General features: G+C 42.2%; 1 protein-coding gene across 2 annotated transcripts; it reads left to right on the forward strand.

The window, feature by feature from the left end:
- The first annotated feature begins 10,607 nt into the window (after positions 1-10,607).
- Positions 10,608-56,578, forward strand: ttc12 (tetratricopeptide repeat domain 12). 2 transcript variants are annotated; one of them, XM_045703443.2, is made up of 21 exons: positions 10,608-10,802; positions 16,091-16,260; positions 16,523-16,553; positions 20,833-20,910; positions 21,030-21,151; positions 21,253-21,312; positions 21,757-21,828; positions 22,218-22,278; positions 23,480-23,668; positions 25,184-25,253; positions 25,726-25,814; positions 26,559-26,727; positions 27,147-27,239; positions 32,968-33,031; positions 33,236-33,370; positions 33,758-33,850; positions 34,189-34,257; positions 43,335-43,436; positions 43,638-43,737; positions 43,977-44,205; positions 56,074-56,578. In XM_045703443.2, the coding sequence occupies exons 1-21, from the start codon at positions 10,748-10,750 to the stop codon at positions 56,141-56,143; spliced, it is 2,121 nt and encodes a 706-aa protein (XP_045559399.1). In that variant the 5' UTR covers positions 10,608-10,747; the 3' UTR covers positions 56,144-56,578. The 2 variants fall into 2 exon arrangements, with proteins under 2 accessions (XP_045559399.1, XP_045559400.1); XM_045703444.2 differs by lacking the exon at positions 21,757-21,828.
- The last annotated feature ends 4,370 nt before the right edge of the window (positions 56,579-60,948 follow it).

The raw sequence follows: 60,948 nt of genomic DNA on the forward strand, positions 1-60,948 counted from the left end.
GTGGCCCGACTGTCTTCCGGTTCTGCCAGAGTGGCCCGACTGTCCTCCGGCTCAGCCCAAGTGGCCCGTCTACCCGGAGCTGCCGGGGTGGGTCGTCTGCCCGGAACTGCCAGAACCAGAGCCACCTCCAGATATAGGTGGGTTGGGGAGGGGGGGTGTAGCACAGTGCCGTTGTTGACGGCAGCCACCCTCCCTTTGCTCCCTTTAGTTTGGGGGGAATTTTTGTTGTTGTTTGGGGTTTTTGTTATTTTTCAGGTGCTTCCGGGGTTAGCACCTGGGGGAATTCAGATATGCATCTGTTGGTCACAGAATGCTACCTTAAAAAAAATGTAGGGGCATGGCTCAGAAAAACAGTCAGTATCTGGTGTGACCACCATTTGCCTCATGCAGGGCGACACATCTCCTTCGCATAGAGATGATCAGGCGGTTGATTGTGGCCTGTGGAATGTTGTCCCACTCCTCTTCAATGGCTGTGCGAAGTTTCTGGATATCGGCAGGAACGGGAACACTCTGTCGTACACATCGATCCAGAGCATCCCAAGCATCCTCAATGGGTGACATGTCTGGTGAGCAGACAGGCCCTGGAAGGACTGGGACATTTTCAGATTCCAGGAATTGTGCTTTCAACATGGGGACGTACATTAAAAATTAGAAACCAAGATGGCGTAGCAGTCGGACATGTGTTTGTCTTGTCCCGTGCTAATAGTTGTTTTCCTTGTTTTTTTCGTATATACTTCGTATATATTTTAATCTCACTTTCCATCTACGGACTGAATATACTTTCCTGCAACCCGCCCCACCCAATGTGGTACGGATCTGGTGTTTTTATTTTTTAGAACTGGAACCCCCATCAGCAGCTAGCCAGCTAGCTGGCTACTAGCTAGTAGTCAGTTAGCCACTGCTAGCGGTCTTCACCATTAACTCGGACACCAGCCAGCTTCAGCTCGATCAATACCTGCCAGTCTGCACAGCACGATATCAACCCAGAGCATATCGGACTGCTTTTTCTCTACCACATCTGAAATTTTCATCCCCAACTACAACATCTTCTGACAAGACAGAACTGCCAAAGGGGGCAGAGTTGCAATCTACTGCAGAGATGATCTGACCTACCACTGTTGTGTCGTCAGCCAACTTAATTATGGTTTTGGAGTTGTGCTTGGCCACACAGTCGAGGGTGAACAGGGAGTACAGGAGGGGACTATGCAAGCACCCCTGAGGGGCCACCGGGTTGAGGGTCAGCATGGCGGATATGTTGTTACCTACTCTCACCACCTGGGGGCAGACCGTCAGGAAGTCCAGGATCCAGTTGAAGAGGGAGGTGTTCAGTCCCAGGTTACTGAGCACAGTGATGAGCTTAGTGGGCACTATGTTGTGTTGAATGCTGAGCTTTAGTCAATGAACAGCATTCTCACATATGTGTTCCTCTTGTCCAGGTGGGAGAGGGCAGTGTGAAGTGCAATAGAGATCCAGTGTGTCTGTGCTGATTGTGTTGATGTGAGCCATGACCAGCCTTTCAAAGCATTTCATGGCTACAGATGTGTCTACAGATGTGAGTGCTATGGGGCATTTTCCGTCAAGATAGAACTGCTAATCTACTGTAGAGAGTTGCAATCTACTGTAGAGATAGCCTGCAGAGTTCTGTCATACTATCCAGGTCTGTGCCCACACATTTCAAGCTTCTACTTTTAAAAATCCACCTTTCCAGAAATAAGTCTCTCACCGTTGTTGCTTGTTATAGACCCCCCTCAGCCCCCAGCTGTGCCCTGGACACCATATGGGAATTGAATGCCCCTCATCTATCTTCAGAGTTCGTACTGTTAGGTGACCTAAACTGGGATATGCTTAACACCCCGGCCGTCCTACAAAATAAGCTAGATGCCCTCAATCTGAAACAAATGATCAAGGAACCTACCAGGTACAACCCTACATTCGTAACCATGGGCACCCTCATAGTTAACATCTTGACCAACTTGCCCTCTAAATACACCTCTGCTGTCTTCAACCAGGATCTCAGCGATCACTGCCTCATTGCCTGCGTCCGTAACGGGTCCGCGGTCAAACAACCAACCCACTCTCAAACACTCGCTAAAACACTTCAGCAAGCAGGCCTTTCTAATCAACCTGGCCCGGGTATCCTGGAAGGATATAAACCTCATCCCGTCAGTAGAGGATGCCTGGTTGCTCTTTAAAAGTGCTTTCCTCACCATCTTAAATAAGCATGCCCCATTCAAAAAATAAAGAACTAAGAACAGATATAGTCCTTGGTTCACCCCAGACTTGACTGCCCTTAATCAGCACAAAAACATCCTGTGCTGCCGCAGCGGCATACTGCATTAGCATCGAATAGCCCCTGCGATATGCAACTTTTCAGGCAAGTCAGGAACCAATATACACAGTCAATACTCTGCCAACAGCTCTGGTGGACATTCCTCCAGTCAGCATGCCAACTGCATGCTCCCTCAAAACTTGAGACATCTGTGGCATTGTGTTGTGTGACAAAACTACATATTTTAGAGTAGCCTTTTATTGTCCCCAATTCAAGGTGGATTTGCCACACCTGTCAGGTGGATGGATTATCTTGGCAAAGGAGAAATGCTCACTAACAGGGATATAAACAAATTTGTGCAAAAAATGTAGAGAAATAGGCTTTTTGTCCATATGGAGAAAAATAATTGATATTTTATTTCAGATCATTAAAAATGGGACAAACATTTTACATGTTACGTTTATATTTTCGTTCAGTATATAATAATGTACTCTATTTATTTTGGCTCTCATTAGACCTGGATTCAAATAGTATTTCAAATCTTTCAAATGTTTTGAACGTTTGTTTGAGCTTGACTGAAGTGACTGAAGTGCCATAAGGGTGGGTTTTGCAGTTTTGTGACTATTCCGTTGGTCCCGTTACACCAGGTAAGCTCAATAAAGCGCAGCTAAAGTGTTCGAAAGAAACCAAATACTAGTTGAACCCAGGCCTGGCTCTCATCAGACGGAATAACTAATGAAGGCTGATGTAGGCTACAGTTGCTCTTACAAACAGAAAGTGTTCCTTGGTGTTCAGTGTTCCTTGGTGTTCAGTGTTCCTTGGTGCTCAGTGTTCTTTGGTGAGTATATTCAGTACTGGAGTTGCATGCTGATGAGGCCTATGAACAACCCACACATGCATCCTTTTGGGCTTGTCTGGTTTTCATTAACATTCCAACTGTAATACAGGAACGCTTTCAGGCTGTTTCAAGTCACTCTACTAACTCCAACCTAGCAAGAGATGCAGGAAGAAAACAAAATTCTAAAATAATATGTATTGTTTTTTGTGATATATTAATCTATTAATTTTAAATAAATTATCCCCAGCGTGGATTAACAATTTAGGAAAGATGATATTACACTATCAAACAAAAAAGTTCAGTGGTTCCCAACCAGGGGTACAGGACCCCTGAGGTTACTTTTATTCCCCAGGTCGTTGCTGTAAATGAGAACGTGTTCTCAGTCAACTTACCTGGTAAAATAACGGATAAATAAAATAAAAATAAACTTGGCCTACCCACAGGGTGTACTACAAAAGACTCATGAGCTCATAGGGTTACTGGTAAAGTGCACATGAGGGAGTGCTTCAGCTGTACTCTGTGCAGAGCCAAATTCAGTTGGTGGTACAGTAACCGAAAAAGCTTGGGAAGCACTTGTCTAATTAAATTAAAACCAAAACGTGGGTTATATAACCGAGCAGAGGTTTTTTTGTGTGTGTGCAGCCATGCCACTGATTCACAATACGGTACATTGTTAGATGATTGCCAACATGGTTTGGGCCAATCAGTAAATGTCACCCTCTAGTGTTTGTTGAAGACACTGCTGAGGCACAGTGGCTTTCTGAAGAGACTACAATGGTGTAGACAAATACCTTTATTATGGAGTAATAATGAGAACAGAAAATAATGAATGTTTACCATAATGTAGTCTGAGTACTAATGATGCGCGGGTCAGCTGTTTGTTCTCCCGCACCAACCCACAATTGCTAAAAAGCCGAAGTTAAAATCTCAGGCCCACACCCGACCCTGACCTGTGAAAATGTTCAGTTCACTTTTTTTCTCTTGAACATTTGTAGAACAATGACATTGTTCTTCAACATCGATTCATTTATTTGGCGCGCACAGGTAGGCCCTAAAGCTTAGGCTTACTCACTAATGCCAGATAAAAATAATCAAATAAAAACCTCAATGTAGCCTATAAATATGAATTGCACAAGAAATATACATGATTTATGGCTCTTTTAATAAAGCATTGTTTTCTCTTTATTCAACCCGTCTTCCACCCATCCACCCTTCACCCACACAATGTTTCATGACCTTAAACCCGCCCGCCCCGCGAGGCAGGGATGACAATTGGGTCTTGACAAAAGAAAATACAGTATCATGATAAGAACACACTCTGAGTATGGAGCACAAGCGCTGGTCTGTTAATTGCTTGCAGGCATTTGTTTACACTGGGGCTCGGTTAGGGGCACAGCTGGTCCTCATCAGGGTTGGTCTGGGCTGATGTGTTGTATGAAGTTGTAAAAAGAAAACATTTGCAGCCCTAGGAATGCAATGGGCAAAAGATGGTATAAAAACATATCCTCCTTTTTCATGCTGCGGTGAGTTTTAGTGTAATAATAATGATGCCCAACACAAGTCCAACGATGTTGAGGATTTTGGCTATCCTGTACGGCTCTGCTGCCGCTGTTGCCTCTCCAACTCCGTTTGCATTATCTGCCTACAAACATACAATGGGAGATAATCAATACGTTATCCAACTTTCACTTAGATAACCGTAGAATCCACTTTAAAAAATCACACAAGCAATTCAGTAGTTAATCAGCACATGCTTGAATTGTGGATCTCCTACCCTGCATGAGCAAACTATTGCAGCAGTTCCAAGTAAGACGAAGGGTCGAGGTGTGTAAATATTTGTTAACAGCAGCTGCGATCTCTAATGTTAAGGAAGTGTCAAGTTTTTTGTAAGAATACCTTATGATAAGTTGCAGACCATACTACACTGCTCAAAAACATAAAGGGAACACTTAAACAACACAATGTAACTCCAAGTCAATTACACTTCTGTGAAATCAAACTGTCCACTTAGGAAGCAACACTGATTGACAATAAATGTCACATGCTGTTGTGCAAATGGAATAGACAACAGGTGGAAATTATAGGCAATTAGCAAGACACCCCCAATAAAGGAGTGGTTCTGCAGGTGGGGACCACAGACCACTTCTCAGTTCCTATGCTTCATGGCTGATGTTTTGGTCAATTTTGAATGCTGGCGGTGCTTTCACTCTAGTGGTAGCATGAGACGGAGTCTACAACCCACACAAGTGGCTCAGGTAGTGCAGCTCATCCAGGATGGCACATCAATGTGAGCTGTGGCAAGAAGGTTTGCTGTGTCTGTCCGCGTAGTGTCCAGAGCATGGAGGCGCTACCAGGAGACAGGCCAGTACATCAGGAGACATGGAGGAGGCCATAGGAGGGCAACAACCCAGCAGCAGGACCGCTACCTCCGCCATTGTGCAAGGAGGAGCAGGAGGAGCACTGCCAGAGCCCTTCAAAATGGCCTCCAGCAGGCCACAAATGTGCATGTGTCTGCTCAAACAGTCAGAAACAGACTCCATGAGGGTGGTATGAGGGCCCGATGTCCACAGGTGGGGGTTGTGCTTACAGCCCAACACCGTGCAGGACGTTTGGCATTTGCCAGAGAACACCAAGATTGGCAAATTAGCCACTGGCGCCCTGTGCTCTTCACAGATGTTAGCAGGTTCACACTGAACACGTGACAGACGTGACAGAGTCTGGAGACGCCGTGGAAAACGTTCTGCTGCCTGCAACATCCTCCAGCATGACCGGTTTGGCGGTGGGTCAGTCATGGTGTGGGGTGGCATTTCTTTGGGGGGCCGCACAGCCCTCCATGTGCTCGCCAGAGGTAGCCTGACTGCCGTTAGGTACCGAGATGAGATCCTCAGACCCCTTGTGAGACCATATGCTGGTGCGGTTGGCCCTGGGTTCCTCCTAATGCAAGACAATGCTAGACCTCATGTGGCTGGAGTGTGTCAGCAGTTCCTGCAAGAGGAAGGCATTGATGCTATGGACTGGCCCGCCTGTTCCCCAGACCTGAATCCAATTGAGCACATCTGGGACATCACGTCTCGCTCCATCCACCAACGCCACGTTGCACCACAGACTGTCCAGGAGTTGGCGAATGCTTTAGTCCAGGTCTGGGAGGAGATCCCTCAGGAGACCATCCGCCACCTCATCAGGAGCATGCCCAGGCGTTGTAGGGAGGTTATACAGGCACATGGAGGCCACACACACTACTGAGCCTCATTTTGACTTGTTTTAAGGACATTACATCAAAGTTGGATCAGCCTGTAGTGTGGTTTTCCACTTTAATTTTGAGTGTGACTCCAAATCCAGACCTCCATGGGTTGATAAATTGGATTTCCATTGATTATTTTTGTGTGATTTTGTTGTCAGCACATTCAACTATGTAAAGAAAAAAGTATTTAATAAGATTATTTCTTTCATTCAGATCTAGGATGTGTTGTTTAAGTGTTCCCTTTATTTTTTGAGCAGTATATTTACCAAGAGAGTTTTCAACTTTATTTTTTGAAGCTGTCTATTTACCATTACAAACCGATGCTGGCACTAAGACCGCACTCAATGAGCTGTATAAGTAAGCATTTCACAGTAAGGTCTACACCTGTTGTATTCGGCGCATGTGACAAATAGAAATTAGATTTTATTTGATAGGGCCATAAGTAAAAAAGAAAATGCACATTCAGAGGTGGCGCTTCTAGTGGCCGGTGATTTTTATGCAGGAAAACTGAAATCTGATTTTACCTAATTAATACCAGCCTGTCACCTGTGCAACTAGAAGCAACAAAACTCTAGATCACCTTTACCCCACACACAGAAACTCATACAAAGCTCTCCCTCACCCTCCCTTTGCCAAATCTGACCATCCTCAAGATTCCTGCTTACATGCAAAAACTCAAACAAGTGACGAATTCAATACGGACGTGGTCAGATGAAGCGATGCTAAGCTACAGGGTTGTTTTGCGAGTACAGACTTGAATATGTTTAAGGATTCATCCGATAACACTGAAAAGTTTACCACATCAGTCACTGGCTTCATTAATAAGTGCTTCCACGACTCGTCCCCACAGTGACAGTACGTACATATCCCAACCAGAAGCCATGGATTACAGGCAACAGCCACACTGAGCTAAAGACTAGAGCTTTCAAGGAGCGGAAATCCTGCTCTGACCACCGACGAGCTCTCAACCAGGCAAAGCATCAAAACAGGACTAAGATTGACACTCGTCAGATGTGGCAGGGCTTGTAAACTATCATGGATTAGAAAGGGAAATCCAGCCGCGATCTGCCCAGATCTCGCTCTCCGTAGCTGACGTGTGTAAGACATGTGTAAGACCTTTAAACAGGTTAACATTCACAAGGCCAGATGGCCAGACGGATTACCAGGACGCTTATTCAGAGCATGTGTCTTCACTGACATTTAAAATTTCTCCCTGACCCAGTCTGTAATACTAAAGTCCCTTTTGCCCAAGAATGCCAAGGTAACCTGTCTAAATTACTATTGCCCCATAGCACTCACATCTGTAGCCATGAAATGCATTGAAATTGAAAGGCTGGTCATGGCTCATGTAACCGATGTGAAATGGCTAGTTAGTTAGCGGTGGTGCGCGCTAATAGCATTTCAATCGGTGACGTCACTCGCTCTGAGACCTGAAGTGGTTGTTCCCCTTGCGTTGCAAGGGCCGTGGCTTTTGTGGCGCGATGGGTAACGATGCTTCGTGGGTGTCAGTTGTTGATGTGTGCAGAGGGTCCCTGGTTCGAGCCCAGGTTGGGGCGAAGAGAGGGACGGAACCTACACTGTTACATTGGTGCCGTGACCCGGATCATTGGTTGCAGCGGAAAAGGAGGAGGTCAAAAGGGGGGTGAGTGTAACCGATGTGAAATGGCTAGTTAGTTAGCGGTGGTGCGCGCTAATAGCGTTTCAATCGGTGACGTCACTCGCTCTGAGACCTGAAGTGGTTGTTCCCCTTGCGTTGCAAGGGCCGCGGCTTTTGTGGCGCGATGGGTAACGATGCTTCGTGGGTGTCAGTTGTTGATGTGTGCAGAGGGTCCCTGGTTCGAGCCCAGGTTGGGGCGAAGAGAGGGACGGAACCTACACTGTTACATTGGTGCCGTGACCCGGATCATTGGTTGCAGCGGAAAAGGAGGAGGTCAAAAGGGGGGTGAGTGTAACCGATGTGAAATGGCTAGTTAGTTAGCGGTGGTGCGCGCTAATAGCGTTTCAATCGGTGACGTCACTCGCTCTGAGACCTGAAGTGGTTGTTCCCCTTGCGTTGCAAGGGCCGTGGCTTTTGTGGCGCGATGGGTAACGATGCTTCGTGGGTGTCAGTTGTTGACGTGTGGAAGGGTCCCTGGTTCGAGCCCAGGTTGGGGTGAAGAGAGGGACGGAACCTACACTGTTACACTCACATCAACACAAACAGCCCAGACACCCTGGATCTCTATTGCACTCCACACTGCCCTCTCCCACCTGGACAAGAGGAACACCTATGTGGGAATGCTGTTCATTGACTACAGCTCAGCATTCAACACCATAGTGCCCACTAAGCTCATCCCTATGCTCTGTACCCTGGGACTGAACACCTCTCTCTCTCAAGTATGGGAGGAGTACAAATTGAAGAAGTGGCAGAAACCAAACTATTGGGAGTGCAGCTAGACAATTGCTTATCATGGTCGTCTCAAATAACTAATCTATGTAAAAAAAATATTAAAACAGCATGTATAATCAGAAGGATAGCTAAATATTTACCAGGAAAAATTATTGAGCAAATAACACAAGCTTTAATTGAGAGTCAAGTGAACTACTGTTCTGTGGTCTGGGGAAATGCATCATCAAGTGAAGTTAGGAGGCTGCAGATTGCACAGAACAAAGCAGCAAGGATTGTTTTACGGTGGAGATATGGTTTTTCTGTTTCAGTCATGCGCAATGTTCTTGTTTGGTCATCAATCGACAAGATAATTGAAAAAAAACATGCTTATTTTATTTCATAATATACATCATTTAAAACGGCCAAGTTCTATTCACAACGGTAATCCACTCCACTGAATAGTAGGCTAGTGATTGCTTTACAACGCTTGCAGTTAGCCACTGATTCCTTCCAAATCACTCATTGTTGAATTTGTGATTCCAACTTGTTGTGTAATGTTTATGTCTAATGGCCGAAAAGCACCGATAGGTTTTATCTATAATTCCTCTTCATAATTTCTCTTCATATGACAAGGATTAAAAAGGATTTGCCAGTAGATTGTCGACTTGATTCTTGATGATGACTGCTAACTTGCTAGCTAAGATTTTGAAAATATGATGCTGACATGATCAGTCCAATCAAAGCTATGGTAGATATAACGTGATTGGACGTCATTTTATCTGTGGCCAATGACCTTGAGCCTTCTTGGATGGGTATGTCTAATGTAACTCTATAGCAGCACCCAAGGTGCTTGAATTTTCGAGCTCTACCCATAGATTTTGTGGTGACGTAGTGTCCCCATGAGTAACAGAACACTGAGCCAATCATGGCGCAACTAGAGAATATTACCAACCCCTATGCTCCATATTTTCCACTGGCTGCCCCACAACTACAGAAAGCACTGAGTAAGGCTGAAACACCTACATTTTGGAGCTACCTCAAAAAAAGCAAAAAGGAGACCATGTTTGTATGCGGCTGTATTAACTCAATTATTATTATTCTTACATTTGTTGCAAACTGATATGTGACACGTATTAATGCCAAAATAACATGCAAAAATGAATGACGGGTCGCCACTGCAAATAAGTGGTGGTGATTGGGGATCAACAGGCCTTTATTCAGTGGTTGTTTTAATTTGCTGCTACTTTGGTTGCAACTCAGATTCAAAATAATCCTTCCAAGCAGAATCAGGCTTAATTACTCACCTGGGGGTTACTATTCAGTAAATTGATAATCTGTCTTTCAAAAATATTGATTACTTTGCTGTGATGCATAATCCAGTTCCAGTAGTTATTACTCATTTAAAAGTATAGAATGACCTAGTACCATGGTGCATTTATGCTACATGATAAAAATGCATGCTTGCAATAGTACAATTCAGGGTACAATAGGTGGATATCACTCCATTTGAAGAAGTTTTAGTAAACTGTGCACATTTTCAATACCCCTGAAAATCTCATGGCGGCACTCTTGGTCTTTTTGTGTTCAGATACTGCTGTAAGCGGTCCATTATGAACCGAAGAGTTGACTGAAATAAAGGTGAGCTTGTGCTCTTCAGCGGGGTGGCAGTTGGCAAGCACTCTCTGCTCTATGACTGGAGCTGTTATCACAGGCCTAATATACTGTATCAAGCCTTTATACATTTGTTTGTAGAAAATGTAGTTAAGGTACTGCACGGGATATTGAACGGTTCGAAACCACACGCCCCTACCCAGAGCACGTGACCTTTAGAAATCCAATCCCCACTTGGAAGAAAAAAAGTTTACCGTTACCATAGTTACAATTACACGACACACTCAAATCAAGAGGAAGAGTAAAGATTGACAGCCACAACTATTGTAGCTACGGTAGCTAGATAAAAACAAATAAAATACCTTGTTTCCTTGGTATTGCATAATCTACATTTAGCAGACTACTAGGAAACAAATCAACATGACAAAAGAGTTCGAGGATTTTGAGAGTTTCTTGAAGAATGTTGATGAAATAAGTAAGTACTGTACCAGCACCACCACCAGTTATTAATCCACAGTAACCTTTGCTAGCTGACGTTAGGTAAGTGTGCGTTCGGGTTTGAAGCTAGCTAGCTAGAGTACTAGATACTAGCATCTAGCTGAGTGTGAAATTTGTTAGGGACAGATACAGTCAAGTCATTTTAGCTGGCTGTTCTGGTGAAAGACATAAGACCAGTGTGGTTGGCTAACGTTAGCTCTACCTTTAAAATACTGTATCTAACGTTAGCTAGCTACCATCTAGGCTTTCAGGGCAGCCAGTAGCCTAATTTCTGGAAAGCAGTGGCGGCCAGTGCCGTTTATGATGCGGGAGGACGATTTTCTTTTCTCATGAGCATGGCCTTATTTCTATTACAGCGTGTTGAATGACTGTCATTCATATTCCATTCACCCAGCTCAATTAAACATAGATGTAGGCTACTACATGATACTAGAAATTTCCCAATACCTATCATGAGGTTGCTACAACCTAGTTTAGGAATGAACGTTTACAACGTAGGTGCACACAGGTAGAGAGAAACATTTTAGATGATTGACAGTGACACATGCAATACCCCCTTGCACACTCTTGTCTGCATCTAGCTTATCTAGGATGTACTGGTCAAATTCAGGTATTTTTATCCCCGTTTCGTTTGCTTCCATTTAAGAAACGTTTTTCAACAGAATCGGTGGAATGAATACACCCCTGATCATGCATAGATACAGTTCACATTCATAGCAGCCACACTGTATTCATTCTAGCCTCTATGCACTCCTCCTCTCACCTTTTCCCTTCATTGTGGACTTCAATTAACAATTCATCAGCTGTATGTGACCATGCGAAAAAACCTTTCCTAGCCCAACCATGTCATAACTGCTACACACAGCCTACATCGTTGTCCCCATATTAGCTAACGTCCTAGTCAACATAGCTAATATAACTAATGCGTTATTATACAATCATGCAGTAATGTTACAGTGCAGAGTCAGTAAGCAGTTACACCGGTGGGCAATAAATTAATACAACCAAAAGCTTACCTTGACTTGGAAGAGTTCCAGTCTTGTGTTGGATAGTCATAGCCAGCTAGCAAACATAGCATCCCTCTGTTTGAGCCAGGTGTTTGAGTAACTAAACTAGCCAGCTGCATTTGCTAGCTAAGTAAGTGAAGCTGAAAGTAAAAAAATGACTCTCTCTCTCTCTTGCTTCTCCTTCATTTTTGAAGAAATTAATTTGTTGAAAACTGTTCAACTATTGTCTTTCTATCTCTTTGAGGCAACTACTCACCAAATTTTATGAACTGCAGTGCTAGCTAGCAGTTGCTTATGCTTTCAGTGCTAGATTCATTGTACTCTGATCCTTTGGACAACATGTCAGTTGATGCTGCAAGAGCTCTGGTAGGTTGGAGGACGTCCTCTGGAAGTAGTCATAATTACTGTGTAAGTCTATGGAAGGGGGGAGAACCAAGAGCCTCCTAGGTTTTGTATTGAAGTCAATGTACCAAGAGGAGGAGGCTACTGTAGACCTTTATTGCAAAACAGTGTGTTTTAATAAATTATTTGGCGACGTGAATATATTTAGTATAGTTTTATCTAAAAAGGATAACTTTTTCAATGTTTTACCATTTTTATTTGTATGAAATTCACTGAGGAGGATGGTCCTCCCCTTCCACCTCTGAAGAGCCTCCACTGCTGGAAAGACAGCTCAACCACCTAGCCTATCTACTTTTTGGACTTGAAACATTCAGGAGATGGAGGTGCTCAAAGTAGACCCATTTTGCATAACCCACCAGAAGCACCATACCATGAGACATCCATGATGTCTTCATAACAGTATACTTTTTTTTTTACATTAGTTAAATGCTTACAAACTGGGTTGTCAAACAATTGAATAATTTCTAGAAAACCACGTAAACTCCAATTTTTTTCTCTCCATTTTCGCATATGTTGTAGTTTAGACACTAATTTACTTTGCATGTGTTGTGCCCACCATCGGTTGAGACACAACATACTCTTGAATACAGATTATGTAAAATAGGATCTAAGCTAAAACATATGCGAGAAAAAAATTATCTGAATTTCTGCATTTTTAGAGAGTTTATGTTAAATGTAAAAAAAACTAAAATACAGTATATATTAAGAAATGTATAATAATTCAAGAAATGATCAAATAGTTTGTCAACCATTTTTGTAAGCGTTTAAATGAAATCAAAATCAACTGTTTATATTTTCCAGTGATGAAGACATGAATGTCTCATGGTATGGTGAGGTATGCAAAATGGGTCAACTTTGGTCCCTTCTAAATATTTTGGCATTCAGGTCCAAAAAATAACTTTCTGACCACTTCTACCATGAGCAAATATGTATGGTAAGTTTTGTTCAATTCAAAAAGGGTGCAGTCAAAAAGTGATTGAAATTAAATGGAAAGACCCTTATTTGTTTTACCTTTATTTGTTTATTCCTGATAGGGTATCGTCTACAATAGCTAGATTGCTACTTTAGATTAGTGAGGCGCACAGTCATTTCAGGGTAATGCAATGATAAAGAGTAGTCTACTGCTGAAGGCAGGCTACAACCTAAAACTTTACCAAGAAAGACCTAAGGTGTTCATTTATAAATTCAGACAATAACAGGGACTATGGTAGTAGTACTAAGTGAATAAAGCAGGTCACAGCCATTTCCAGAGGAGTGACAAAGTCAACACATGTAATGGGGTATTTCACCCAAATTACAAAATGTCACTGGTTTCCTTACTCTGTGAGCAGAATATGCAGTGTATCTTACCTTGTCTGACTGCTTACAGGGTAAGGAAACCAAAATGTAATTTTGTGATTTGGGTGGACTATCCCTTTAATCTGTGTGATCTCGCTCTCTGTGGCCGATGTGAGTACATTTTTTAAACAAGCCAACACTTGCAAGGCTGCCGGACAGCACAACAGTGCCTCTTCCCCCTCAGGAGCCTGACAAGATTTAGCATGGGCCCTTGGATCCTCAAAAAGTTCTACATCTGCTCCGTTGAGAGCATCTTGACTGACTGCGTCACCGTTTGGTATGGCAAATGCATTGCGCTCGACCTCAACGCGCTACAGAGGATTCTGCGGACAGCCCAGTACATCACTGGGCCTGAGCTCCCTGCCATCCAGGACCTCTATATCAGCCTTGGTTTCTCAAATGACTGCCTTGCCTGGTTCACCAACTACTTCTCAGATAGAGTTCAGTGTGTCAAATCGGAGGGCCTGTTGTCCGGACCTCTGGCAGTCTCCATGGGGGTGCCACAAGGTTCAATTCTTGGGCTGACTCTTTTCTCTGTATACATCAATGATGTCGCTCTTGCTGCTGGTGATTCTCTGATCCACCTCTACGCAGACGACACCATTCTGTATACTTCTGGCCCTTCTTTGGACACTGTGTTAACAAACCTCCAGACGCGCTTCAATGGCATACATTGACATTCAATGCCCGTCCGTCTATCATCACTACTCTGGACGGTTCTGACTTAGAATATGTGGACAACTACAAATACCTAGGTGTCTGGTTAGACTGTACACTCTCCTTCCAGACTCACATTAAGCATCTCCAATCCAAAATTAAATCTAGAATCAGCTTCCTATTTCGCAACAAAGCCTCCGTCACTCATGCTGCCAAACATACCCTCGTAAAACTGACTATGCTACCGGTCCTTGACTTCGGCGATGTCATTTACAAAATAGCCTCCAACACTCTACTCAGCAAATTGGATGTAGTCTATCACAGTGCTATCCGTCTTGTCACCAAAGCCCCATATACTACCCACCACTGCGACCTGTATGCTCTCGTTGGCTTGCCCTCGCTACATATTCGTCGCCAAACCCACTGGCTCCAGGTGATCTATAAGTCTTTGCTAGGTAAAGCCCTGCCTTATCTCAGCTCACTGGTCACCATAACAGCACCCACCCGTAGTACACACTCCAGCAGGTATATTTCACTGGTCATCCCCAAAGCCAACTCCTCGTTTGGCCGCCTTTCCTTCAGTTCTCTGCTGCCAATGACTGGAACGAATTGCAAATATCACTGAAGATGGAGTCTTATATCTCCCTCACTAACTTCAGCTGTCAGAGCAGCTTACCGATCATTGCACCTGTACACAGCCCATCTGTAAATAGCCCAACCAACTACCTCATCCCCATATTGTTATTTATTTTTTGCTCCTTTGCACCCCAGTATCTCTACTTGCCCATTCATCTTCTGCACATCTATCACTCCAGTATTAATAATAAATTGTAATTATTTAGCCACTATGGCCTATTTATTTCCCTACCTCCCTAATCTTACTACATTTTCACACACTGTATATAGATTTTTCTATTGTGTTATTGACTGTACGTTTGTTTATCCCATGTGTAACTCTGTGTTGTTTGTGTCGCACCGCTTTGCTTTATCTTGGCCAGGTTGCAGTTGTAAATGAGATGTTCTCAACTGGCCTACCTGGTTAAATACAAGTTAAATAAAAAAATATTAAATAAGATCAGGCGGTGTCGGAGGAAGGCGTGAAAAATGACCAAAGACTCCAGCCACCCAAGCCATATACTGTTCACTCTGATGCTGTCCGGCAAACGGTACCTCAGCATCGACTCTCGGACCAACATGCTCTGAGACAGCTTCTACCCCATATCCATAAGACTGCTATATAGTTAATTAAATGGTTACCCGTTCAATTTGCACTGACCCTATCTTGCAGTGACTCTATGCACACTCACAAGACTATACAGTACATATACGTTACATACTCACACTCACACACTGACACTCACACAAAAGCTCCACACATTCACATACATTACATACATGCACACACATACAGTACATGTAGATAACACACACACATGTATAACGACAACACAAATACATGCATGCATACCGACACACACAAATACTTTTACACTCATTATATGCTGCTGCTACTCTGTTCTTTATTTTTACTCTTATTATTATCTATCTTGATGCCTAGTCACTTTACCCTGCCTTCATGTAAATACATACCTCAATTACCTCGTACCCCTGCACATCGATCTGGTACCGGTACTCCCTATATATATATACTGTAGCTTCATTCTTGTGTATTTTATTCCTCTTGTGTTATTATTTTCTTTTTATTATTATTTTTTAACTCTGCATCATTGGGAAGGGCTTGTAAGCAAGCATTTCACGGTAAAAACTACACCCATTTTATTCTGGGACGTGTGACAAATAGAATTATATTTGATTTAATCTCTTTAATTTACTCTATGTAATCTGTGATGTTCTTATACAGGCGACCTGGTCAAGGAACTGAACTCCTCTGATGTAACGTCTCAGCAGAGAGCTGTAGAAAAGGCTGATTGCTACATAAGTACCTTGAAGGAGAAGGAGGAACCATGCAAAACACTCCTCAACAGGACAGTGATAAACACCAATCCCTCACAACAGGCACCTGCACCGACGGTAACAGCTCAATACTCACTCTCTCTCTGCACAAAGCAAGTATATAATGACTTTTCAGATTGTATACCAATCTACTTGAGGTCTTTCCTGTGGTCTGTAATAGGTTGGTTATGTGTGCATTGTATAACAGCAGGTACATGTTAGCATCCTTTCATTTGGCTAATTAGATTTTTTTTGTCTTAGAAATTACAGTTGAATAATTTGATGTGACGCTGCAGAAACATGTGTTTTTGAATATTTTTCTTCTATTCTTTTATTTCAGGGTTCACAAAATGATCCCAGTTCAAGTGCAGGTGTGTAAAGCTAAAATGGGTCTCTCTTTTGCTGTATGGTGAGATTATAAGGTTTGGGACAACTATATAAGCAATCATTTAGGAACAACTCCTTCATTTGAGCATGGTACTCAAGATGTGTAGCAGATCGTGATCTGTGAAACTCACTTCTCAGCCTGAAGTGTCTCCACTTGCGTTGACGAATAGCTATATTTTCAGTAGCGCTACTGGGTAAGATGCTTCAGTAGGGCAGTGGTCTGTGTTTACAAGGCAGAGGTCATGGGTTCAAGCCGAGTCAGGAGGAAGCGGTACTCGCTAAGTAAACAGCGTAACGTCCTTCACATTTGCATAAATCAAACACAAAAAGTTTGGGTAGCGTCTGGCTCTGTATACTGTACAAGTATCTCAAGTTAGGATTTGTCCCTTTAAAGGGGCCATCTGCAATTTGTAAACAATGTTATTGTCAACAAACACTGTATAGCCTCAAAGCACAGTTATAGTTACAACTATCATTTTGATCTCATGGATGGTCAGTCAGTCCTTGAATCCATTGCTCTATGAATTTGAGAGTGTTTACATTTCTCCAGGCACGTCCCTCAGCTGTTTACCAAAATGCTGGCGGGATGGCCGCTTTATTGTTCTTTGAACTGCAGATTGCCCCTTCAAGTGCTTACATGGTACTACATCATACTGCCCAGAGCACTGGGTCTATTTAATCTGCAACTCCACCTTTAATTGCACTATCAATCAATCAGCTTTACTCAGAATAAATACAATTCAAACCTAGTAAATTGCACTGCACAGTAAATTCCAATTCAATAGCATATGGATGTCAATACCCTTGACTGGATTACCAAGAGCAGCCTGTCAAGGTCCGGTAACAGTGTTTTATTACATTTTTTATTTGGTTGTTAGCTTTTTTGCAGTGAGGGGGGCCTGTAGGCCCCACTCCCTAGCCCTCCCTCCCTACACCCCCCCTATTGGGCGGACGCAGCTAGGCTCTACTTCCAGCTTAATCATACTATATATATTTTACAGGCACTGTATATTTTACAATTGTTATCATTTTTTATTTATTTTTAATTCCACCCTTCAGCTACTCTCAACCCCTCCCATCTATCTCTGAAAAACATCCAGTTTTGATTTCTAATTACCATATATTTTTCAACCCTGCTGTAATTTTACTAAGAGTATTATTATATTTGTGCTATTTGCAGAGTTAGCTCCAGGTAAATGTTGCAATTCTTCAGCCATTCTTGAACCTATGACCAAAAACAAACTACGTATGGGCAGTACCAAAACAATTGATTTAATGATTCTGTCTCTTCGCAGCAAAATCTACAGAGCTGGGATGGTTGTATCCCCCATACACATGACATACTATTGATTGCAAGAATTTACTATAATAATTTGAATCAGTTCACAAACCATGTGCCATGGAATCAGTAGATCAAAAATCTCTTCCCAACTATTTTGCAAACTGTATGGCGCAGCTGTACATTTTTTGGTCCTTAAATTAAACTGGTATACTTTTTTATTTAGCACAATTATCTTTAACCACATTTGGTCTTTAATGTAGGGTTGACTGAGCAGGTTCCTTATCTTCTCCCCCTTCCACTTGCCTCTTCCATTTTCACAGTAATGCTGCAATCAGTTGGTTGTATTTTTGGATAGAGCAGACATTTCTATATATTTTTGTTAGCTGCATGTGTGACATTACTCCACCGGTCTAATTTATGATATCATTAACAAAGATTATAGATTTAAAAAAATGTTTTATCAGTTACTATATATGAGTTGGTCCATAATATTTGTTGTAATATTTGTTCTGTCTTTTCTGGTAGATTAAGCTGAAATTGCAACCAGCTTTCTATGGTTTATTTAAAAAATAGCTGGAGATATTCTGGAGATTATTTCATTTTCAAATAACCAAAAGTGAGAGGTTGTAATCTGAATAAAGGGGAAAGGGACATTTTTTAAAACGGGGTTGGCCATTCTTACTAATCAGTTCGGATTTAAATACAACTTTTGTATGACTGAAGCCTTTAGTGAGAGGTTCAATTCTTGAATATTTAATCATTTCAGATCTCCAAATTCATATTCATTATATGTATAGGCTGGTTTAAATTTGGTCTGGCTTTCCATTCCAAATAAAGAGGAATATATTTTTCTCATATAATTATAAAAACAAGTCATTCGGTGTAGGCAGGGCCATATGTAAGTAGGTAAACTGGGATATGACTAAATCATTATACAGGGTGATTTGTCCACAAATACACAGGTATTTACCTTTCCATAGTAGCAAGATGTTATCTGTTTTTGCTAACTTTCTTTCAAAATGTATTGCAGTGAGATCGTTTCTTTCTTTCGGGATATGAATAAAGATTATGTCCACTTCACCGTCAGACCATTTTATTGGTAAAATACAGGGTAGTGATTTTTTAGTGATCCAATACGTAATATGGTAGGTACACTTATCATAGTTTGGATGCAATCCACAGAGGTTAGAGAAATTATCTAGATCCTCTATGAGGCTGTGCAGGGATACAAATTGCGGATTTAAAAGAAAACATGAGTCGTCAGCATACAGTGACACCTTTGTTTTTAAGCCCTGGATTTCTAGCCCATTGATATTGTTGGATCCAATTTTCATAACTAACATTTCGATGGCCATAATAAATACTAATGCCAATAGTGGACAATCTTGTTTCACTCCTCTTGACAGTTTAATACTGGGCTCCTGAGTGGCGCAGCGGTCTAAGGCACTGCATCTCAGTGCAAGAGGCATCACTACAGTCCCTGGTTCGCATCCATGCTGTATCACATCCAGTCGTGATTGGGAGTCCAATACGGCGGTGCACAATTGGTCCGGGGTAGTCGATCTTTTTTAAAAAGAATTTGTTCTTAACTGACTTGCCTAGTTAAATAAATACAAATATTTTCTGAGAAGTAGCCATTATTTACTATTTTACACCTAGGGTTACTATACATAACTTTAACTCATTGTATAAGAGATGCCCCAAAATGAAAATAGTCCATTTATATATAAACATTTATATATAAACAAAGGCCTTTTCAAAATCAGCTATGAATACCAGGTCCGGTTTCTCAGATTTTTCATAGTTTTCTATTGTTTCCAGTACTTGTTTTATATTTTCTCCAATGTATCGTCCATGTAAAAAACCTTTCTGATTAGGATGAATAATATCCGACAATACCTTTTCAATTCTATGCGCTTTGCATTTTGCTAGAATTTTGGCATCACAACACTGAAGTGTAAGGGGCATCCAGTTTTTTTTAGGTGGACTGGATCTTTTATATTTACCACCTGGGTCTTGTTTCAGTAACAGTGAAATCTGAGTATCTGATAGTCTATCATTTTTATAGGAGTGGCTAAAACAGGTTAATAATAGACCTCTGAGTACATCAAAAAAGGTTTGATATACCTCAACTGGTATGCCATCCAACCCTGGAGTTTTCACAGGCCTTAATTGCATCAAGAAGTTCCTCCTCTGTAATTTGGCCTTCACATTAGTCTTTCTGTACAGCTATTAATTTTACACTATTAATAGAAAAAAATCCTTACAATTAACTTCAGTTAGTGGAGATGGAGGAGACTGAAACAAAAACGTATGCATAAAGTACTTTGGTTTCTCTTTCTAAATATTGTTTGGTGTATCATGGATGACTCCGTCATTTGTAACAAGTTTCTGTAAATTATTTTTGTTAGCATTTCTATTTTGAGGATTAAAAAAATCATTTGGTGAATTTTTCCCCAAATTCCTTTATTTCACTTTATTTTTTATAATATATTACACTTGATCTTTCTTGAATAAGTTCCTGTAGTTCTTTTTGTTTGTCCTCAAATGTATTCTGTGCCTGTGCTTATGTTTCCAAATAATTTATCTTTCGTAATCCAGTTAGTGCTCTCTAAATCCCCCCTGTGAAAAGTATGTACTGTAGTCCCCAATTTAATTGTAATTCATTTCAATTGGTTCTACTTCTTACATGGTCCTCTTCTGTGCCTAGTGTAAAATTGAATATCTGTACACGTACTGTACTCAGGTACAAAAAGTGGAATAGAGTCAATCCCAAAGGATTTCCATCGTATTTAACATCATTTAGTGCAACGTTTAGTGCAACTCCAAGAATGAACTACTATGTGACCAGCTGACCACTAATGACCCACAAATGTTCTTCTCATTAATGCATTATCTAATTTCACCATTTAGAAATGTAGAGTTTACATTCCATATTAAACACTTGTTTAAGAATATTGTTTTATATTCTCCTTCTGTAGATAATTTCATGAAAATGATGGAAAGCGATGCAGAGGACAGACATAAAAGGAGACAAAGGAGACAGGAAAAGGCAAATGGTGTGTATGAAGTCATTTTTCTAGCATGGATTAGCTCTTGCAATTTCCTAATTAGGATCTCTCTTAATTCAGCTGTTTTTAACCTGACACTGTATTTGTTTATGTCCTTATTCCCCCAGCCCTTAAAGAAAAGGGGAATGAAGCATACGCCCAGGGAGAATACGAGACGGCTGTGAAGCTTTATAGCGACGGTTTAGACGAGCGACGAGACATGCAGCCGCTGTATACCAACAGAGCACAAGTACTCTCAACTTCATTTCAGCTTTTACTTCACTTTAGTTAACTTAAAAACAGTATGTTGAATACTATCGGTCCACTTTTCCCCCACTTTTTCCTCTGCAGTCCTATATCAAACTGGAGAAATATAAGGAGGCCATAAGTGACTGTGAGTGGGCTCTAAAGGTAAGGCTGACTAGGAACTTTGGGTCAATCACTAGCTCCCTCATTCTTCATAACGCCATTCCAGGCAGTGCACTTGTGATCCTGTAGTGTCCTGGGAGCACAGAACATACGGTGCAGTGTAGAGTACAGTGCTCAGTGACAGCAATGAACTGTAAGTGGTGTGGAGAGGGGAGGAAAGTGGGTTGGAGTACTGTATATACCCCTTAGAATCTGTAATAAAAGCAGTACAAAAAAAAATCAGTGCTCACCTTTCAGGACAATCTATTTAGAAAAACATACAAACTAACTAGACAATGGGTTTGGCCTAATTCACGGGAGTACCATATTTGAAGCTTGAGTAAATGTGGTTTTGGTTCAGTTTTGTGTAATGATGTCCATATGGCAGATTATGTGTTCAGTTGACGTGTCACGTATGATTCTCTTGCTCATATTATTTCTTTACAGTGTAATGACAAGTGTGTTAAAGCGTATCTTCACATGGGGAAAGCACACCTAGCCCTCAAGAATTATAACGAGGTGGGCATTCCATTTCATTTGAACCATATCTAACTGCATCGCAGAGAAAACAGCTTACAGCTGTATTCAGTCATTCTGGATGCCTATCTGCCCTCAAACCTTATATTGATCTCCTAAAATGCAGATTTTGCAACTTTTTAAGCGTACCCTTCGTTCAGCGAAAAAATTCCCACGAGCGTTCTGCTTAATACAAGATTTAAAATACAAAGTGACTGCATTTCTTTCTTTAATGGTCTCAACATTTCTGCTTACTCTCTGTCTGTGTGTATTAGTGAGACCAGAGTCCCATATATTGATCTATGGCTCTGGTTGAGATTAGTAGAGTGCATCAGCCTGTCTCATGACCGAAGGTAGCTGTAGGAAACGTAATTTACATATCTCTTTTACAGTCACGAATGTGCTATAAAAAGATACTGGAAATTGAGCCAGGACGGGAAAAGATGCTCAAAGGTAAGGCAATATAACAATATAACAACGTTTTGTTCCTAGTGAAGTGTATTAATCAGATTCGCTGATTCGTCCCACTTAAACAAACTACAATTCATAAAGGCTTTATAGAGCATTCATAACATCTCAATAAACACTACATAGATGCCTCACAAATAATTTATGAGCAAACTCAGCAAAGTCATACTATGTAAGGGGTTATATATGACCCATGTAACCATAGGGCGCGGATCATCAACTAGATTCAGCTGCAGATGTAAATCTTTTTTTGCTCAGAAAACTTGGAGGACCAAATCAAATCTCCACCAGTAGGGGAACCCTAGGAACTAGGCTAACCCACCATCATCAGGGATGTGATTCTTCCTGATTAATCAGAAATTACTGCTTTTTTTATGTACACTGTATTCATATATGTTAGAGAAACCAACCTATCCCTTAGCCAAAATTCACATTTTGTCCTGACTCCTGATCACATTCCACCATCTTGTCACCAAATCATCCCCTCTCAGCAGAGAGGTCTGTTCGGCATCCTCATTTATTTAAGTATGATAACAGTCCTGTAACAAGGACAAGCCTACTATGACAACCCAAAGCTGGATGGCACTCATTGTTACCTTGCAAATAAAGCATAATTTTTTCTCTTTGTGCCATCATTGCCGTTGTCAACTGTGGTAAGCTTATTTTGTGTCATTAAAACAGATGGTCCCAATAGCGTTTTGTTCTGAGTCGCTTGCTCATTTTGTGTCAATTTAGATTAGGATGGATTCCCAATGAATAATGACACTATCATTTTCACATGTTTGAAGCTGTTGTTCGTTGTTGATGTGTGATTATGGCGATGTTATGAATCATCTGAAAAGACGGCAACAACGTTTCTGGAATACCCTCATTAACTTTCCCTAAATGTATTGAAAGTAAGATAATTACTGAATCCATTTATTTAATTGGTGATACCTTTAATTCAGTAGGTTAGGTTAGGAAACATTCGTATGGCCTCCTTGTAAAGTTGTTTCCTTTCTAATCTGTGGCCCTACTACCTGTTTATAGCATATGATGCTATTTACAACATATGAATGCATATTATGAGAACACGGTGGTCATACTGTCCTACACACCTTTGATCCACTGCAATGAGGTTACCTCATACTAGGCTCCTCAGAAGCCATCTGTCTCCGAACCCATGTTTTCTCCTTTCTTCCTCAAGAGTATCTGACCCAAGTGGATTTGGAGGAAGAAAGAGAATGCCAGGAAAGCAAAGCGTGGGAGGAGTTTGATAAGGGAGAAGAAAAGGCCACGACAGTGCTCCAACTGTTGAAAAAGCTGGACAGGCCCGATCAGTTCCCGTTATACTACTGCGGAGGGCTCAAGCTTCTGTCACACGCCATTACAGACTGTGAGTACGCTGTTGGGAGTTTCCCCATCCCTCCAAATCTTGTGTGAGTGTGTGTGAATGTTCACTACCCCAACCCTCCTCATCCTATCCTGTGGGCCAGAAGGATGTCAATGGATGCTCCTTCAGGTCAAGGGAGGACAGCGTTGACAGGTGGGTTTCTCTTATTCATGGTTTTAGTAGTCGAAATGCAATTCATCTACTGTTACTGTAGAAATGTGAAACTCCTAGGAGATCAAATCACTGCACAGATCTAATGTTTGTTGTGGTGGTTATGGTCAATTTGTAATCCTCTGAAAATAAAATCCAGAAGGGAAGACCTAACCTGACCCCTCTGCGGTATTGATTTCTCTTCATGGTTCATTTTGTTTATCACAGTTCAGCAAACTCCCCAATATTGCCCAGCCGAGGCGCTCGGTAGGCAGAGGAAGGCAGAGGAAAGGAAAGGACACACGGAAGTGCAATGATAAATATGTGTTTACAATCCAAGCATCCATTTGGGAGCTGTTCTATTACCAACACCTCCGATTGTGTAGAATGTAGAGTACTGGTACAGTACTGGATGACTTATGCAAAAAGTGTGTAGTGCTGTACAGTAGCTAGGGTATACAAGCTTTTATGTTGAATAATTTTACATTTTAAAATTTAAAAGCTCAATGCAACCATTTTTATACCAATATCAAATAATTTCTGGGTAACAATGAAGTACCTTACTGTAATAGTTTTACATTAAAATTGCTTTTGAGCAAAACACAATTTCTCAAGCAAGAAGGTTGATAGCACTGTGGGAGTGGTGTGAGTGGGGCTGATTAGAAGGTCCTGTGTACATTGTATTTTCAACCAGCAGAAAATAACACTGATCACATTTTTTCACACTTTACAGTGTTAGTTTCATCAGCTGTTGTACATTATGATAAAAAACACAGGAAAAAACTGAATTTTGAGTGCACTGGGGCTAAGATGCACACACATTCGCATTATAATGTTACATTTACACAATATCTGTGAACTGCCGGTATCAACTACACCACCAGTGACAATAATCAATGATCAATGGTAGACTACTACTACACATTTCCAGTCTGTGTTTTCACTTCCCTCCTCATATGGATGAATACAACCTGTCAGATGATCTACTGCTTGTAAGACTGACTGTCTTACAATGTCATTCAATGAAAGGGCAAATGTAACATAATTCCCAGTTGAACATCTCTAAGAAGAGTGTAGAAATGGCCTGCCTGACATTACCGGCTCTCTCGCCACCAAATCACCTCAGGGGAGCTTTTTTTTCGCTCTTCTAGATTTTCTCTGCAACACGCGCCCGGTCTCACCCTCTCTGAGGGAAATAGCGGAGGATCTGGCTCTGTATGAGTTTTATTTATTTCCACTCTCTCCTGCCCTTGACCGCCAGGCATTGTGTTTCTGAAGCCTGGCCAAGGGCGCACTGTGATGATGTATGTGGCTCACTGAGGTACGGAGAGGCCTCCCAGTCCTGACGTTATCTGCTCTTCCTAACAGGCACTGGCCAGACGCTGTTCCGATTAAACAATGGCTTCAGTATCATCCAAAACAATGACACCGTAAGAAGGTAAGGGGACTCGAGAGATGCCCCTGACTGACTGACTGACTGACTGACTGATAGGGAGTTAAGGACAGTCAGCCAACGATGGTCCCAAAAAGTTTTTCAAACCAAAGAGATGCTGTCTTTAAAAGTTACTCTCTCTCTCTGTTAGTTGCTAGTTAAATATTGCCAAAATAGAATGAGCTCCTTTAGAGATTTGGATGAACCTGTAATGTGCTGTGCCCTACGCAATGTACTACATGTATATATAGTAGGGGTTATGTTGGGTGAGACACTAATCACAACTCCCTCATGTGAAATTAGTGTGGGTATTATTAGCCTAAAGTCGTTCACAATTGTTCTCGTGAAGCATTGTGGACTTGTGGTCATATTTCAGACCAGCACATATTGTCAGGAAAGTGTTTCAAGTTTTCAGTACAAAGTAAGGAGAAAAATATGCCTGTACTAAAAGAACACAATTGGGTTTTCTTATTTTCAGTTGCCTGTTGCAGAAATCGACATCGCCATGCGCAGAGGAGCTATGCGTGTCCGTGCTGAAATTGTGGAGGGTGATTTCCGATGGAAATGGTTTGTAGACAGACATTATTCCTCCTCTTTTTTGCACATAGATTTTTTTGTCAAGAGAAATTGTGTGAAAAAAATGCATGAAATGCCAAACATCTTCAATTATCCCGTTGTTTTCTCATTATTCTGCCTGTCATGCATTTTTGCCAACTCCTTATTAAGTGCCCACTTGTTCTGTAGTTACACAAGCAATGTGTGCTTAAGTGGCAATCTGGGATTGGTACATCCATTTTTTATGAATGATATAGCCATTGATTCTTGAAGAATATAATTTATACATGCCTCATGTCTTGCAGAACCCACAACATATAAGCTTGTTTTACTCCATTATTTGTAAACATTGTAATTGTAAACACACACTTTGTGACTGCTTCATTGTTGTTTGAATCCCAGACTGCCCCTTTTACCACATCAAAATTCATGAACACTTGCTACCAAGAGAAAATAATTGCTCCTTCTTCTCCCAAACGGTGACAAATCAATTATACAGCTATCCAAAACCTGTTGTGCCAATGTCAAAATAGGGGAAATGCATTTGATTTATAAAATCTGCCAATTAAGGAGGCAAGTGCAATTATATTGTTGCTATTGCATTTAAAGTAGGCCTACAATCATTCCCTGACAAATAGCATTAAAATCGATTCAAAGTGCATGCAATGTATTATTAAATTCAATCTTTGCCACAACTGTCACTGGAACTGTCCCTGTTGCTGAAGACATTTTTTCTCCTGGGCTGCTTGCTTTCAGATGAAAACCAAAAGATGCTGATGAGATGCCCAGCCTCCAAAGAGTACATTGTTGACTTATTAGTATCAGGAATGGCGGCGGTGCGGAAAGAATGCCTGGCGATTCTGTCTTTGTACTCCCAAACACCACATGGAAGATGCTTGGCCATTGAGAACCTGAATTTGCACATGTAAGAGATTAGATCCCTGTTGGTAATTGCGTGTTTTGGCAGACAAGAACCACACAATATTATCAAATCAAACCTACCTGCCTTCTCCTCTTTCAGCTCTTTCAGACAGCAGATAGAGCCGTCCACTCAGAGTAGGATCGCAAAATATGTTGTGCTCTATTAACAGTAAACATTTAATTTTGGATTTTACCCCTTGTGTACTGTGGGAATTGACACCATGTTGATATTCTATTGCTATATTTAGTCTCACATCAGACCTGCATTTGCACTTGCTGGTGCGTTTTATTCAGAATATTATGTTATCCATCTTATTTAATCAGTAAAACAATGATATAGTAAGTTGGATAATTTTCTTGGCTTAAAGAAGTGTTAATGATGTGTGAAAATGAAATATTAGACTTTCTCACACAACTCTGCAGGTTGGTGGGAAACTTGATGGTGTGCATATCCACACGGAGCCAGCTGGAAACCACAGCGCTAACTATTTTGGAGAACTTTGCCACAGAAAACCAGTATGTACACTGTAGCTAATGCAATAAATAGCTTTTCGTAACAAAATGGTGGATGCTATTACTTGAAGGAGGGAAAAACTCAGTCACTGAAATATTCTTGAAGTTTTAATGTATTTTCTTAGCAGCCGATGTCAGAACAAATGCACGTTTCGGCATCAGCCTTCGTCAGCGTTTGAAGAACAATGCTATCACAATGATATCACTTCACAGGAAAAAATAAATACATATTCTGACTATGACCCACCAGGCTAGTCTATTGTATTGTCATATATCATCGGCGTAAATATTAAAGAGCAGTTTTAATTCACTTGGCTGGACAGCTCCAAGAAAATGCAAAGTGAACAGCGGGGTTGACATCCCAATCCATCACCATGCTCTATCCCACCGTTAATCTCAGTTGAAAGCCGAATGGCCACTCCATTCCTAAACTCACACTGTCACTTATGAAAATCGAGTCTGCGTCTCTGCATCCCAAGTGGCACCCTTTTCCTAATATAGTGCACTAATTCTGACCGGGGCCCATAGGCTCTGGTCAAAAGAAGTGCACTAAAAAGGGAATATGGTGTAATTTGGGACTAAGCTACAGAAGGAGAGTCAGAGCCACAGGAATAAAGTCAGAGAGCGTATAGTGGTTGAAATGGGAAGATCACAGTCTATTTGGTTGGACTTGAATGGTGCTGGAAGGAATTACATTACTAATGTGAGTCTGGAGCCATTGTCAGGGACTCGCTTTTTGTTAACGTTTGCGAAAACAAGGCTATCACCTCTTCTACGGTGCTGTTTGTGTGAGATGTCTCACTGGGCACACACTGGTTGAATCAACGTTGTTTCCACGTCATTTAAATGAAATTACACTGAACCAATGTGGAAAAGACATTGAGTTGATGTCTGTGCCTGGGTTTCCGTTAGGAAGATTTTGCACCGGACAACATGACACGAAATATTTTAATTTACGGACATTTGAGCAATTTACCGGACATCTATATGTCCGAGAGTAGAAAGAGAGAGATAATGAAACCTCCGACCTGGTGCAGACAGCGCCATCAATTAACGAGGGATATAGGCCAAATTAGCAACATTTAGGCTTAAAAACAGCCTAAAAAAAATTACAAAAACACTATTCCTTGTGTTTCGATGTGTAGCATATGCTAAACTTCATAGCCCCTGGCTTTATTGGTTTTTACTTTCCTAAAACAATAATTGTCCACTTCACGGTTCAGAGCATTGCATGCATTTGCGTCCACTGTATGATATTAATATTAGAAAAAATGACATAAAGGAAGAGAAGCCCCAGAGACATAGAGATATGTCGGCAGCATGCTATGACACCGACATGCATTTGTCAGATGGCTACTGTGTCTGCTAGACAGATATAGTCGTACAGAAGGAAGCTTATTCATACATTTCTGATCCAAATATTTGTAAAAAGATAAGTATTATATTCTTTGACTCTGGTAGCCTAAAACGGAGTTCGGATTCAGTTGGAGCGCTGGTGCACACTGCCTTCATATCATAAGCCTGCAGTGGTTAAGCTTAATAATAGCCACACCACACCAAACCTTCACAAAAGTTTCGAAACTTTATTAGAGTAATATCAAAAGTAAGTCAAGCCATCATTTATAGGGAAAATACGAGCAGGCTATTATAATATGACAAACAAAACATTACAGTTGGAACTTAATTTGGCGAAAGAAAATGGCTCAACAGAATGAATCAAAAGACTTGTGAACTGGTTTAAAACATCCCAAAAGTTTTGAACACGCTATATTGCAGCAATTAACCTCTAATGATATTTATTTTACAACGGGCCTTCTTATAACTAACTTATCTTAAACTAAAGATGGAGCACACAATTGAAAAGACAATTCTAACTTAATTTAGCCAACGAAAATGTCTCAGCAGAATTAAACAAAACACATTTAGCGTATTTAAAGAACTGGTTTAGATTAATAAATAGACCTACAATAATAACAATGATATACAATAATAATAGGCTAATGATTAAACACATGATTATAAATACGAAAATAAATACATTTAAGTTTGCAATTTGCAGTGGCTTGCATTTGGCCGTGCTGACGCTCTTCTCATCATTGTCCACTACAATATTAAAACTTGTCCACACAATGGACATTGCGCTTGTAATTTTTTCACTGTAGGCATACTCTTTATCCTCTAACTTTCATTTTACTTCAATGAAAAAAGCCTCCATCTTCGCAATCAACAATAGCCTAGGCCAAGGCTCCTCTCTCACTCTATCCACAGCAGCGTGAGAGAATGGTGGAGTGTGAAATTGTTGTGTAGCCTATGATAGACAGCCTCTCCAGGACAATTTGTTTGGCTTCAATTCTACAATTTAATTTAGCATCTTTTCTTTTTTGGGGGGCCAAAAGCCATCCATTACTTGCTAACGGTGGGGTGTGTGTGTTAACTTATTAAGTATGTGTGTGCTTGTGAGTATTATAAAATATTTAGATAATGTCGTCACATACTGTGGTTTGGTACTGCACGTCATGACTCATGAATAATAATATAATATCGATTGTGTTTGTAACCTCCTGAGATTTATTGTCTGTGTCCCATACTGTATGCAGTGTGCAGCCAATTATTTTATTGTTCCTTGTCATGTGGGAGCCTATTGTATAGAGTTGGCTACATCACATACAGCATAGGCTGTAGGCCTGTACCCAAACAATTTGAACTTCTGCTTTTAAAAATCCATCTCTCTAAAAACAAGTCTCTCACCGTTGCCGCCTGCTATACACCACCCTCTGCACCCAGCTGTGCTCTGGACACCATATGTGAACTGATTGCCCCCCATCTATCTTCAGAGCTCGTGCTGCTAGGTGACCTAAACTGGGACATGCTTAACACCCCAGCCATCCTACAATCTAAGCTTGATGCCCTCAATCTTACACAAATTATCAATGAACCTACTAGGTACCACCCCAAACACGGGCACCCTCATAGATATCATCCTGACCAACTTGCCCTCTAAATACACCTCTGCTGTTTTCAACCAAGATCTCAGCGATCACTGCCTCATTGCCTGCATCCGTAATGGGTCAGCGGTCAAACGACCTCCACTCATCACTGTCAAACGCTCCCTGAAACATTTCAGAGAGCAAGCCTTTCTAATCAACCTGGCCCGGGTATCCTGGAAGGATATTGACCTCATCCCTTCAGTAGAGGATGCCTGGTTATTTTTTAGAAATGCCTTCCTCACCATCTTAAATAAGCATGCCCCATTCAAGAAATTTAGAACCAGGAACAGATATAGCCCTTGGTTCTCTCCAGACCTGACTGCCCTTAACCAACACAAAAACATCCTGTGGCGTTCTGCATTAGCATCGAACAGCCCCCGTGATATGCAACTTTTCAGGGAAGTTAGAAACAGGCGGTTAGAAAAGCCAAGGCTAGCCTTTTCAAGCAGAAATTTGCTTCCTGCAACACAAACTCAAAAAAGTTCTGGGACACTGTAAAGTCCATGGAGAATAAGAACACCTCATCCCAGCTACCCACTGCACTGAGGATAGGAAACTCTGTCACCTCCGATAAATCCACTATAATTGAGAATTTCAATAAGCATTTTTCTACGGCTGGCCATGCTTTCCACCTGGCTACCCCTACCGCGGTCAACAGCACTGCACCCCCCACAGCTACTCGCCCAAGCCTTCCCCATTTCTCCTTCTCCCAAATCCAGTCAGCTGATGTTCTGAAAGAGCTGCAAAATCTGGACCCCTACAAATCAGCCGGGCTAGACAATCTGGACCCTTTCTTTCTAAAATTATCTGCCGAAATTTTTGCAACCCCTATTACTAGCCTGTTCACCTCTCTTTCGTGTCGTCTGAGATTCCAAAAGATTGTAAAGCAGCTGCTGTGATCCCCCTCTTCAAAGGAAGTGACACTCTTGACCCAAACTGCTACAGACCTATATCTATCCTACCCTGCCTTTCTATGGTCTTCGAAAGCCAAGTCAACAAACAGATTACCGACCATTTCGAATCCCACAGCACCTTCTCCGCTATGCAATCTGGTTTCAGAGCTGGTCATGGGTGCACCTTAGCCACGCTCAAGGTCCTAAATGATATCGTAACCGCCATCGATAAGAAACAATACTGTGCTGCTGTATTCATTGACCTGGCCAAGGCTTTCAACTCTGTCAATCACCACATCCTCATCGGCAGACTCAATAGCCTTGGTTTCCCAAATGATTGCCTCGCCTGGTTCACCAACTACTTCTCTGATAGAGTTCAATGTGTCAAATCAGATGGCCTGTTGTTCGGGCCTCTGGTAGTCTCTATGGGGGTGCCACAGGGTTCAATTCTTGGGCCAACTCTTTTCTCTGTAGACATCAATGATGTCGCTCTTGCTGCTGGTGAGTCTCTGATCCACCTCTACACAGACGACACCATTCTGTATACTTCTGGCCCTTCTTTGGACACTGTGTTAACAACCCTCCAGACGAGCTTCAATACCATACAACTCTCCTTCCGTGGCCTCCAACTGCTCTTAAATACTAATAAAACTAAATGCATGCTCTTCAACCGATCGCTGCCCGTACCTGCCCGCCCGTCCAGCATCACTACTCTGGACGGTTCTTACTTAGAATATGTGGACAACTACAAATACCTAGGTGTCTGGTTAGACTGTAAGCTCTCCTTCCAGACTCACATCAAACATCTCCAATCCAAAGTTAAATCTAGAATTGGCTTCCTATTTCGCAACAAAGCATCCTTCACTCATGCTGCCAAACATACCCTCGTAAAACTGACCATCCTACCGATCCTCGACTTCGGCGATGTCATTTACAAAATAGCCTCCAATACCCTACTCAATAAACTGGATGCAGTCTATCACAGTGCCATCCGTTTTGTCACCAAAGCCCCATATACTACCCACCACTGCAACCTGTACGCTCTCGTTGGCTGGCCCTCGCTTCATAGTCGTCGCCAAACCCACTGGCTCCAGGTCATCTACAAGACCCTGCTAGGTAAAGTCCCCCCTTATCTCAGCTCACTGGTCACCATAGCAGCACCCACCTGTAGCACGCGCTCCAGCAGGTATATCTCTCTGGTCACCCCCAAAGCCAATTCCTCCTTTGGCCATCTCTCCTTCCAGTTCTCTGCTGCCAATGACTGGAACGAACTTCAAAAATCTCTGAAACTGGAAACAATTATCTCCCTCACTAGCTTTAAGCACCAGCTGTCAGATCAGCTCACAGATCACTGCACCTGTACATAGCCCATCTATAATTTAGCCCAAACAACTACCGCTTCCCCTACTGTATTTATTTATTTATTTTGCTCCTTTGCACCCCATTATTTCTATTTCTACTTTGCACTTTCTTCCACTACAAATCTACCATTCCATTGTTTTACTTGCTATATTGTATTTACTTTGCCACCATGGCCTTTTTTTGCCTTTACCTCCCTTATCTCACCTCATTTGCTCACATTGTATATAGACTTATTTTTCTACTGTATTATTGACTATGTTTGTTTTACTCCATGTGTAACTCTGTGTTGTTGTATGTGTCGAACTGCTTTGCTTTATCTTGGCCAGGTCGCAATTGTAAATGAGAACTTGTTCTCAACTTGCCTACCTGGTTAAATAAAGGTTAAATAAAAAAATAAAAAAATAAATAGGCAAGTGATTTGCAGCATATCTACTGTATATTCTTGTACATTTCATGTTCATCATGGTTAACTCCCTGTTCATGTTACAGATTTTGCTTGCAGTTAAGGGACACGTTTACAACATTGATTGTGCTCCCTTTCGCAAGTCTGCTGGTAAGATATTTGTGTTGGAAGTTAGCTACATCTCATCAAATACTTAATTTGCTCCTGATACTGTAGTTGTTGTAGCCTGGTCCTAGATCTGTCATGCCAAACATGACTGCAACCATATGAGTAGGCAATACAGTAAAAACTAATCTGCGACCAGACATTGTCAAGATATTTTGGGGATAATCTTTTCATGTGCTCTGGTTGCAGAGAAACATCACCACATTCAACCGGCATAGTTTTCCATCGCTCATATCAACAATAGGCAATATGATTGGAGATGATGCCATCCATAACGAGGTTGCCAACTGTCAGGATTGTTGGCAGGCCTTTCTAATCGCCATGGTGAATATTGCTTCATATTTTATTTATGACTAGCTTATTTTAAAGGAGCATACAACTTTGTTATTTTCCTAAACTGAACTGAGATGTTTATTTTTCTATTTTATTATTTTTCAATTCTAATGATGGCACACTTGCTTTTTATGACTAGCTTATTTTAAAGGAGCATACAACTTTTTTATTTTCCTAAACTGAACTGAGATGTTTATTTTTCTATTTTATTATTTTTCAATTCTAATGATGGCACACTTGCTTTTTCTCTTTCCAATAAAAAAAGGGTTTTGAAATGTCATACACTGAAACTAAGCCAGAACAGATAACAATGTACAATGGTCATTTCTCAAACCAAATCCAGTGTGTGTTGTATTGCACTGTGGTTCTCTATTACAGAAGTGGTGTACGCACTGTGAATACAGAGAGATCCTTTATCCCCTCCTGGGACTGATGATCAACCTCTCTGGTAATTCCTCCACAGCCATCCAGGTACGATAGAGGCTGTTAGGCTGGCGTATCCCAAATGGCACCATATTCCCTATATAGTGCACTACTTTTGACCAGGGCCCATGGCACACCTGGGTGCCATTTGGAGTTGGGCAGTGATTGACTAGTCCTTGGCCCACCTATCAGGGTAACACATCAATTTGATGGGAAGAGGGAGGGAAGGAGGTGAATGGAAAAACAAGAACAAAGAGAGCACTGAGAGCTTTTGTTTCAGCCCCTTTGGTGTAATAATAATAAGCACCCCTATGAAAAAGTGATATGTACAGTGAATATTTGATTAACCTTTCTCTCTCTCGCTTTCTCTCTCCTTTATCTTGCAGGAGCATGCTGTTCCCATCAGTGGCGTATGCTTGGGCTTGCTGAGTGATCCCGACGGGGGCATCATCACAGTGAGTGGTTGCACCACAGGGCCCCGACGCAGCTCTGCTGATGAGACCAACACCACTGCATCTCTCACGGACACTTCTCTACGGCCCCTCTGGCCTATCATGCTCTAACTATCCATATCGCAAGCATTTTTTATATGCAAACATAGATGGAAGAGATGGGTATTTGGAGAGAAACAAGACGAAACCATACTTGTTTTATGTATAGCAACTAGTTTTAGATATAAACACAACTCCTGCTTCGTCAGCATGTATCCCGAGGCATTGAAAAGATAAGATTAGAACACGTATAAGAAAACATAGCACGTTTTGGTCTGAGCAGTCTCAAGGGGATAAAAACTATTCAGAACGTATCTCGAACATACAGTGCATTCGAAAAGTATTCAGACCCCTTGACTTCTTCCACAGTTTGTTACATTACAGCCTTATTCTAAAATGGATTATAAACTGGGTGGGTCGAGCCCTGAATGCTTATTGGCTGATAGCCATGGTATATCAGACCGTATACCACGGGTATGACAAAACACTTATTTTTACTGCTCTAATTACGTTGGTAACCAGTTTATAATAGCAGTTAGGTACCTCGGGGGTTTGTGATATATGGCCAATATTTATAATTTTTTTATTTAACCTTTATTTACCTAGGCAAGTCAGTTAAGAACAAATTCAGCCTACCCCAGACGACGCTGGGCTAATTGTGCAGATGTGATGCAGCCTGGATTCGAACCAGAGAGTGCAGTGATGCCTCTTGCACTGAGATGGAGTGCCTTAGGCCTCTGCGCCACTCGAGAGACCAAATATACCACGGCTAAGGGCTGTGTCCAGGCACACACCCTCGGGCCTTATTGCTTAATTAAATCACATTTTTTCCTCATCAAAACACACAATACCCCAAAATAGCAAAGCGAACATAGGTGTTTAGAAATGTTTGCAAATGTATAAAAAATGTAAAACAGAAATACTTATTTATATAGGTTTTCATACCCTTTGCTATGAGACACGAAATTGAGCTCAGGTGCATCCTGTTTCCATTGATCATCCTTGAGATGTTTCTACAACTTGATTGGAGTCCACCTGTGGTAAATTCAATTGATTGGACATGATTTGGAAAGGCACACACCTATCTATATAAAGTCCCACAGTTGACAGTGCATGTCAGAGCAAAAACCAAGCCATGAGGTCGAAAGAATTGTCCGTAGAGCTCCGAGACAGAATTGTGTCGTGGCACAGATGTGTGGAATGGTACCAAAACATTTCTGCAGCATTGAAAGTCCCGAAGAACACAGTGGGTTCCATCATTCTTAAATGGAAGAAGGTTGGAACCACCAAGACTCTTCCTTGAGATGGCCACCCGGCCAAACTGAGCAATCGGGGGAGAAGGGCCTTAGTCAAGGCCAAGAACCCGATGGTCACTCTGACAGAGCTCCAGAGTTTCTCTGTGAAGATGGGAGAACCTTCCAGAAGGACAACCATCTCTGCAGCACTCCACCAATCAGGCCTTTTTGGTAGTGTGGCCACACGGAAGCCTCTTCTCAGTAAAATGCACATGACAGCCCACTTGGAGTTTGTCAAAAGGCACCTAAAGGACTCTCAGACCATGAGAAACAAGATTCTCTGGTCTGATGAAACCAAGATTGAACTCTTTGGCCTGAATGCTAATCGTCCGGTCTGGAGGAAACCTGGCACCATCCCTACGGTTAAGCATGGTTGTGGCAATCTTCAATATAGAAATGCTACCAAAACAATTGATTGAAACTTATTACAAATGAGTCACGCATGATTCACCGAATTATATTTTGAAAGAGGAAGTAAAGTACTTTAAGAATATGTTTTCATTTCAGTCTCCTCCATCTCCACTAACTGAAACTAATTGTATGGATTTTTTTCCTAATAATAATGCAAAATTAACATCTGTACAGAAAGACTCATGTGAAGGCCAAATTACAGAGGAGGAACTTGTTGATGCAATTAAAAACTTTAAGGCTGGGACAACTCCAGTGCTGGATGGCATACCAGTGGAAGTATACAAAACTTTTTTTGATGTACTCAGAGGACTGTTATTAGCATGTTTTAACCACTCCTATATAAATGGTAGATTATCAGACACGCAACAAGGTCTGATATCATTATTACTGAAACAGGACCCAAGTGGGATATATAAAGATCCAGTCCATTTAAATAATTGGAGACCTCTTACACTTCAGTGTTGTGATGCAAAAATCCTAGCAAAATGCTTGGCGCATTAAAAAAGTATTGTCAGATATTATTCATCCTAATCAGACAGGTTTTCTACATGGATGATACATTGGAGATAATAAAAGACAAGTACTGGAAACAATAGAATACTATGAAATATCGGGGACACCAGGCCTGGTTTTCATAGCTGATTTTGAAAAGGCTTTTGATAAAGTACGACTGGAGTTTATATGTAAATGCCTAGAATATTTCAATTTTGGGGAATCTCTTATAAAATGGGTTAAAGTTATGTATAGTAACCCTAGGTGTAAAGTAGTAAATAATGGCTACATCTCAGAAAGTTTTTAAACTATCTAGAGGATTAAAACAAGGATGTCCACTATCGGCATATCTATTTATTATTGCCATCGAAATGTTAGCTGTTAAAATTAGATCAAACAATAATATTAAGGGATTAGAAATCCGTGGCTTAAAAACTAAGGGGTCATTGTACGCTGATAATTCATGTTTTCTTTTAAAACCACAATTAGCATCTCTCCACGGCCTCATAGAGGATCCAGATACTTTTGCTATCCTCTCTGGATTAAAACCAAATTATGATAAAATACGTATTGGATCACAAAGAAATGCAAATTTTACATTACCGTGTAGTTTACCAATTAAATGGTCTGACGGAGATATGGACATACTCGGTATACAAATCACAAAAAAAAGAAATGATCTCACTCCAATACATTTTTATAGAAAGTTAGCAAAAATAGATAAGATGTTGCTAACATGGAAAGGAAAATACCTGTCTATTTGTGGAAAAATCACCCTGATTAACTCTTTAGTCTTATCACAGTTGACCTATTTGCTTATGGTTTTGCCTACACCTAGTGACCTGCTTTTTAAATTATATGAACACTGGTTCTCTAGTAAATTGGTAGGAACGTCTCATCCTATGTTCAAGAATGGCCTTTTTCCCTTTATTCAGATTACACCTGCTTACTTTCGGTTGTTTGAAAAGGAAATAATCTCCAAAATATCGTTATTTTTTAAACAAGCCTTAGAAAGTTGGTTGCAATTTCAGTTTAATCCACCTGAAAAGACAGAACAAATAATACAACAAATATTGTGGTTAAACTCAAATATACTAATTGATAAAAAAATACAAAAAAAACGTTTTTTTCAAAGATTCTTTTTTTTTAAGTATAATTTTAGTGAATGATTTTATAAATAGGACTGGTGGAGTTATGTAACACATGCAACTAACACAGACATAGAAATGTCTGCTTTACCCAAAATTACAACCAACTAATTGCAGCATTACCACAAAAATGGAAGAGGCAAGTAGAAGGGGGAAAAAGTAAGGAGCTTGTATGTCGGGCCCTGTATTAAAGAACATCAATAGTTAAAGAAAAGTGTGATAACTAAAAACATATACCAATTTCATTTAAGGACCAAAAAACTGACAGCTGTGCCATATAAATTGCAAAATAGTTGGGAAGAGATTTTCGATGTACCCATTCCATGGCACATGGTTTATGAATTGATAGGTCAGAGGAATCCCTCATTCTTTCATTTTCATGAGAACCTGCTTGTTTTTACTTAATTTCACTCTATCATGCCTGATCGGCTAGTATTTATTGGTGATTCAAATTTTTCAATTTAAATGACTATACAAAATTCTTGCTACCAATAGAATGTTATATATATGGGGGATACAATCTTCCAAGCTCTGCAGATTTTGCTGTGAGGAGGCAGAGTCATTAGATCATTTATTTTGGTATTGTCCATATGTAGCTCGTTTTTGGTTACAGGTCCAGGAATGGCTGAAGAATTGCAACATTTGCCAAGAACTAACACTGCAGATAGCAATACTGGGTGATTTGAAAAGCCATAGTCAATCAATCAATAATATAATAATTATTTTAGCAAAAATGTTTATTTTTAATTTACAATCTGTAGAAGCTATGAGAATAGAAATGTTCAGTACTTTTGTGAAGCATCACAGCTTAAGTGTGGGGCTAATAACAAGATAACCAATGTAAAACATACAGGGTCTGTAAAATGTATATAGGTTCAGAAATGTTGTGAATGTCACGTGCTGACCTGAGAGAGACATTTTGTTTCTCTATTTTGGGGCGTGATTTGGGTGGGCATTCGAGATTTGTAGTTCTTTGTTCTATTCTATGTTTTCTATTTCTATGTTGTCAGGTTCTAGTTTTGTATTTCTATGTTGGGTTTTGTTTGGGATGATCTCCAATTAGAGGCAGCTGGTCCTCATTGTCTCTAATTGGAGATCATACATAAGTAGGGTTTTTTTCCACCTGGGTTTGTGGGAGATTATTTCTGAGATTTCTGTATGTTTCTACTCTGCGTCACGGTTTGTTGTTTTTGTTCGTTCAGTTATTTATGTATGTATTGCAGAGTTTCACAGTGAAAATAAAATGTGGAACGCCACACACGCTGCACTTTGGTCCGCTCCTCCTTTCTTCGACAATCGTGACAGAATCTCCCACCACCAAAGGACCAAGCAGCGTGGAATGGACCAGTGGACTTGGGAAGAGATATTGGACGGGAAAGGATCCTGGAGGCAGGCTGGGGAGTATCGCCGTTTGATTGAGGCAGGAGATTGAGGCAGCGAAAGCGGAGCGGCGATATTACGTGGCACTATACCAACCACGAGGCAAGTGCGAGAGGCAGCCCCACAACTTTTTTTGGGGGGGGCACACGGGGAGTTTGGCAGAGTCAGGGTGGAGACCTGAGCCAACTCCCCGTGCTTACCGTGGGGAGCGAGTGAGGAAGCAAGCACCGTGTTATGTGGTGATGCGCACTGTGTTGCCAGTGCGCATTCACAGCCTGGTGTGATCTGTGCCCACGTCCCCGCATTTGCCGAGCTAGGTTGAGCATTCAGCCAGGAAGGGTGGTGCCAGCTCAGCGCTCATGGTCTCCAGTTCGCCTTCTCGGTCCAGGATATCCTGCAAAGGCGCTGCGCACTGTGTCGCCAGTGCGTATTCACAGCCCAGTTTGTCCTGTGCCAGCGCCCCGTTTGCCGGGCGAAAGTAAGCATCCAGCCAGGACGGGTTGTGCCAGCTATATGCTTGAGACCTCCAGTGCGCCTCCACGGTCCAGTATATCCTGTGCCTGTCCCACGTACCCGGCCTACAGTGAGTCTATCCAGCCTGGTACGCCCTGTGCCTGCTCCTCGCACTTGCCCTGAGGTGCGTGTTACCAGTCTGGCTCCACCTGTGCCAGCCCCACGCATCAGGCCTCCTGTGCGCATTCCCAGTCCAGAGCTTCCGGCGACAGTTCCCAGTCCAGAGCTTCCGGCGACAGTTCCCAGTCCAGAGCTTCCGGCAATGTTTTGCACTCCGGAACCTCCTGAGACGGCTTACAGTCCGGAACCTCCTGAGAGGGCCTGCAGTCCGGAACTTCCTGATACGGCCTGTAGTCCGGAACCTCCTGAGACGGCCTGCAGTCCGGAACCTTCTGAGACGGCCTGCAGTCCGGAACCTCCTGAGACGGCCTGCAGCCCGGAGCCTCCAGCGGCGGTTTGCAGCCCGGAGCGTCCAGCGGCGGTCTGCAGCCCTGAGCCTTCAGCGGCGGTCTGCAGTCCAGAACCTCTGGCGATGATCTATGGCCCGGTTCATCCAGCAACGATCCACGGTTCAGAGCTTCCGGCGATGATCCACAAAAGCAGAGGGATCAGGAGCCTCCTGAGATGGCCTGCAGTCCGGAGCCTTCAGCGGCGGTCCCCAGTCCAGAGTCTTCAGCGGCGGTCTGCAGCCCAGAGCCTCCAGCGGCGGTCTGCAGCCCAGAGGCTCCAGCGGCAGTCTGCAGCCCAGAGCCTCCAGCGGTGGTCTGCAGCCCAGAGCCTTCAGCGGCGGTCTGCAGTCCAGAACCTCCGGCGATGATCTACGGCCCAGTTCGGCCCAGTTCATCCAGCGACAATCCACAGTTCAGAGCTTCCGGCGATGATCCATGGTCTGGTTCCTCCGGCAACACAAAAGCAGAGGGATCAGCAGGCGGAGCGGGGGCTACGCCCCGAACCGGAGCCGCCACCATAGGTAGATGGCCACCCGGACCCTCCCCTATAGGTTCAGGTTTGCGCCCGGGAGTCCGCACCTTTGGGGGGGGGGGGGGGGGGGGGGGGGGTACTGTCACGCCCTGACCTGAGAGAGACGTTTTGTTTCTCTATTTTGGTTAGGTCAGGGTGTGATTTGGGTGGGCATTCGAGATTTGTAGTTCTTTGTTCTATTCTATGTTTTCTATTTCTATGTTGTCAGGTTGTAGTTTTGTATTTCTGTGTTGGGTTTTGTTTGGGATGATCTCCAATTAGAGGCAGCTGGTCCTCGTTGTCTCTAATTGGAGATCATACTTAAGTAGGGGTTTTTTCCACCTGGGTTTGTGGGAGATTATTTCTGAGTTAGTGTATGTTTCTACTCTGCGTCACGGTTTGTTGTTTTTGTTCGTTCAGTTATTTATGTAGTGCAGAGTTTCACAGTGAAAATAAAATGTGGAACGGCAGACACGCTGCACTTTGGTCCGCTCCTCCTTTCGACTCCCGTGACAGTGAAATAGCACAGTTACAAATAGAAATCAAACTGGATGGACATCAGAAATAGAGGAAGGACTAAAAACAAACAAAATGTAACTATTGTAAAATAGATTGTGTCTGTAAAATGTGTATAAGATGTAGAAACTGAAGGTAAAAGCCTAAGTGTTACTGTTTATTAGTTTACTCCAATTGGGGGAAGGGTGGTAGGGTTTGCGGGGAATAATACTGTTGATTTACTTAAAACTAAAAAAATAATTTACTCATTAGGAATTTAGGACGCCACGGAAGAAGTTGTTTAACGAGTTGCCATCTCCCAAATTAAACTCTAGATGATCTAAGTTACTTATTAATCATTACCTCATATCAGTCTCATTCTGAACAGTCGGAACCTTCTTGGACCTGCAAGAACCCCAACCTTGAGCATTATTTACTAGCTAACTAAATAATAACACAGAATACACATACACACTTACATGAGACAAAGGTCCCTAGTGGACTGACAAGATATGGCGGCTTATTACACAGAGATGGAGAATGGGGTGGGGATAATAGAGATAGAGAAAAAGGGACATTTATCGTGGATACATTCTAGGACTGTCCTCACATTAATCATATACCTTGCACACGAACCACCGCCCGTTTGGAGAAAAAAATTATAATGAATATATTTACGTGTTGAATGCCGTTCGTTCATCGTTTATCTCGGTCGGAACCAATCCCTCTCGGAAAGTTGTTTCAGTGAGCCTTTCCTGTGAGCCACTTGTACATGCTCTGATTGTCCACCAGAGGTCACAATGTCCTTCTTCTTAGTTGCCCGGTCTCCAATGGGTTGTTTCCTAAGAACAGCTACTTAGCCGTACCAGTGATTGTCTGAGACGGGAGTTTTCTTCTCCTCTTCCTCAGGTAGATAGTCAAAGTTCCAAAACCACTTTACACGCACAGCTGCAGGCCGACGGTGTCCTGGTCTGGTAAGTTCATTTTCTTCACCTCGTGCTGAGAGTTTCAGAGTTTCTAACCATTTCAATGTGTGGCCACGGTCTCACGTCTTTCTGGTCTGATATGTTAATTCTTAGCCAGTCCTTTTAAGCACTCTGGTCAAAAAGGGCGGTTCCATCACATTGACACGCCTTTCTGACATCACTCGGGGCGTGGCTAATTAATGTGCAAAGGACATCAAAAAATGTATCTCATTAGAAAACCAAAATCACATTCCTATCTTAACAAAAATAGTTGTTTTCACATCAGATTGGATGAAAACTTGATGGCTAAAGGGGGTTTCCTTCTTAAGTTACAGTATTTGGTTCATACAGTTTTTAATAACATTACAAAATTACAAATAATATGACATTAATTTTCTACATCTACCCATTGACCATTTCCCACATTCGGGTGTTAGAAATATTGTTCCAAAGTTCACTTTTTGGACGTTAGAGTTTTGGGCTGGCAAAAGTCTTCTGGAGACAAAGGTATTCCTTTGGTTGATACAAAGGAGCCAAGAGAGTCCTTTGCTGCATACAATTTATGACCGGGCATGAGGTGTCACAAAACCCCCACATCAATCCCTCCCCCCCTCTGCGGGTGAGAGGGGTCTGGTAGAAGTTGATCCATTGAAAACCTGATCTTTGGATCCTCACAGGAGAGTCATGACAGCACACAGCCAAGACAACGCAGGAGTGGCTTCAGGACATGTCTCTGAATGTCCTTGAGTGGCCCAGCCAGAGCCAGACTTGAATCTGATTGAACATCTCTGGAGAGACCTGAAAATAGCTCTCCAGCAACGCTCCCCATACAACTTGACAGAGCTTGAGAGGATCTGCAGAGAAGAATGGGAGGAACTCCCCAAATACAGGTGTGCCAAGCTTGTAGCGTCATACCCAAGAAGACTCAAGGAAGTAATGGCTGCTTCAACAAAGTACTGAGCAAAGAGTCTGAATACTTACGTAAATGTGATTGTTTTTTGCAAAAATTGCCTAAAACCTGTTTTTGCTTTGTCATTATTGGGTATTGTGTATATATTGATGAGAGAAAAAAAAACGATTTAATCAATTTTAGAATAAGGCTGTAACGTAGCAAAGTGTGAAAAAAGTCAAGGGGTCTTAATACTTTCCAAATGCACATTCCCAAGAGGATCTCTCTCTCTCTCTCTCTCTCTCTCTCTCTCTCTCTCTCTCTCTCTCTCTCTCTCTCTCTCTCTCATTCAGTGTGACATCAAGGATCTCTTTCTGGGTCAGTAAATGTGACAGAATATCAGCAGCAGGTGTTGATGACTGCTCTGTTTCTTTCCAAACTCACTTTGTTTATTTTCCCACTGACTGCATTTTGTTCTTTCTCTTGGCCTCAGAGAGCCACAGGTTTGCTGAGTAAAGTGCTCCCACAGTCCCCCGCTGCTACTGAAGACGCTGTGCAGAGAGGAGTTGTGGGGACAATGCGGATGCTACTGAAAGTAATGCCAAGCATAATTTATTGCCTTCTTTATTATATTTCTTTTAGATGATCACTGCCTGCCCGATTCAAGAGGCCTTTTTCCCTTCTTTCCCTTCCACAGCTTCTTGATAAAATAATAAATATGTGTTATATGGACTGATATAAAGTATTCTATATACTGTATCAGGTGTGAAAGAAATCGTTTTATCTTGCCATGCAGGGATCAGGGAAGACCACCACTAAATATTTGATGAAGACCCTCACAGTGTGCACGGCTATCAGTCAAACGGCTCAGGAGGAGTGGGTGAAATGTGATAAAAGTAAGATACATGTATGATGGATTGGTCTTGGTTTTTGAACTAGTGTGTTATGTGAAAGATGCTAAATAACAAAAACAAATATTGTATTGTAAGATGTGTGCTCACACGTGCGTGTGTGTTAGTTTGTGTGTATGAGCACGTCTGTTTTTATTTTGTTTGTATGTGCCTGTGTGTGTGTGCTTTTGTCTGTGAGTGTACGTGATTACATTGGGCAACTTTTATTTTGTCCTACTCATCAGGACTTCACACCCTGAGGAGGCTCCTGGGCCCCAGCAGTGAGGAGGCAGTGGCAGGGAATGCTGCCCTGTGCCTGGGCCACTGCCTGGGGGTGCGGGGGGCAGCCAGCAGCCTCCTGGGCACCGACACTGTCCTGCTCCTGCTCCGCCATGCTGCGGGCGACGCCAAGAGAAGTGCTGTGCAGCAAAATTCTGCCATCGCTCTGGGGAAGCTGTGTAAAGCAGAGCCCAGGTAATTCCTATGTTAATTAATCACACGTGCACGTATGCTTACACACACACGCACCCATACACACACACATGCAGGCACATGCACCCACACACACTCCTCAACATCTCAGCTCTTACACTGGCATAACGCAGTTATTTATATTTGAGAACCTTATCTTCCATACATTCCTAAAAACAAATATATATATTTTTTACTCCATACATTTTGGAGACACCCAAAAGTACTCGTTACATTTTGAATGCTTAGCAGGACAGGAACATGGTCCAATTCACGCACTTATGAAGAGAACATCACTGGTCATCCCTACTGCCTCTGACCTGGCGGACTTACTAAACACAAATGCTTTGTTTGTAAATTATGTCTGCATGTTGTGCTTTGCCCCTGGCTATCAGTACATTTTTTAAATAAGACAATTGTGCCATCTGGTTTGTTTAATATAAGCCATTTGAAATGATTTATACTTTTACTTTTGATACTTAAGTATATTTAAAACCAAATACTTTTAGACTTTTACTCAAGTAGTATTCTACTGGGTGAGTTTCACTTTTACTTAAGTCATTTTATATTAAGGTATCTTTTCTTTTACTTAAGTATGGCAATTGAGTACTTTTTCCACCACTGAGATTATAGACTACCGATCGCTGTCCATCAAATCAACGTTTATAGCTCCAATAGTGCAGTAATACCTAGCCATACAAAATAATACACACATAATTCCAAAATTAAGAAATATCAGAACGAGCAATGTCAGTGTCCGGAATATACAGTACTAGTCAAAAGGTTGAACACACCTACTCATTCAAGTGTTTTTCTTTATTTTCAACAGAATAATTGTGTAGAATAATTGTGAAAACATCACAACTATGAAATAACACATATGGAATCATGTAGTAACCAAAAAAGTGTTAAACAAATCAAAATATATTTTATATCTGAAATTCTTCAAAGTAGCCAACCTTTGCCTTCATGACAGCTTTGCACACTCTTGGCATTCTCTCAACCAGCTTCACCTGGAATGATTTTCCAAAAGTCTTGAAGGAGTTCCTACATATGCTGAGCACTTGTTGGCTGCTTTTCCTTCACTCTGCGGTCCAACTCATCCCAAACCATCTCAATTGGGCAGAGGTCGGGTGATTGTGGAAGCCAGGTCATCTGATGCAGCACTCCATCACTCTCATTATTGGTCAAATAGCCCTTACACAGCCTGGAGGTGTGTTGGGTCATTGTCCTGTTGAAAAACAAATGATAGTCCCACTAAGCACAAACCAGATGGGATTGAGGATCGCTGCAGAATGCTGTGGTAGCCATGCTGGTGTGTGCCTTGAATTCTAAATAAATCACTGACAATGTCACCAGCAATGCACCCCCACACCATCACACCTCCTTCTTCACGGTGGGAACTACACATGCGTAGATCATCCGTTCACCTACTCTACATCTCACAAAAACACAGCGGTTGGAACCAAAAATCTCTAATTTGGACTCATCAGACCAAAGGACAGATTTCCACCTGTCTATTGTCCATTGCTCGTGTTTCTTGGCCCAAGCAAGTCTCTTCTTCTTATTGGTGTCCTTTAGTAGTGGTGTCTTTGCAGCAATTCGACCATGAAGGCCTGATTCACGCAGTCTCCTCTGCAATTTCTGAGCCTGGTAACTCTAATGAACTTATCCTCTGCAGCAGAGGTAACTCTGGGTCTTCCTTTCCTGTGGCAGTCCTCATGAGAGACATTTTCATCATAGCGCTTGATGGTTCTTTAAATTTTCTACATTGACTGACCTTCATGTCTTAAAGTAATGATGGACTGTCGCTTCTCTTTGCTTATTTGAGCTGTTCTTGCCATAATATGGACTTGGTATTTTACCAAATAGGGCTATTCTCTGTATACCACCCCTATCTTGTCACAACACAACTGATTGGCCCAAAAGAAATTCCACAAATGTAATTTTAACAAGGCACACCTATCAATTGTAATGCATTCCAGGTGACTACCTCATGAAGCTGGTTGAGAGAATGCCAAAGTGTGCAAAGCTATCAAAGGCAAAGGGTGACTACTTTGAAGAATCAAAAATATTTTTGTTTAACACTTTTTTGGTTACTACATAATTCCATATGTGTTATTTCATAGTTTTGATGTCTTCACTATTATTCTACAATGTAGAAAATAGTAAAAAATAAAGAAAAACCCTTGAATGAGGAGGTGTGCTTCCAAACTTTTGACTGGTACTGTATGTATAATGTTTTTTTATAGACGGTATGGACAGTATATTCATAAAGAACGTGTTTACAGCCGTTCTTATATAGGTGTTCCTAATGTTTTGGATACTTTGACTCAGTATACATATGAAGTGGGTAAAACAGTATATAAATATTAAAGTGATCAGTGTTCAATGACTCTATGTACATAGGGCAGCAGTCTCTAAGGATCAGGGCAGGGTACTGGGTGGAGGCTGGTTAGGAGTGACTGTTTAACAGTCTGATGGCCTGGAGATAGAAGCTGTTCTCTTTGGTTCCCAGATTTGATGCACCTGTACTGTCTCTGCCTTCTAGATGGTAGCGGGGTGGACAGGCCATAGCTCGGGTGACTGAGGTCTTTGATGGTCTTCTTGGCCTACCTTTGCCCCCGGTGCTATAGATGTCCTAGAGGGAAGGCAGTGTGCCCCCAGTGATGTGTTGGGCTGACCGCAGCACCATATGGAGAGCTCTGCGGATGTGGGCGGTGCAGCTGCCCTACCAGGTGGTGATACAGCCGAGAATGTTCTTGATGGTGCATCTGTAGAAGTCTTAGGGGCCAAGCTGTATTTCTTCAGCCTCCTGAGGTTGAAGAGGTGCTATTGTGCCTTCTTCACCATGCTGTCGGTGTGGAGGGACCATTTCAGGTCCTCAGTGATGTGCACGCCAAGGAACTTGAATCTTTTGACCCTCTCGAGTGGGGGAATGCTCTCTCTGCTTTCTCCTGTAATCCACGATCAGCTCCTTCATTTTGTTGACGTTGAGGGAGAGGTTATTTTCCTGGCACCACTCCGCCAGGGCTCTCACCTTCTCGCTGTAGGCTGTCTAGTCGTTGTTGGTAATCAGTCCTATCACTGTTGTGTCGTCAGCAAACTTGATGATTGAGTTGGCGACGTGAGTGGCCAATCAGTCATGGGTCAGGAAGTCTAGGACCCAGTTGCACAAGGCGAGGTTCAGACCCAGGGCCCTGAGCTTAGCGCTTTGGAGGGCACTATGGTTTCGAATACTCAGCTGTAGTCAATGAACAGCATTCTTACATAGGTATTTATTTTGTTCAGGTGGGATAGGGCAGTGTGCAGTGCAATGGCGATTGCGTCATCCATGGGTCTGTTGGGGCGGTATGCAAATTGTAGTGGGTCTAGGGTGTCGGGTAAAGTGGAGGTGATATGATCCTTAACTAGCTTCTCAAAGCACTTCATGATGACAGAATTGAGTGCTATGATAGTCATTTCGTTCAGTTACTTTTGCTTTCTTGGGTACAGGAACAATGGTGGACATCTTGAAGCAAGTGGGGACAACAGACTGGGATATGGAGAGATTGAATATGTCCGTAAACACTCCAGCCAGCTGGTCTGCACATGGTCTGAGGATGCGGTTTGGCATGCCGTCTGGGTTGGCAGCCTTGCGAGGGTTAACGCCTGAATGACTTACTCACTTCCTCAAAGCAGGCAAAGAAGGTGTTTAGCTTTAGTTTAGTTTTCCCTTTATAATCCATGATTGTCTGGAGTCCCTGTCACATATGTCTCATATCTGAGATGTTGAACTGCGACTCCACTTTGTACCTTGAATGTTGTTTTGCCTCTTTGCCTTACGGAGGTCATAGCTGGTCTGTTTGTACACGTCCATGTTCCCAGTCGCCTTGCTATGGTTAAATGCGGTGGTTTGCGCTTTCAGTTTTGCTCAAATGTTGCCATCTATCCACGTTTTTTGGTTTGGATAAGTTCTAATCGAACAAAGTCACTGAGTCCGTGTATACATCGATACTATTTCTGGAACATTTCCCAGTCCGCGTAATCAAAACAATCTTGAAGAATATATTCCCGATTGGTCAGACCAACGTTGAACAATCCTTACCACAGGTGCTTCCTGCTTACGTTTTTGCCTATGGTTGGAGAAGAGCAGAATGGAGGTGTGATATGATTTGCCAAAGGGAGGGCAGGGGAGAGCCTTGTAGTCGTCCCGGAAGGGAGAGTAGCAATGCTCCAGAGTCCTCGATGCGCGTGTAGCACAATAGATGTGTTGATAGAATTTCTGTAGCATTTTCCTCAGATTTCCTTTATTGGTGCTGAAATTGTGAAATGTCTATGCGGCTGCCTAACGAATTGATGATAGGCTTTCTGTGGTGCCATGGCACGTAGCCATAGCTTTGCTTTAGCTAATGTATAAATGTTTATTGGGATGCCAATTGGCTGTAATTTTGTCATGTTAAGTCTAACATTTCACAAAGTTATACACACAAAGCTATGCTGCCATTTAGACAGCTGGCTAGCAGGAATAATGTAATTACTTGTAATTAAAGTTGGAAATTCAAACATTGACGATTGTAAAATACACATTTCGATGCAACAGCATACTAATCAGCTACAGTACCAAAATATTTTTGGGAATATACAACTGTCCTATATAGCCTATCTGACCCTGCATGACATGAGCCATCCCGACACTCTCTCCCAGCTGGGATAGAACATTGTTGTGCGTCAAACCAGTCTATTAATCCCAAATTATAGTCAGTTCACCCTCAAAACACTTGCTTACTAGGGATTGTTTTATTATGCAGTATAGCCTACTATCTACAGCTAGGCTATATTCCGTATGTAGCTCCTAATTAACTGCTGTTTATAAACCTTTATAAAAATTACACATCAAAAGCCTAACAATGAGGAAAAAAGTAGTCGACTTTAGGATAAATTAAGCCACTATTTATTGTTGAACTCAACAGGTTTCAAGGTAAATTAAATCCAATTTTAAGTTAAATCCAACTTCAGAGGCTTCTCTGGTCTCCTGAAGTCCTCCTTCCTGCTTTTCTGTGTCTGTGTCTGTGTCTGTGTCTGTACTTGTCTCTTTCTTTTTTCTATCTTGAGGCCTACAGTAGCTACAGTATGCGACAGCATCACCTTGCTTTTCTGTGGGCAAATGTTTTCATCACGGCCTGTAGGTCCAGGTTGCCGGCACGACTGTTTTCTATACCGAGTATTGCCAACCAAGACAGTCATTACTGAGACATTGTGCATTATACACTGCTCAAAAAAATAAAGGGAACACTTAAACAACACAACGTAACTCCAAGTCAATCACACTTCTGTGAAATCAAACTGTCCACTTAGGAAGCAACACTGATTGACAATAAATTTCACATGCTGTTGTGCAAATGGAATAGACAACAGGTGGAAATTATAGGCAATTAGCAAGACACCCCCAATAAAGGAGTGGTTCTGCAGGTGGTGACCACAGACCGCTTCTCAGTTCCTATGCTTCCTGGCTGATGTTTTGGTCACTTTTGAATGCTGGCGGTGCTTTCACTCTAGTGGTAGCATGAGACGGAGTCTACAACCCACACAAGTGGCTCAGGTAGTGCAGCTCTGGACACTACGCTGTGTCTGTCAGCATAGTGTCCAGAGCATGGAGGCGCTTTCAGGAGACAGGCCAGTACATCAGGAGACGTGGAGGAGGCCGTAGGAGGGCAACAACCCAGCAGCAGGACCGCTACCTCCGCCTTTGTGCAAGGAGGAGCAGGAGAAGCACTGCCAGAGCCCTGCAAAATGACCTCCAGCAGGCCACAAATGTGCATGTGTCTGCTCAAACGGTCAGAAACAGACTCCATGAGGGTGGTATGAGGGCCCGACGTCCACAGGTGGGGGTTGTGCTTACAGCCCAACACCGTGCAGGACGTTTGGCATTTGCCAGAGAACACCAAGATTGGCAAATTTGCCACTGGCGCCCGTGCTCTTCACAGATGAAAGCAGGTTCACACTGAGCACATGTGACAGAGTCTGGAGACGCCGTGGAGAACGTTCTGCTGCCTGCAACATCCTCCAGCATGACCGGTTTGGCGGTGGGTCAGTCATGGTGTGGGGTGGTATTTCTTTGGGGGGCCGCACAGCCCTCCATGTGCTCGCCAGAGGTAGCCTGACTGCCATTAGGTACCGAGATGAGATCCTCAGACCCCTTGTGAGACCATATGCTGGTGCGGTTGGCCCTGGGTTCCTCCTAATGCAAGACAATGCTAGACCTCATGTGGCTGGAGTGTGTCTGCAGTTCCTGCAAGAGGAAGGCATTGATGCTATGGACTGGCCCGCCCGTTCCCCAGACCTGAATCCAATTGAGCACATCTGGGACATCATGTCTCTCTCCATCCACCAACGCCACGTTGCACCACAGACTGTCCAGGAGTTGGCGGATGCTTTAGTCCAGGTCTTTGAGGAGATCCCTCAGGAGACCATCCGCCACCTCATCAGGAGCATGCCCAGGCGTTGTAGGGAGGTCATACAGGCACGTGGAGGCCACACACACTACTGAGCCTCATTTTGACTTGTTTTAAGGACATTACATCAAAGTTGGATCAGCCTGTAGTGTGGTTTTCCACTTCAATTTTGAGTGTGACTCCAAATCCAGACCTCCATGGGTTGATAAATTGGATTTCCATTGATTATTTTTGTGTGATTTTGTTGTCAGCACATTCAACTATGTAAAGAAAAAAGTATTTACTAAGATTATTTCATTCATTCAAATCTAGGATGTGTTATTTTAGTGTTCCCTTTATTTTTTGGAGCAGTGTATATCCATTGCGCTGCACACATTTTAAACTTAGTCTTGAGTGATGCATGCTAAGATACACAATTCAAATGCAAGTTCACCGGCATGAACAAAATCGCAATCTGCTTTTTTTGTTCAAGCCCTCAAGAAGTGTTGTCAGCTAAAGATAATCATCTGTTTGCATCGGCCAATTTATTGGCTGTTCAGTATCCAGACGACTTGTCCCCAGAGCTTCCTATACAGTTACAGTATGTAACTGATGTTGCAGAACTGCTGTATTTTAAGCAGCACTCTCTTCTGCCCAGTTTCCCTGATGTTGCTAAGGCAATCTGAAATGTATGCATTCACTACTGTAAGTCGCTCTGGATAAGAGCGTCTGCTAAATGACTAAAATGTAAATGTAAATGCAATCAAGCTGTTTTTATCATCCCTGTAACTGTCGCTTCTGCGGAGAAGCCTTCATTAGAAATGTACATAAAACACCATGCCATTACACACAAATGTAACCTTAATTTCGACATATAGGCTACTGGTCTAACTGTTACTCTCTAAGATACTATGCAAGGTGTTGACATACGTATGGGATAAAGAACAACATTGTAGCGAATTCAAAGGGCACCATGAAAGGGACTGATGCATGCAACTCCATTTCTCTTCGCAGTCAGTAACGGTAACAAGAGAGAGAACTTGATTCGATGTCCTGACAATGCACCATGGCCATTAGAATGGTATTGCTTTGGGGATACCGCGTGTGTGTGTGTGTGTGTGTGTGTGTGTGTGTGTGTGTGTGTGTGTGTGTGTGTGTGTGTGTGTGTGTGTGTGTGTGTGTGTGTGTGTGTGTGTGTGTGTGTGTGTGTGTGTGTGTGTGTGTGCGCAGTACGCCTGTTAAATATGTATTTACTTATAACATGATGCTGCCATCACCATGCTTGAAGAGTAGTACTACCCCCCCCCCCCCCCCCCCCACACACACACACACACACACACACACACACACACACACACACACACACACACACACACACACACACACACCTACATACACACACAGCCCACCCATCTCTACCTATGTATTTAACCATCCAAGTCTGTGTGGTTCCTCCTTCTGAAAAGACCCTATCTCTGGCACAACCTCTTCCAGGTCCTAATACTTATAATAATATGGGTAGTATGTGCTAAAAGAGCAAGGATTTTCTTGTTACTAAAGCCAATTCTAAAGTATAGTTTCACCAGGTCATCTAATTAAGGTATTTTAACGGTGGCGCACACAGCAACAGGGAACCATTCTGAAAATAAAATGTTGGGTTTATTCTCAAAATATTGTCACTTTATTCTCTAGATATTGCCACTTTATTTTCGAAATATTGTCACTTTAGTCACGCTATTTTATTTAGACTTTATTCTCAGGATATTTCAGGTTTTTAAAGTACTCTCCGTGCCCCCCCCAAAAAATCCAAGTACTCTTTTTTTATTCACTTTGTCCTAATACTCTTACGTACAGGTAGTGTGTCAACCTCTGGCTCATTCTTTATGCTGCTCTGTTCTCGTTTGCCTGCAAATACTGTGAGTGGAAATAAGCGAGTAAGTATCCCTTTAAAGTTATAATGTCAAATTGGAATGATGTTTTTAGACATTTTAACAAAATGCATTAAAAATGAAAAGCTGAAATGTGAATTGAGTCAAGTAATCAATCCCTTTCTTATTTCCTTTTTTTTTAACCTTTATGTAACTAGGCAAGTCAGTTAAGAACAAATTCTTAATTACAATGACGGCCTACCCGGGGAACTGCCTTGTTCAGGGGCAGAACAACAGATTTTTACCTTGTCAGCTCAGGGATTCAATCCAGCAACGTTTCGGTTACTGGCCATACGCTCTAACCTTATGGCAAGCCTAAATAAGTTCAGGAGTAAAAATGTGCTTAACAAGTCACATAATAATGTGCATGGACTCACTCTGTATGCAATAATAGTGTTTAACATGACTTTTTAATGACTATCTCATCTCTGTACACCACACATACAATTATATGTAAGGTCCCTCATTCGAGCAGGGAATTTCAAACACAGATTCAACCACAAAGACCAATGCCTCACAAATGCCTCACAAAGAAGGGCACTTATTGGTAATAAAAAAAGCAGACATTGAATATCCCTTTGAGCATGGTGTATCACGCCCTGATCTGTTTCACCTGTCCTTGTATTTTGTCTCCACCACCCTCCAGGTGTCACCCATCTTCCCCATTATCCCCTGTGTATTTATACCTGTGTTTTCTGTCTCTTGCCAGTTCGTCTTGTTTGTTCAAGCCTACCAGCGCTTTGTCTCAGCTCCTGTTTTTCCCTAGTCTCTCTTTTTCTCATCCTGGTTTTTGTCCTTTGCCTGTCCTGACCCTGTACCCGCCCGGCTGACCACTGCCTGTCTCTGACCCTGAGCCTGCCTGCCGTCCTGTACCTTTGCTCCACCTCTGGATTACCGACCTCTGCCTGACCTGATCCTGAGCCTGCTTGCCGTCCTGTACCTTGGCCACTGCTCTGGATGATCGACCCCTGCCTGCCTTAACCTGTCGTTTGCCTGCCCCTGTGGTTACATAAACATTGTTACTGTATTCCTGATAGTACGAACTGGCCATGACTGACCCAGCAGACTTGGACCAGCTCCACTACGCCATCTCCTCCTAAGGAGCCACCATTGGTACACACTAGGAGATGCTTCGTGGTCTGATGGAAGGGTTCCAGGACGTGGCCGAACGTCACGACCTAGCATTGTACGCTTTGTGGGAGCAATTCCTTCCGTGTGCTGTCTATTAGGCAGCCTACCATGATGGTAACCTCCCAGCCCCTCAGTAACCCGGCTGGTAGTAGCGCCGTCACCCCGGTTTCCCAGGAACCCTGCTTACCTCTCCAGAGCGCTACGATGGAGATTCCAGAAACTGCTGGGCCTTTCTCTCCCAGTGCTCCCTCGTTTTCAAGCTGCAGCCTTCTTCGTTCCCCTCGGACCGCTTGAAGATAGCATACATTATTATGCTGATGTCCGGGAGGGCACTTGCCTGGGCCACGGCGGTGTGGGAGCAACAGTCCGCCGTCAGCCTCAGTCTGGAGGTATTTGTGGTGGAGGTGAGGAAGGTTTTTGAGGCTCCGGTGTCCGGGAGAGAGGCTGCCCGGAAGTTACTCCAGCTTTGGCAGGGCTCCCTCAGTGTGGCAGACTATGCGGTGGAGTTCCGCACGCTGGCAGCAGAGGGTACCTGGAACCCGGAAGCGCTGTTCGACACGTTCCTGCACGGATTATCGGCGGGGGTAATGGATGAGCTTGCAGCCCAGGAACTACCAACGGAGCTCGACTCACTCATCGTCTTAACCATCCGGATCGATGGATGGTTACGGGAACGTAGGAGGGAGAAGGGGTCTGATTGCGGTCCCAATTCCTCACTCAAGGATCCCACCTTGCATCTGATGAACTCCGGAAGTCCCTGATAAGTTCTGAGCTTACCCGAGTTCCTCCAAGAGCCTCGGAAGACTGCCGAGTTGCCTCTTTCCGAGCCGATGCAGCTCGGCAGGGCTAGGCTGCCTCCAGCCGAACGCGTACGCAGACTGAACATCCAGAGTTGTCTGTATTGTGGTTCTGTCGGTCATTATGTGTCTACCTGTCCCTTCAAGAGACCCAGCTCATTCGTTGGAGTGAGTACTCTGGTGGGTCTTAAAGATAATTGTTCTTCTCCCCTTACTCGCCCCCTTCTCCATGCCAACCTGCTGTGGGGCGACTAGTCCAAGTCTCTCCAGGTACTCATCAACTCGGGGTCCGATGTCAGTCAAATGGACGTGGTTACATAAACATTGTTACTTCACACAGTAAGTGACTACAAAGATACAGGTGTCCTTCCTAACTCAGTTGCCAGAGAGGAAGGAAACCGCTCAGACATTTCACCATGAGGCCAATGGTGACTTTAAAACAGTTACAGTTTAATGGCTGTGATAGCAAAAAACTGAGGATGGATTAACAACATTGTAGTTACTCCACCTAACTAACCTAAATGACAGAGTGAAGAGAAGGAAGCCTGTACAGAATAAAAATATTCCAAAATATGCATCCTGTTTGCAATAAGGCACTTAAGTAATACTACAAAAAATGTGGCAAAGAAATGAACTTTTTGTCCTGATTACAAAGAGCAAATCCAAAACATCACTGAGTACTGCTCTTCATATTTTCAAGCATGGTGGTGGCTGCATCATGTTATGAGTATGCTTGTCATCGGTAAGGTCTAGGGAGTTTCATAGCATAAAAAGAAACAGAATACAGTTATAAGCACAGGCAAAATCCTAGAGGAAAATATGGTTTAGTCTGCTTTCCTACAGACACTGCAAAAAAATTGCCAAAGAAGGAACTTTATGTCCTGAATAAAAAGCGTAAAGTTTTGACTTCAATCGCCGTGAAAATCTATGGCAAGCCTTGAAAATGGCTATCTAGCAATAATCAACAACCAACTTGACAGAGCATGGAGAATTTTGTGAATAGAATAATGTGCAAATATTGTACAATCCAGGTGTGCAAAGCTCTTAGAGACTGACCCAGAAAGACTCACCACTGTAATCACTGCCAAAGGGTGATTCTAACATTTCTGTATTTCATTCTCAGTAAATTTGTTAAAAAAAAATTAAATAACGTGTTCCCTTTGTCATTATGGGATATTGTTTGGAGATGGGTGATAAAAAAAAGCTATTTAATCCATTTTGAATTCAGACTGTAACACAATAATGTAGAATAAGTCAAGGGTGTGAATACTTTCTGAAGGCACTGTATATCCTCCTACTAAACTCTGTGGTGCAGTAGACAGCAGCCTTCAGCAAGTTGGTTCTACCCTGCTGATATGGATGTAACTGTTGTCCCAACTGATGTGCGATGGTAGAAACACGTTTAACCTCGAAGTGTCAGAAAAGAGGCAGAATACCGTATAAATTAAAGGAGTCTGCTCTGTGTCTCTACTCCTCTTTTGACTTCCCATGACAACATCCAATTCAGTGGAGTGAAAAGAATAGAATAGGTTCACCCAAAGGTCAACCTAGAGGGATATCATTATGTTTGCTTACATGAATCTTTTCTGTTTTTGTTTCTAGGCATATGGCAAAACTCAGAGAACTTCACGGATTGGAGATACTCCACTCCTGTATGAAGCTGATCACATGAGTCTCTCCAACCGACCCCAAAAAAGACTCCCAGTCTTTTTATATCCCTTTCTTGTGCGTGAAAACAAAGTTCACATATGCCATTTGGAAATGACACCTTTCATTCAGCGTATCACGCTTAACATATCCCGAGGCGGACATTGTTTGAAGTAGCTGTTTCTTAAGCCTTTTTTATTGTAGCACGGTTTTATATTCCCATGTACCCCCCTGTGTTCTGTTGTGTATTATGACAGGTTGCCCAAGGACAATGTAGCTAAGCCTCACGCATGGTTTTTAATTTTCTGTTATGAAACACTAACTAATAAATTAAAAAGTTCCTCCCTCCCAGCTGGCGTAATACTTAATATGTAAAGTTTAACTTCAAACAGCGTTTAAGATGTTCGGATAGCTAAGCAGAGTGCACGCTATTAAAAAAACGTCATTATTTTTAATTGGATTTAGTTGTTCTTTGCATTTTGTACACAAACAAGGTCATAAACATTAGCAGTGTTCAGTTACGTCAAGTTGGCTAGTTCACCCTCTGAATGGCACACATACTGTACACAATCCATGTCTCAATTGTCTCCAGGCTTAAAAATCCTTCTTTAACATGTCGCCGCCCTTTCATCTACACTGATTGAAGGGGACTTAACAGGTGACATCGATAAGGGATCATAGCTTTCACGTGGATTCACCTGGTCAGTCTATGTCTTGGAAAACGTGTTCCTAATGTTTTGTACACTCAGTGTACATCACTCAGCCATTTCCTAACATACAGTGGGGTTCAAAATTATTGGCACCCTTGATAAAGAGGAGCAAAGAATACTTTATAAAATAAATAATACAAATACTGAGCTATTTTGTATTCTCAATTTCCAAAAATATTGAGAATTTTATTTTATACTAATACAATTGCTCAGAGAAAGATTTTGTTTAACATGTAATATTTGTATTCTCAAAAAGATAGGGGAGAACATTGTCACCACTAAGTTTAGTATTTAGTCATTTTTATTATAAATTGAGAATAGAATATGTTTCTAAACATTATTGTGGATGCTACCATGATAACGGATAATATTGAATGAATTATGAGTGATGATGAGTGAGAAAGTTACAGAAGCACAAAGATCATACACCCAAGTTATGCTAACCTCTCACCATTACCAATAATAGGTAGGTTAGCATGTCTTGGCCGTATTATTTTTGTGCCTCTGTAACTTTCTCACTCATCAATGCCACAATACATTATTTACCATTCATTTCTATTGGGCACAAAATAATCTGAAACACAACCAAAACAAACTGCAAATGCATCTAACAAGTTTGTAGTCACAAGCTTGATGTAGTCATTGTGTGCTAGGAATACTGGACCGAGTACTAAACTTGTAACTACTTTGACAACAGGGGTGCCAATTATTTTGACCCTTATGCTTTTGAGAAAAAAATATTACTTGTTAATTAACCTACAAACTATCTTTATCTGAGCAACTGTATTCGTGTAAAATAACATACTTTTCCAAAATGTTTTGCTCATCTTTATCAACGGAGCCTATCTTTTTGGAGACGACTGTATATTAATCATGTGTGGAAATGGCTGAAATGCTCACATTTGACATTGATTTTAAAGAGCATTAATATACTGGATGTGTTTGGGGAAAATGGATTAGGATGATAGCGTATATTCCTGTGGTTTAGGGCTGTTCATGTGATTATAAGCCCTGGCACTGGGTACACAGCTTGAGGATATATATTCTATCTATGGCATGGAGGACCCCCTGCTCTAAATGGATCATTACACTGCATGCTTGTTAACAGCTTTGCATCACTGCCAATCATGTAAAGATTACAACCATGAGTTTAATTAAAAGGGCAATGTGTGTGTGTGTGTGTGTGTGTGTGTGTGTGTGTGTGTGTGTGTGTGTGTGTGTGTGTGTGTGTGTGTGTGTGTGTGTGTGTGTGTGTGTGTGTGTGTGTCTGGTTGTGTGTGTGTCTGGTTGTGTGTGTCTCTCGCTCTCTCTTTAATAATGCCATCTTAGAAATGGAGCAACAGTAGGAAAAGGGATACCTATGAATGTATCAGCAGCACGATGACTGAAGAGAGAGGAGACCTGGAGCTTGTTACTTGTTTACAGTACATGTCACCGAAATCTAATCCATGTATCAAAATGAAATGAGTCGAGGACAAAGCTCTCCGTATGTGATCACACTGGCTGTATATCTACAAAACTACAGCTCCCACCTGTGTTGGATTAATAGCAAGCAGGGTTTGCAAGCAACACTTTTTTGAGGGAAGAATATTCACCTGTTCTGGTATAAACAGGATGAGCAGTCATTTCTATTTAATGCTATTTGTTTTCATTCTCACAGGTATGTATTTGCTTTTTGTGTGCCTTTATATGATATATGTATGATTGATGATATGTTGGTGGGCTCCTTGCTGCTTGCTGCTTGTGGTTTTCCCTGCAAGGCAGTGATGTTAAGCAAAGAATATTGGTAATAGTTCATGGTAATGGCTACAGAGTGATTTTCACTGCAGCCATTGTTCTGAGGTTACTAATAGGTTAACAGTAGACTAGTGTCCTTATTGGCAGATGAATCATGATATTGTCTCTGTTGAGGCTTGATAAATTGCTAGTTATTTGCTACAGTATACAATACATTCTGAGTTAGAGTGCATTCCAAATGAGTTTCTTATTAAAAACGTGACATAGTAATGAATATTGATCTGTTTGGGTCGACTTAATGAACGCAAGCTGGATATTTCGCTATGCATGATTAAACATTTCTGCATTATGTTGATTGATATTAACCATTTTCATAGGAAATGATTTCCAATTCATGACAGCGAAAAGACGATTGACTCAGATGTATCTCCTTGTAGTGCAAGCTGAAAATGGAGACCTGCAAGGTTATCCCTATCCGTCACCGCCAGCAGCAGCAGAAGTTCCAGTCTCAATAGAGTCAGTGTCTGAAGAGCAGAACAACAAAGGTCATGGTGGAGCAGTAACAATGCCCACAGAGAATAGCCACCTCCAGACTGTGGCTGTAAGTGCATCCCCAGGGACAGATTTGTTCCATACGCCACATGAAAGGCACAATTTCACGAACGCCACAACTGCTGAAGATGCAATTGCTGCTTCGTCAACTGGAGGCTTTGTTTGGAAAGAGGGCTCCGATTTACCTATGCCAGCTGAGGCCAATGAAGCAAATCTCACATTGATCTCTAATTATGAAGCTGGATTAGAATCAATGAAGAATGGCACTGTGATGCCTGTGCCTCATTTGTCCAAAGACGTGGAGAAAGAGAAAGCCTCAGAATTGCTGCTTCACTCTCTACTTGTTAACAGGAATCAAAGAATCGCTGAGTCTATCACTCTTATGTCCACACGACGGAGGCTGGGAGTACCTATGGTGACTGCCACTCATCCTCACATAATTGATAACTGGGCCAAGTCAAATGACAATGAGGAAAAACGAGGCCAAGACGCAGATGAAAATGGGATTTTGCAATTGGAAAGAAACAAGTATCCATTGAGTGAGTCAGAATCCATCTTGCGTGACAGAAAGGACGTTTCTTTGACTACGGAGCGCGTGATGACAAACATGTGTTTGAATTGCCTGCAAGAAAAAAGGCCATCGTCAACAGAAAAAATGTCTGTTCTGTCTGCGTTGTTCGACCGAGACAGCTCACTCAGTCTTGGAGGAAATGGAAATATGCTTACTGTAAACTCCAGACACCACAAGGCCTCAATGCCGAGCTCATTTGAAGTGACAACAAAGAAACAAGAGGACAAAACAGTAGTATTTGATGGTGCCAAAACATCCAAAAAGAGCACATTTGATTTCTCTGTAAATGTTTTGGATGGGCTAGATTATGAGTTCATAACCCCCCTTTCCTCATTAAACTCTGAAATGAATCTCAGTAAAATCATGTTGAATGATTCATTTGCTAGTACATCTTTCTCAAACTCAGGAACGATTGAAGTCAAGGCAAACACAACCAGAACAGTGCTTCTCACTACAAAGGTGGAAAATGAGACAGTTTCCAGATTGAGTGATATTAGCAAATCTTTTGATAAAACGTTGTTATCAACAACCAGCATGCCTTATCTTTCGACTTCAGAGATCTTTCACACTTTATTATTATCATTCAGAGATAAAGAAGAAAAGATGTCTGGGAAGACTGTGAATCTCAGAAACCAGTCAAAATTGGTTTCTCAAATCCAAGATAATTCATCTGTAAAACTCCAAAACATATCCTCCAGTTTACTTCATAGTTTTCTTGGCGATCACACATTGGCGGGTGTTGACATTACAAATAAGGACACAGAATTCAGTTTTGAAGATGGGGGAGGGGAAGAGCGGGAGCATGCTGTTGGGCAAGTTATGACAATTCCTCTCACCAATGCTCCATCTCCTTCTGTCCATGGTCTATCTGACCAGAACATTGAAAACAGTGGGATTAATGACCCCAACAGTGGGGTTAATGACCCCAACAGTGGGGTTAATGACCCCATCAGTGGGGCTAACGACCCCAACAATGGATCAATAATAAGTGGTATGCTAGACTCGTTTAATTCTCTCTTTAGCCAAGCTCGTGAAATAATCACATCAAAAAGCCACACCACTGACCACATTGACGAATCAGCCTTGCCTATGAGAATGCCATCAATCGAAAGCCAAAGTGCAACAACATCCTTCCGCTCTACGAGGCGGACCACGGCAGCTGTCAAAGTTCCTCCTGCCTCTCAGGCTCTGACAGAGAGTGTGAAATCTTTGATGTCTGAGTTGAGTACCACTGGCCACCTGCCAGCACAGCCCAGTGTT

This window comes from Salmo salar, chromosome 20 (genome assembly GCF_965601325.2).
Source record: "Salmo salar chromosome 20, fSalSal1, whole genome shotgun sequence".
Taxonomy (NCBI): domain Eukaryota; kingdom Metazoa; phylum Chordata; class Actinopteri; order Salmoniformes; family Salmonidae; genus Salmo; species Salmo salar.

Excerpts from the sequence above, each read along its gene's own strand:
- ttc12 (XM_045703443.2), top strand. The coding sequence starts at position 10,748 with ATGACAAAAGAGTTCGAGGATTTTGAGAGTTTCTTGAAGAATGTTGAT. Across the intron at positions 16,554-20,832 it reads TGATCCCAGTTCAAGTGCAG|ATAATTTCATGAAAATGATG; the intron begins GTGTGTAAAGCT and ends CTCCTTCTGTAG. Across the intron at positions 20,911-21,029 it reads GAGACAGGAAAAGGCAAATG|CCCTTAAAGAAAAGGGGAAT; the intron begins GTGTGTATGAAG and ends TTATTCCCCCAG.